This window comes from Delphinapterus leucas, chromosome 3 (assembly GCF_059928025.1).
Source record: "Delphinapterus leucas isolate spDelLeu-1000000601 "Yukka" chromosome 3, BTC_Dleu_Yukka2, whole genome shotgun sequence".
Classification (NCBI taxonomy): domain Eukaryota; kingdom Metazoa; phylum Chordata; class Mammalia; order Artiodactyla; family Monodontidae; genus Delphinapterus; species Delphinapterus leucas.
In genome coordinates, this window is record NC_143131.1 from 161,736,668 (window position 1) to 161,807,346 (window position 70,679).

The window sequence follows — 70,679 nt, forward strand, 5'->3', positions numbered from 1 at the left end:
TGAGATCATGACGGAGGAGCCCCCTTGATGGGAATAGTGCCCTTAGAAGAAGAGGAAGAAACCAGAGCCTTCTCTTGCTCCACCATGTGAGGACACTGCAAGAAGGTGGCCGTCTGCAAGTCAGGGAGAAACTGATGGTCCTGAGGACCCAAAACTCAACAGAGCCAGAACAGACCCCAGACCTCCCCTTCCAAACCCAGCCTCTGCCACATGCCTCAGGCCTTAGCAATGCAGACCTCAGAGGAGAACTATCTTCACTTCTTGATTTGGAATTCAGTTCAACGTTTCCCATATGAGCCTTCTGAGCCAGACACCAGGCTAGGGGCTGGAGCTTCAACAACAAATGTGAGCTTTGTTGACCTGAAATAAATAGACTGCCAGATGTTTCTCCAGCAAAGATAGGTTTATTTGGGATCAGCAGAGAATTACAATTCGGAGTCTGCAACCATGTGCAAGTCTCCTGCACAGCAAGGGAAGGAGAATGCTTTTATAGAGGGGGAAAAAGAAGTTGGGTGGGCTATAGTAAACAAAGAGTCCATGGCTTTTTGTTAGCTGCGTCCTTACCAGAAAATGAGTCTCTTCATCCCGTTGGGCTCTGCTATCATTGCAAGGTCTGAGAGCTCCCCCTTCTGCTCTCCCAACTCTCTTTAACTGAGGTTTCTGATTATTAATTTTTTTAATATTTCCTCCTTTGAAGCAAGATCTTGCTCTGAAAGCATAACTGGTCAAGAGTCAGGTTTTCTAGTCAGCGACTTTTTGTCTCGATGTCAAGAAAAAACTTTCCTGGGTATAGTGTCTCACGTTGGAGAGAAAGTGCACCAATTGGAGAGCTATTAAGGTCACATTCAAGTAACAAGGAGAGGTAGGAGAGAGATGTCTCAGACACTTTTTACCTAAAGTTCAAGATCATAGACATTGAAGATCATCTGAAGTGTTATGTATCATCAAAGGTTTGGTGACAAACTTGCAACAGTCCTGGTCCAGATTCTTGGGAAAGTTGTCTCATCAGATGTCATCTGCTTCAATTTAAGGAAATTTTTATTTTAAGGTCACCAGATGACGTGCAGGTCCAGTCAAGGTTTGGAACTTTCTTTAGCTGTATCATGTGAATCTAAGAGTCTATTCCTTGGAGTTTGGCAGCACAAGGTTGGTTAGCAGTACCTGATAGGAGTCTTTTCAGTGAGGTTAAAGAGAGTTCTTCTGGAGGTGAATTTTCCAATATGAAATATCTAGGTTGCAAGGTATGATGCTTAAGGCTTTCATCTCCCAAGAGCACACTGTGAAAAGACTGCTTTACCAAGGAATGGTTACTTTTAATAGAAGCAATTAGGTCTTTGCAATATTGAAGTATATCTCCTTTTATCATTTGTGGGTCAAAAGAAGCAGGAGACAAGTGCATCGGGCATCCTGTGACTATCTCAAAGGATGAGAGTTTATGGGTTACAAAAAGAGTGATCTTGAGATTTAGAAGGACCAATGGTAATGCTTTTGGCAAAGGTATTTGGAGGGCTTCTACGAATTTTTGCTGATTGAGTTTTTTATAAATATATTTATTTATTTTGGGCTGCACTGGGTTTTCGTTGCTGCGCATGTGCTTTCTCTAGTTGCAGTGAGCGGGGGCCACTCCTTGTTGTGGTGCAGGGGTCTCTCATTGCAGTAGCTTCCCTTGTCGCAGAGCACAGGCCCTAGGCACACGGGCTTCAGTAGTGATGGCATGTGGGCTCAGTAATTGTGGCTCGTGGAGCACAGGCTCAGTAGCTGTGGTGCACAGGCTTAGTTGCTCCGTGGCATGTGGGATCTTCCAGGACCAGGGGTCGAACGTGTGTCCCCTACATTGGCAGGTGGACTCTTAACCACTGCTCCACCAGGGAAGTCCCTGACTGAGTTTTAATAATGCCATTAGTGCATTCAACTAAACCAGAGGATTGAGGGTAATAAGCACAGTGGAATTGTAAAACCTGCCGAATAGCACCGTTTGTTAAAGTACTTATCCAGCAAATTGGGTTTTACCCCTCAATCACTATGAAGTTTTAAAGGAGTTTCTGAAGTAAGGATAACTTTTTCCTGATGGAATTTAGCTACAGAAGAGGCGGTAGTCTCCAAGAGAAGGCTTCAGTCCAGTGTGAAAACACACAGACCATGACTAAAACATATTTATATCCATGAAATGAAGGAAGTCGAATGAAATCCATTTACCAGACCTTGAATTGTCCATTGGGCCAATTAAGATGTCCTGGGTCAGGTACTTCCCTGCGGTCCAGTGGTTAAGACTTTGACTCCCAGTGCAGGGTGTGCAGGTTTGAACCCTGATCAGGGAGCTAAGATCCCACATGCCTCGTGGCCAAAAGACATAAAACAGAAGCAATGTTGTAACAAAATTCAATAAAGACTTTAAAAATGGTCCAGGGCTTCCCTGGTGGCGCAGTGGTTGAGAGTCCGCCTGCCGATGCAAGGGGCACGGGTTCGTGCCCCGGTCCGGGAAGATCCCACATGCCGCAGGGCGGCTGGGCCAGTGAACCATGGCCGCTGAGCCTGCACGTCCGGAGCCTGTGCTCCGCAATGAGAGAGGCCACAACAGTGAGAGGCCCATGTACCGCAAAAAAAAAAAAAAGAAAAGGTCCATATCAAAAAAAGTCTTTAAAAATAAATAAATAAAATAAAATGTCCTGGAGCAGAATGAATAGGGTTCCCTGGGTTGTACTTTATGTAAGTGGGGCAGTGTGGTAGATACTTTTTTGTGGCCTTGTTCATTTTTCCCCACCAACATTGATTAATGAATGCTACCATTTTGTCAGTAGACCAGTGGTTTAATGCATGTACAGTGGTGAGGAGTGGGAATTTTAGAGTCTCTGGTAGGAAGGGGTTATTATGTGGTCTGAACCAGAGTTTTCTCTTTTTATCAAATCAACAATTTTGTTGAATTTCCAATCTTGTTTTTTCCTCCCTGAGGCCAATTGTTAAGTTTCTCTAGCCAGTTTTTCTAAGTTATCATTTGGGGAAATATTCCTTTGGCCCATGACAGAGGTTTGCCTGCTGTTGGTTCCTTTAAGGGCAGCATTCCTTGCAGAAATGTCAGCAAGGTGATTTCCCTTAGCTTCCAGAAAGTCAAGTTTAGAATGCCCCAGAATCTTAATAATAGTTAAAGTGGCAGGTTAAAATATTGCATCTAATAATTCCTGAACGTGGGGACCATTATAAATTTTATTTTCACTGGAAGAAAGGAAGCCACACTGCTTTCACAACATTCCAAAATCATGAGCTACACAGAAAACATGTCTACTATCAGTATAACACTGGCGGTTTTGTCCTTGACTAAAGTACAAGCCTGTGTAAGAACCTCTAACTCAGCCTGTTGGACTGAAGTAGCCATGGTAAAGATGCTGCCTAAACAACATCAAAAGGAGTTGCATCTGTATATCCAGCACAATATTTACCATTGTCACCTTTTAAATAGGAACCATCGGTGAACAGTGAGAAGTCACTGTTACTCAAATTTTCTGCAAATCATCATGAGGAATCAGAAAGTGATCCATCAGCATTAAACAGTCAGGAGGGACATCAAATGGAGGGAGAAGAGTAGCATGGGTAAGGATATTAGAATATAAAAGAGTTACATAAACAGCATTAACAAAAGGACTTCATAGGAGGTGAGGCAGCTGACTGAGAAGTGTTGACTGTGATGAGGATTCTAGAGAGCTTCTACTACATGAGATACAAAAATGGTTAAAGGGGATCCCACAATGATTTTCTCAGTGGTCTTAACCAAAATGGCTGTACCCGTAATGACACTAAGGCAATGGGGGTATCCCTGTGCCATTGGGTCCAGTTGCTGGCTTATAATACCCTATAGGTCGCTGGTAGTCCCCGTATAGTTGGATGAACAGTCCAAGGGCATTCCCTTCCTTTTCAAAGACAAAAAAAGGTAAAAGGGAATCTGATCATTGGGATGCCTAAGGGGCAGGTGAGTTCATCAAACTCTCCTTTAAGGCCTTGGAAGCTATGTTGTCATGTTCTTCCCATAAAATCGGGACGCGGTTGCTATTCTTTAGTAAAATATGCAGAGGTTTGGTCATGAGAGAAATTTGGAATCCAATTTCAGCAATAAACAACTAGCCTGAGAAAACTTCCCAGTTGGTGCTTAGTTTTGGGTTTTGGGAAATGTAGGACACTATGAAATCTATCTGGATCTAGGTTTAGCTCTTGTTCTGATATCAGATACTCTAAATACCAAACCTGGGTTTGCTTCATCCCCCAACACTGAAATCTGGTGAGTAAAGGGGGCCTCTGATGACCACCAGCCTCGTAAAGTGACAAATGTGAGGCAAGGGAGGTACAGGGTGAGTTGGGAGCAGACTAAGGCCTATCATAGACAGACTAGTCACAGGAGGCCCATCCAATAGACTGCAAATTCCAAAAGTGATTAATGTAGGGCACAATATATATTCTTCATAAATATGTGTATTTAGGATATATTATACTTAAGGAATATTAGAATAGCCTCACTAGCTTTCAAATATTTTATCATCACCCAGTGAAAGAAGAGATATATCTTACATCTTTACCCAGCACCCAAGAGGTACCTATCCATTGATGTAACTGTACACCCAACTACATCCAAGATTTTAACGGAAACAAAAGTTCCACAAATAAATAAATAAAATATAAAATACTTAGTTTTAAGGGTGGTCACTCTAATATTTTCTACTCAACTGTACTCCATTTTATTTTATTTAAAAGATAGCTGAGAGTATATATAAAATCTTTAAAAATTAATTTATAAAAACCCCCTGAACTCATAGGTACAAAGAACAGATTGGTGGTAGCCAGAGGCAAGAAGTGAGGGGTGGGTTAAATGGGTGAAGGTGGTCAAAAGGTACAAACTTCCACTTATAAGATAAACAAGTCATGAGGATGTAATGTACAGCACTACATAGTGACTGTAGTTAACAATACTGCATTGTATATTTGAAAGTTGCTAAAAGAGTAGATCTTAAATGTTCTCATCACAAGAAAAAAAACGTGTAACTCTGTTTGGTGATGGATGTTGACTAGACTTATTGCAGTGCTCATTTTGCAATAATACAAATATTGAATCATTATGTTGTATGCCTGATATGAATATAATGTTATATGTCAATTATACCTCAATTTCAAAAAACATTCTGAGTGTGTCTGTGAGTGTGTTTCTGGATGAAATAAAAATAAATAAATCCATTTAGTCATTCATTCATTAAAAGATTATGACTCTTCAATTCAAATTGATTCCAAAACTGAATGGTGTTGCAATATTTTACAAGTGTCGATCTAAATTACTTTGTCCAAGAGACAATAAATAAGCTAACTGATAAACTGAATAATCACCTAGTGTGCTAATTTCCCACCTTTTTATCTTCGTACGTTAGTTGTAAATAGAATACATCTGCATGTTATATGATGAGAAAGAGAGAAAGAGAGGTTGGGATTGTTACTGAGTCCAAGCTCCCTCTGCTCACGGCATGACAGGCCAATAAATCAGAGACGAGGTGTTGAGGCAAGGAATACGACTTTATTCAGAAAGCTGGCAGACCGAGAGGATGGCAGACTAATGTCTCAAAAGAACCATCTTATTGGGGTTTGGATACCAGTTTCTTTTGTAGAACAGAGAGGGTGAGGAGATGAGGAAGTAAAGTAAAAAGGCCATTACGTTTTGCAAATGTCCCCTGGAATGGCCAGCCTCAGAGGGGTTGTGTTAATTTCTTCTTTCTTGCAGCCATCCACAGGGGGACAGGGTCAGGATGCTTCCCTGAACAAAGGCACTTTGGTTTAACATTCAGGCAGAGGGGCAAGGTTCCCCAAGGCAGGCCATTATGTGTAGACAGTATCCCTTTAGTGAACAAAAGCAGCAGAAAGCAACGGTTTTAACCTTTAGTAAAACAAACAGATCCAACATGTGGTCAGATTTGTCTCTTCCCTGTTACAGAAGGAGAGGGAGCGACTCTCCTTTGCCTGGAGTTCTCTGTGGTCCGGACAAATCTCCAAAACTCTGGGCTCGTACAGCAGAATTTAGCGGGGTGCATCCTATACTTGTGCACTCATGTGTGTGTCCCATGACCCACATACAGTCTTAGAGATTAAAGGGAGGCACAGGCCCCCGGGTGTAAACATGAGACACCCACAAACATAATCACCTCCACAGTGGCTCCACATACACTCCCACATACCATCACACAGACAGAGCCTGCCATCTCTTCATTCAACACAAAATACACAATAATTGCCTCTAACAATGTACACTTACATCCACACTCAAGCACACGATGGGGAGACAATACTACCCCTGCTCACCCGCGAGATATAATCACCTACTGCCCCCTCTCTTCACCACCCACACCTAGCCAAACAGAGCTGCTAATTAAGAGCCAGAGATACTCAAGTGCCTGGCCTCCAAGGAGGGGGCCCTGTGATGGGAAAGGGGGACACTACATGCTGAACACCTTGTGTTTTGGTAATTCCAAGGGGGCACCAGCAGCCTGGCCAGAGATGGATGGGCCAAACTGGAGCAACTGCAGTGCAGTCTCCTGCTGGAGGAGAGTTCCAGGTGGGGAAGGTCCCTGAGAAATGGGAAGGTCCCCACAACTCAGCTCCCTCTGTCCTAAAGATTCTGAAAAAAAAAAGCTACTCTGCTGTCTCAAATTTAATGAATATTTTGAGCTCCCCGTTCAATAGATATTTATTGAGCACTTACTATGGGTCAAGAACTGGGATACAGCAGTGACCAAAATGGCATTCCCTGACTTTGTGGAGTTTCCATTTTCTATAGAGGGAGACTATAAATATATAGGCTATTAGAAGATGACAAGTATTATAGAGAAAATAAAGCAGGAGGCAGGTGAAGCGTGGGGCAGGTGTGTGGTCATAGAAGGTATGACTGGGAAGGTAGCATTTAAGCAAAGACTGTAGAAGGTGAGGGCCACTGAGAAACCTAGGGAAGACCATTCCAGGCAAAGAAAACAGCTCATTCAAAGGATTAGGCTGGAGCCAGCCTGAACTGTTCAGTGACCTGCAGGAGGTCAGTGTGCTTGAAGCCAAAGGCAAAAGGGGAAAAGAGTATGGACCAGGTGGAAGAGTAATAGGGGCAGAGCTTGGTGGGCGCTTGGAGGGCTCTGTAGGCCCTCAGCTTTTCCTCTGATCAAAATGAAGAGGCATGGGGTTAGGGAGACAAGCAGAGTGGGCCCTTTTCTGACATATTTGAAAAGATCCCTCTGGCAGTCCTAAGCCTTAAAATCAATATGGACCCCATCTGGCCAGGTGTCCTGCAGGTCGACGAGCCTGGGGAGAGCCTGGGGAGAAAACTGACCACTGGAGCAGCAGGCAGGAAGGTGGGGAAAATGGCCTCGGGTTCATCTCAGGCTTGGACGGACAGCACCATAGGTCACTGATTCAGGATGGGACCGCCACCAGAGGCACCAGGAAGGATGCTTGTTGCACGGACACCCCAGTACCACAAACAACATCTCCACTACCACACCTCTCCAGTCTGCACAGCTCCATCACACATACCTCCACCACACACAGCTCTACTATACACACCTCCTCCACCATCCACCCACACACACCTCCATCACTCTGCATCTCCACTACATATACCACCACACACTCCAGATAGCCACCCAGGATTGCTACTTCACCTAAAACTGGAACCACCCCAGTCACTTCTTGTCCCCTCCTTTGCTGTTTTAACCCTTGGCACTATCATCACCTAACAATGGAAGGTACATTTTACTCTTTCATTTTGTCTGTCCTTAGATTGTAAATTCCGTAGGACCCTTGATGTTTGCCTGCCTTATTCACCACCGTATACTCGGGGCCTGTACGCCACAGGTACACAGGCGTATTTGAGAGTGACAAAAATGAAGGAATGTGAATAGTGGAGTTATTGTTCAGTACAGCTATTTACTGTATGCAGACAGGAACTACTCGAAGGCAGGGGTTATTTTCTTGATCTTTTCAGTGATTTAATAAACGCTGTTATGTGCCTGCTCCTTGACCCCATGTGTCCAAATCTGGAAAGTACTTGGTATCCATCTTGCCATTTTTTCCCTCTTTCCCTCCCTTCTTTTTCCCTTCCCTCCCTTCTCATTTCCTCGCTTCCTCCCTCCCTCTGACCCTCCCTCTCTCTCCCCCCCCTTCCCTCTCTCCTTTCCTGACTCTCTTCCTCCCTCCCTCTAACCCTCCCTCCCTGTGCCCTTCTCCTTCACTTCCCTGTCCCTCCATCTCCCTCTCCCAGCCTTCCCCACCGTGCTGCATCCCTGTGCACAGAGCATCTCATAGGACAGAGGCACAGCCTTGCTTCTGAGCACCTCGGGGTCAGAAGCGCCACTCTACATGGGACAGACGGAATTTTAGGATCAATGGAGCCAGGATAAACCTCATTGAGCAAGTAGAAAATCTGTGCCAAATATATAAGCTGGTTCATAGGCAATGATAGTTCATTGGCAGCTTTTAATAGAAGTTCAGATTGTGGAGGGACATGAATCTTCTCATGTCAGGGCAAAGTGGGGTTCAGAAACAACAGACTGGACATGTGTGATGAGCCAAACACACAGCAAACCCAGGCAGAGAGCCAAGAAAGACAACGGGCAGGTGTTCCAGCCACCTCCTCCACAGCCCCACCCATCATGGGGAGTACAACACTGACCCCAGACGTGCAGGTGGGGTGAAAGTGTGGGAGAAATGGGTTTCCAGGAGGAAGAGAGCAGCTTGGAGACACACAGGCAAGGGCAGAGTGCAGTCTGGGCGACAGGCACCACTCAACTTGTGGACCTTCCACTGTGCTGCCTCATCCCTCCAAGGGGCACCTAAAGGCTGCTGGTCAAACCAGAACTTTTCCTCCATGTGCAGTTCTTGAGAGAAGGAAGACCAGGTTTCAAGATGGAGAGATAGGGCTTCCCTGGTGGCGCAGTGGTTGAGAGTCCACCTGCTGAGGCAGGGGACACGGGTTCGTGTCCCGGTCCGGGAAGATCCCACATGCCGCAGAGCAGCTGGGCCCATGAGCCATGGCCGCTGAGCCTGCGCTCCGCAACGGAAGAGGCCACAACAGTGAGAGGCCCGCGTACCGCAAAAAAAAAAAAAAAAAAAAAAAAAAAAGATGGAGAGATAAGCCATGCATGGGGCCACCCCAGGTCACCCCAACCTACTCCCGGCAGGATTTGCTGGGAAATGAGCACAGGAGCTAGGTGGAGGGAGGTGGTGAGAGGTAGAAACCAAGGGTCAGCCCCACCCACCCAGCCTCAGGTGGCCTGTTCCTGCTGGGTCATTGATTGGTACGCTCTTGCACATGCTCCTGTTGCATCAGAAGGACTTCTTCCTAGACGTCTGCTGAGGGAAGGAAAACAAGCCTTAGCATTTGGTTTTGGCTAACAGCCCTGAAATCCCACCCTTTTCTCCTTGTACTCCAGCAGGGCCTGTCAGTGGAGATCTGAAAAGCAGGAGGAAGTGAGACCAGGAAGCCCAGCCACAAGGGGACAGGAACACAATGGGTACATCCTTGCCCTGGACTCTGAACTCTGCCCACTCTCCCAGGTGCTGATGGCTAGGCTCAAGCCCTGACCTTGTGCCCGTGCCCTACCTCTAAGCAGGCTCTTGGGCATGTTGGCCCCTCACCTTCTCTCACAGCACAGCCTTTCAGGATGAACTTGGCAGACACTGTAAGTAACCCCTCTTCTAACCAGCCTGCCACCCCCGAAGAGGGTGTGTTCATCTCCCCCTGACCTGAGGCCTGGTCTTCTTCCATCTGGACCAGCACCCTTCCCTGGGACTGGCTTCTTGGTGAGCTGGTACAAGGGCTGGGGTGGGATGGGACATCTGTGACCAAAGGAGAGATGCCTCTCCCTGCATCCTGTCATTTCATCTTCTCATAAGGGTAAGATGGTCTTGGCGTGGCCCCAAGGACAGTCTGTCTCCCTTTTTCCTGGGAGCTGATGTAGGCAGAGGAGGACGTGTCTCAGGGGCAGGCTCTGCATGACTTGTGGGTGAGTCAGCCTCCATGGGGGTGAGGCGGGTGGGTCTGGAGCTGTACAAAGTCAGGGTTTGTGTGTGCGCCAACCCCTCCTCCTGGTTCCATGATCTTTCTCCCCTCTCCCTACCCTGCATGCCCCACCCCTTCAAAGGCCTCCATGCAGTTTGTGAGGTTCTGCATTACGCTTGCAGAGGAGAGTGGGGAGGTGCAAGGCCCACATAGCCCACGCACCATGTCTGTTTCACTCTACTTGACACCTGTGCCAAGAGGAGGACACAAGGGCAGGGCTCAGTGGTAATCTACTGTGTGGGATGCAGACAGCATGAGCAGGCCGGGCTCCAGAGGGCTCTCACACCCCAAGCCATGGGTGTGGAGGAGGAGCTGAGCAGGTGCAAAAAGAGGAGGGCAAAGGGCAGGGGGTGAAGGCCAGGGACAGGCCCTGTAAGACTGCAGGCAGGGCACCTACCCAGGGTCTCAGCCTGCCTGTCTCAATGTCTTCCTCCTTCTAGTTATCGGAGCCTCCATGACCTGCTCGTATCTCCTCCCAACCTCCACCAGCCCTACCCTCAGTGAGCAGGTTAATCCCCAGGGGACTATGGAACAAATCATCTTCAACCCACCCTTCGAGGGGCCCCTTCCCTGAGTTCTGTCTCATTCCAGCAGATGGCAAGTAGGAAAGGCCCTCCCAGCACAGGCCCCTCAAGAACAGAGTCCCTCAGCACCCAGTATGGCTCCCCCAGGATAGACCTCCCAGGATAGACTCTCCCAGTACAGATTCCTCTAGCACAGACCTCCTCCCAGAACAGGCCCCTCTCCAGGACTGACTCTCCTAGGACGCATTCCCCAAGCACAGGTCTGAGGTCTTGCTAAACCCTCCCTTGACCAATGTCTTCATATTCAGGCATCCTGAAGACCCTCCTCTCTTCTGGCTCTGAGTAAATTGGAGAACAGGTCCAGGATGCTTGATGAGGCAGGGGCTGGGGGAACCCCCAAGCAGAGCTCACTCTGCAACCAAGGCACAAGTACCTGGGAAGCTGGCAGCCCTAGCCCACATAGTCAGGTCCCAGTTCTAGGAACATGGGTCCCAAGACACACCTGGGAAGCCTGTTCCCCACCATCTTGAAGGGGTGTCCACCTCTCAGGACTGGGGTTCTGTGGCAGCCCTGCCGCAGCACTGCCCACCCTTGAGAGCTAATCCGCTTGCTGGGTCTCTGGTGTGCTCCTCTGTGTGGTGTCTGTGTGCACATCTGTTCTGTCAATGAAGTACCAGGGCTTGAGTCAGATGTTGGTCACATTTTTTTCAGTCTAGACCTGCAAGAGTTCCCCCCAGGAAGCACAGCTCAGGGCATACTCAGAAGCCAGGCAGAGCTGGACTCTCAGCTCAGACACGTGCATGCAAATATGACCAGGCCTCAGTAAGTCCCTGACTCCTTCCCATGAGCCTTGGCCTCCTCATGGGGAAACAGCAGTAGTAAGAGGACCGGCCTCCAGGTGTATGGGTGGGGAGTGAGTGAAATAACATCAGAGCTGGATTAGCAGGAGTGATGTCATACCTACACCCTGGGCCCTGGCAACACGGGGCACCCCTCCAAAAAGGATGAGGGCTCCCCAACAGTTCAATAGTGGATATTTTTTAAACATAAACAAAAATCAGAATTTTGTTGTACTCTCTTCTATTGCAGTTTGGCAATGTTTTACTGAGAATTTCGCTTGTCAGTACTTGGGGTATCTAAAGCCCTAATTGGGTCTCAGAAGTGGTGCAGGTGGGCTGTGGGACAGGGAGGTCCTCAGCAGACATCAGCCTGAATCCCCACCAGCCTCACACCTGACTGCCTGCTCCCCCTTTCCCTCTGGGCTCCAGCCCTCCCCAGGTCTCCTCATGCCCTGTGCCCTCCTGTCTTTCTCCAGAATGCTTTTTGCCACCTGACATACTATTCACAGTTTTGTTTATTTTCTCTCTCCTCCACTGTTATCTCCTTCCTCCCTTTTTTTAATTTAGAAAAAAGCAATTTTAATTTTAGCATGTGGGTACTTTTTATGATTTAGAATTTGTTTTTAAATTTTTACTATAATTTATATATAGCATAGTGCAGATATCTTAATTGATGAAGTTGTGTATGTTCATACACTTGAGTGACAACTACCCAGATGACAATATAAAACATTTCCATCACCCTAGAAGTGCTCCTTTCCAGTCAATACCCTCAAGAGGTAATCCCTACCGTTACTTTTATCCCCAGTGGTTAGTTCTGCATGTTTTTAAACATCATGTATGAAATAATATAGTATGTTTCTTTTGCTCAACTTTATGCCTGTGACATTTACCCATGTTGGTTGAGAAGGGTTATCAGTAATTAGTTTTGTTTTCTTTGCCTAATTGCTTTTTTTCTGCTGGGTAGTGTTGTATGAATATATACTTTATATATATTGTTTATCTATGTGAGTCTGAGTTTGGGGCCATTATGAACATTCCTGTCTGTGTCTTTGGTGGACATATACACTCATTTGTGGATATATACTAAGGGAGCGGAATTTCCAGATCATAGGGTATACATATATGTAGCATTAGTAGATAGTGACAAACGGTTTTCCAAAGTGATGGTACCAAGTTACACACCCACCAACGCTGTATGAGAGTTCCAGTTGCTCCACATGCTGGCCAGTACTTCCTACTGTCAGTCTTTTAATTTCATCCATCTCTAATGGCTAATGGATGTTAAGAGGAATCTCGCTGGGGTTTTAATCTCCATTTCCCTGATGACTAATGATGATGCCTGTTCATTTGCATATCCTCTAGTGGAAGTCCTGTGTGGTTTTTTCCTAAGGGATCCCAGGCACTCTAGTAGGGTGTTCAGTTAAGATGTGCTGAATGAATGAGTAATAAATGAATCAACAAATGAATAAGATCCATCAGAATAAGAGGCTTACCCTCACCCCTGGCTGACACTATGCCTATCTCCAAAGATCTCCAGCACTTTGTAGATTTGTCTCCTTTGGTTACTGTGCATGAGAGGTGTGGCAGAGTTGGGGCACTTTGGGAGGTGATTAGAAAGGTCTGAAACAGGATGCCAGCATCCCTGCTGAACAGCTTGGCTAGTACATTGCTAAGCACTGCCAAGCTTGAGGCCCCCTTCCATGGCTCTTGGTTTCAGAGAGCAGAGAGCAAGGTGTGCCAGAAGTGGGTGCTGACACATTTACACATTTACTACCACTTTCTACCCAGTCAAATCCCACCCTTTCTCTGCAGCCTAGGCTGCACCTGGCCTTTGTGCTCCACCACATCCTGGGCAACCCCAAATCCCCACCACTCAGCAAAGGGCGGGACAGAAGAGGGTGGCAGTTCTCAGAATGAGAGGACTACAGAAACTATAGCAGACTTGAGTCCCAGAAGTGGGAGGTGTGCGTGGAAAACAAAAATACACTGGGAACCCAGAAGAGGAGGAAGTGCAGGGCTCGCAACCAGAGTTAAACCCCAGGTGGGGAAATCTAACCTGAAAATCCTGAAGCACAGCAGTAGGGGGTGACCAGGAAGCCCTTGTGGGAGGATCCAAGTCTAAGCAGAGGTGAAAAGAGCAAGGGCACTGCCTGAATTCAGAGAAGTGGTACGTAATCATCCTCTGGCCTCGCTGCTGGCCGAGACGGGCACACAGCCCCACACCTCATTCCTGCATTCACTGCTAAAGCACTCTTTGAGCACCACTGCATACCCATGCTTCACTAAGCATCCTAGATAAAGAACTGCAAGCGCCCTGATATCACATAGTTCACACGCCAGCCGAATAGATAAAGGCATAATCATGCAAAATTAGAGCTTTAGTAGAAATAAAGGCAAAGTATACCAGAGGCTGGGCAGGGTTAAATTAAGGGGTTGCCATAACCTGACTTGCATTTTTAGAACTGTCCTTCTGGTGGTAGCCAAGGTAGAGAAGGGGAGAGCCTGAGGCAGTGACCATTGTGAGGGATGTGGAGAGGGTGTCTTGGCCAGTTTGGGGAGGGAGCCTTAGCAAAGAAGTTGTGGGGACTAGTGAGAGGCCCTGGGGAGGCAGAGCTGAGGGGGCTGGAAACCTGGAGGCGAAGACCCTGGAGAAGGAGGACTCAAATCTACTTCAGGGTTTCTAGCCAAGGAAACTGGAGGGGCAAGTGTTCACTCAATCCAGGTAAGGAGAGGCAAGGAGAAGCAGGTCTGGCGGCAGGTGGAGAAGAGGAGAGCACTGGATTCTGCCTGCTTATCCCCCCTTCAGTCTCCCCTCTCCAGCACCTCCCCCAGGCCCTAGAGCTGATGCAATTAAAAGGGTGGGAGCTGGGAAGTTCAAGGCAGGAGAGAATACAGCTCCTAACTATGCCCACATCTCCCAGACAGACCTGAGCCCCAGCAGGACCAGCCTGGGGGCAGTGAGCTCTCTCCTGGGGACCCGAGAACCATGCTGAGAGTCTGTGAGTACCCACAGCTATCCTGCCAGGCCAGGGCTCTAAGCTGGGCCTCCCCTACTGCCCTGCCCCTGGGCCTAGGGCGACTCTACTTTCCAAACCAATAATGGAAACATATCATCTGACACGTGTATTTTGGAGGGGACAAAGGGAAAAAATTTCTTAAAGACCTAGGATGGGTGGTTTCCACATCTACACTGTCGACTAAAAAAATAGTCACAACCTAAAAGTTGAGAGTTATGTTTTATTTGGCAGGAATTTTTAGGACTTCAAGCCCATGAGGCAGCATCTCAAGTAACCCTGAGAGAACTGCTCCAAGAAGGTGAGGGAGAGAGACAGGGTATATAGAAGTCTTGCAGTGAAATGGCAGGTAGTCTGACCATCAAAAGATTATTGTTAATTAAAGAAAACCAGATATCCCAAGTTAAGGAATTAGGGCTTTTCTACATATGGGAAGATGCAAGAGTCTGGGCTCACTGAAGTCATTCCTTTGATATGTGCCTCAGCTATCTGGGGCCAGTATCCTGTGTTTTCACATCCTGAGTTTCCTCAGGGCTCACCGTAGGGAGTGCCTGCAGTCTGATGGCTGCTAGAAGGCAGGTATGCTTTCCTTCCTGAGTTTCTTCAGGGCTCACCAGCTCATGTTGGAGGACTGCATTCACTGATGACTGTGACATCCTTTGTTTACTGATATGGCTGGCAATATTCTGTTTATCAACACCTCACTTACATTTATTCATTTATACAGCAAATAGTCACAGTGGAGCTATAGCTGTGCCAGGTGTGGGGCCTCACTGGAGTGGACAAGTCAGACCTGGTCTCTGGCTCTCAGGGCAGGCATCCGGGCTGCTCAGTGGTGTCTCCACCCCAGCGATAAGATGCAGCAGATCTTTAAGGCAGTGGTTGATTAGTTCAGGAGAGTAAAGAGTGTATTGAGGGCTGTGGGTCTGGTGTCAACTTACCTTGGCAAATAATGAATACCTCTGTGGCACCAGGGCCAACACAGATTCCCTGGTCTGGTTTCTGCTGGGTGAAATCAAGAGCTCAGCTGGATAATTTGGGTAGCTCCTTTAGCTCAAAGATGTGTTGTTCTGCTCTCCTCTTTAGCTGGGGAGGAGCCCTCTGCCCAAAGGGACTGACTTTCCAGGGCCAAGCAGCGGATGGGAAAGTGTAACTCCACGCAAATTTCCTCCACTCAAAGAACTTGTGTTTCCTAGAAGGCCCAGCTGTGCATCTTCTTGTTTCTTAACGGCTGAGCAAGATGCTGTAATTGCTTACAATATTAAACACTGCTTTCCAGCAATACAGCTCTGTGGTTAAAATATAAATATCACAGGCGGTAAGGAGACAAAGAGACAAAACTTACGACTTCAGGATGGGTCAGATTCCATTTCTCACCTCAAGGAAGGGAGAAGGGATAAGCCCCACTCTTGTTCCTTGAAGAAAAGGTGGATGGCTGAGGGTGGAGGAAGGCTGAATTCTGAAATGTATGTGCGTAAAAGAAATTATAAAGTGAAAGTAATTATAAGTAAAAGAAATTATAAAGGCAGGCACATGGGTTCTCAGAGGGAGGCTGAAGAAGCACAGGAGGCCCTCAGGAGAGTGGGAGAGACAGGGCAAATAGAGTCAACCTTTAGACTGGTAGACTAAAGGACAGACAGTCTGGGCTGAGCAATGCCCCCAAGCTTGAAATCTGTAATGAAATGCAGAGGGCAGAGGGAGGCATTGTAGGAAGCCCCAAAGGGTTTGTCCATGCATCCTTTCTTTCCTCTGTCCACCCATCTGTTCATTTATTTGTCTACCCATTTTTTCATCCATTTGTCTGTCCATCTGACCATCCGTCCACTCCTGCATTCCACGAATATGTCAAGTGCCCACTATGAGCCAGGCTATATGCAAAAGGGATTGATTTCTGGTCCAAAATGGAGAAGATAGGAGACTGAGCAACTGCCTCACATCTTACTCTGTGCAGGAATAGAAGGAATCGCAGAAAACTGTTGATGGTGATAAGTGGAACCGGGTGGGAAAGTGAGGCAGTGGGGGTACAAACGATTTGTCCCTCTATGTTTTCTTTTTCTGTAATGTCACTATACCATCACAAATGAAGGGGGAAAGGTGGCCCGAATTAAACATAAATCCTGAGATTGGAATCAAGGTTACATTCACACATTGCTCGCGTGGATCCTTATATAAAAAAATGAATGCACATTTTAAAGGTATATGGTGGTGAGTCTGACCTGACAGCCAGAACCAGACCCTCACTTCTCCCCACCCTCGGGAAAGATACAGAGGGAAACTTGGTTACAAACTGTATTAGTCTGCTCAGGCTGCAACAACAAAATACTACAGACTGGGTGGCAGAAGCAACAGAAATTTCTCATAGTTCTGGAGGCTGGAAGTCCAAGATCAAGGTGTCAGCAGAGTTGGTTCCCCCTGAGGCGTCTCTCCTTGCCTTGTACATCACTGCCTTCTCCCTGTGTCTTCACATGGCCTTTGCTCTGTGCCCACATCCCTGGTGTCTCTCTGTGTGTCAAAATTTCCTCTTCTTACAAGGACACTAGTCACACTGCATAGGGCCCATCTTAACAGTCTCATTTTAGCTTAATCACCTCATTAAAGGCCCTGTCTCCAAATACAGTCACATTCTGAGGTACTAGGGGTTAAGATTTCAACACATGACTTGGTGGGGAGGTACAATTCAGCCCAGAACACAGATAATAATTTCAACAAGGACAACAATGAGAAAATGACAGTCACAAAACACACACCTTTCATAGGCTCCTAGAGGGAATGTATGAGCCAGAATTAATGGAACCCTGTCCAAGGCAGGTGTGGAAATGCAGGCTCACAATTGGGCAAAGTCTTTAACTTCAGTGAGCCTTGGCCACCTCTGGGAAACGACCTCACGATGTCTCTCTGGGGCTTGGGAAGCTGGTACACTGCCATGCACATCTCAGAAACTGTTAACATTATTAAATGATGCCTTTATACTCTCTATCCTCACCCTATCCTTCCACAGCCAGTGAGTTAGGTCTTTTCACTGCAACAAATATCCTATCAACTCCAAGGGGGAAATGGGGCACCCAATGTGGTGGAATGGTCCACCTCACCTGTCCCCCATTGGACTGAGGGCTTGGCCTCATGGATGGAAGTCCAGATGGCCAAGGGCAGGCACCTTGGGCAAGGCTCCATCCTGCATCATTCCTTGAGAGTGGGTGGCAAGGTGGCAGTGCTGACCATCCGGGGCGCTGGGGGCAGCTTGGCAGTCCTGGTGACTAAGACACCCTCTAGTAGGGAAGGAAGGGAATGGGAGTGCCGGGATGCTGCATCACAGGTCTAGCGATATAACCACTCCTCAAAGCAAGTGTTAAGACCAGCAGGACTTCTGGGTCCTCAGTCATTTGCTTGACATCTACACAGCCATGTGCACAGGCTGGCTGGCTCTCACCCTCCTGTCTGTGCTGAGCCTGGGTACCCAGGCCTTCAACAGCTGGCTTGTCAAGTGCTTTGAGGACCCCCAGTATGAAGAGATGGTGTGGCTGGCCCAAGACAGGCTGGGGCAGACGGCAGAAAGGAAAGATAGTGGTGATTGGGCGGGCATGGCAGGGCTCACCGCTGCCAAGACCCTGCAGGACGCTTGCCACCAGGTACATGATAGGGTGTGGGAGGGTCCTGCATGGGGAACCTGGGAGAGAGGGAAGTGGACAGCCTCAGAGAGCTGGGGCAGGGGACTGGGTCTAGGGCTCTAGGTGGGGGTAGAAGGGCTAGGAGAACTGGGTGGTCTGACTGTATAACAAAGGGAGACCTGGGGAAGAGGCAGGAGGGCTGTGGGAGCTAGGTCTGCTAGGAGGGGATGTGTCCAGCCTCACTGAGGTCAGGAAAGTGCTGTCTTTCTAGGTGACTGTCCTGGAGGCCTCAGGGCATGTGTGGGTGGCAGAATAGAGACCGACAGAGTGCCTGGAGCACAATGGTATGTGGAGCTGGGAGCCATGAGGATTCCCGCCAACCACAGGTACGGTCGGGGAAAGTGGGAGTGGGTAGGGAAGGCTGGGGTGTGGGCAGTTGTCTCATTTGTACTCTCGGGATTTTAGCTTATGGAGGTGATGGGTAGCCATGGAGAGGTTAATGCCACTGTAAGAATTTATTATTTACATTTCCAGAGAGAAGGAGACAAACCACACCACACAGGGCCCTGGGGATACATTGGGATGGTCAGGAGGCAGAAGACAGGAGCAAAGAGAAGGCACAGACCATGGCCTTTATTGGAGTTTCTGAGGGAAAGGCAACGTGGGACGGAGTAAAGAGCTTAGGTTTGGCTGGTTTGAATAATTACAGTGGGCCCTGGGCTGTAGGAGTGGTCTCTAGTTGCCTGGTACCTGGCCCTGGGTGAGTTAGGGCAGGGGAGATATTTACTTGGTGTGTGGGTGGGAACATGGCCTTGGATCAGCCAGCCTGCACACTGAAAGGAGAGCTCTAGGCAAGCTGACATGCAGGAGAGATGTGGTTCGGCCCTGTGATTCATGAGTATCAAATAGGCAGAATCTAAGAAGACACAAAACACACAGAACACACGATTAGAACAGCAGTCAACACCAAGGCCAAGACAAATAGCAATGAGTGGCCATCCTTTCCTGGAAGTCAGCAGGCCTGGGTCTGCCCCAACTCACAGCCTCAATGTTTTAATGTATATACTGTGCATAATGGCACCTGCCCTGCCTGCTTAGAAGCCAATGTGGAGGATCCCCAAAGATAATTAGGATGGGAGAGCACCTTGAAAAGTCAAAAGTGGCCTGCTAGGTTTGCTAACAATGGGAATAATGAGTGTCCATCGAGGACGGTGTGGTGTCTGGTGGGAGCCCTGGGACCAGAAACTAGCATCAGGTGACCTGATGGAGGGTCATCCTGAAGGGGGGCCCTGCTCCATGGAGAATGCAGGGTGGTGGAGGATGCTTCCTGGAGGCTTGGGAAGGATGTACATGGCCTCCAGGGAAGATAAGCCCAGAGGACCCTGACACTGCTCTTCATGCAACCTCCTGGACCTTGAGGCCAGAGGTCTCAGACAAAATGAGAGAGATCGTGGCCAGAACGGAGGACAAGCCTGGTGTGATGTGGCCACAAGAATGGTGGCCCTGTTCCCTCGTGGCCCTGCCGCCATTAGTGTAGTGACAAGGGGGTCTGTAGCTCTGTCTTTGGATAGAGGCCAGTAGCCCCAATAAATCTGTGGGGAGCAGAGAGCAGAGCCCCTGGAGCAGGGACGGCTGGTAGCTTCCTTATCCCTGCTGAGCTGTCTCTGATTCGCACCACAGGCTCTCTCATGAGTTCATCAGGAAGTTTGGGCTAAAGCTCAGTAAGTTCCGCCCCTCCAACAACCAGAGCTAGGTGCTGGTCAACTGGGTGCACAGCGCATGGGGGAGGTACAGGCCTACCCGCGTCCGCTGGGCTATCAGGTCAGGGCAAATGAGGAGTGGAAGACGGCAGAACAGCTCTTGCTAGAATCACTGCCGGGGAGTATGAACATACCAAACTCTCGGACCCCACCCAGCCTCACTCTGCCACGGTGGCGCCAGGTTTCCCGCTTTGTCCGTATTATTCACAGTGGCCTCGTAGGCCTACAGAAATGTGTCCAACACCAACAAGGAGGTAGACTTCCTACCTCTGTAATTCCCAGGTTGGTGGGGGAGCTCTGGCCCCTAACTTTACAGCCCCGTAATCTGTCCAATAGTTAAGTGTCCACCTTCGGGACATTCAGACTAGTTGTGGGACAAAGTCCTTGAATCCAGGAGAGAACATATATAAACCAACCTTGGACGTACACACAAGTAGAAGCATGAGTGAGGGAGTGGGAACATCGGGGGCTGGACCAGGCTGAGGTGAGTGCCCGTGTGGGGTGGGGTTTGGTTCTCACTGAATGCCCCTCCTTCCTCCATGCCCAGGTGGTGGAGGAGCTGAAAAGCAGTAGCTGCAGCCAGGTGCTGGAGAAGTACGACTCCTTCTCCACCAAGGTCAGTCCTGGGACACACTTCCTGCTGCCCACAGCCCACCCTGTCACAATCTATGGAAACCATGGCAGGACCACCCACCCTCTTTCCAGCTTGTAGCAGGAGAAACATGTTAACCCTTGACCCACCCTCCCCAGCAGGCAGCCAGAGGGAGCCTGTGCACAGACCCTGCCCCTGGGCATAGTCCCGCCTGTGGCTCAGGGCTGCCCAAGATGGAGAGGGGGTCCTTCCTCACCCACCTACTCCAACCTCTTGCTGTTTCGTACTCAGCCAAGCACACCCTCAAGGCCTTGGCATTGGCCGTTCCCTCTGCCTGGAATGCTCTTCCTGCAGATATCACATGGCTTGCCCCTCAACCTTCTTCAGGTCATGGCTCAAGTGTCCACTTTGAACTGAGGTTCCTCCCATCTGGCACCCTCCCATCTTCCCTTCTCTGCAATATTTTCCACCCTAATGCTTATCACACTGTAGTGAATATTTTACTTGTTTAATTTGTTTATGGTCTGCTTCCCCTGCTAGAATGTAAGCTCCTGGAGGACAATGGTGGTGGGAGGGAGGGGAAGGAAGGGGGGAAGGGAAACAGGGGAGGAGGGAAGGAAAAAGGGAGGAGAGGTACAGGGCTTGGAGAATAAGTCAAGCTAGAGAAGATTCTCAGTTGCCCACCCTCACCCCCCACCTTCCACACACCCCATGCACAGAGGTAGGGAACCTACCACCCTCTCTGGGTTCTGGTTGTCTACACTGCAAATCTTGAAGCGTGTCTCCGGGAACTTTGTGATGTTGCTTTTCCTGGGATGGTGGGGCCCTGCCACCTTGTCTCTGGTTTAAACATGCATGGTTTTTTGTTTGTTTGTTTTGCGGTGCACGGGCCTCTCACTGTTGTGGACTCTCCTGTTGCAGAGCACAGGCTCTGGACGCGCAGGCTCAGTGGCCATGGCTCACGGGCCCAGCCGCTCCGCGGCATGCGGGATCCTCCCGGACCGGGGCACGAACCCGTGTCCCCTGCATCGGCAGGCGGACTCTCAACCACTGCGCCACCAGGGAAGCCCTAAACATGCATGTTTGATAGAGGTTTTTGCCCAGGTTAAGGCGAGACCAGCCATGCCCTGTCATCCTGGCAGTCCCTGTCAGGACTGCCCCCCGAGTGCCCAGCCTCCAGGGCTGCTGCACTGGTGACAAGGGTACCAGATCATCCCTGGACACCCCTCAGCCCTCGGCAAGCTGAACAGTTGGTCACCCTAACAGGTGAAGCCCTCCTGGCCAGTTCTGTTGTGTGAACTCTGGCCTTGCTTGGGAGAAAGGAGCAGGGATGAAGCATAGGGCACAATCCTCAATGGGCACTTCCACAGGGAGAACTTCAGGGTCACTTGCTGGTGGGCTAGCCAGGACCACAGTGTGATGGTGGAGGATGAGGGCAGGGTGAGAAAAATTACTCAGTACCTAGATTCCTCCAGATCAGTGTAAGCAGCCCAACATACTTGCAGTTGACAGGAAGACTGGGCCTCAGTTCCCCCACCTGTAAAACAGGGATGATAAGCTACTTCTTAGGATTATATGAGGCTCATACAAGTGAAGGGCTCATCAGAGGGTGTGTATGTGGGAAGTAGCCCTGAAAGTTAGCTGTTTTCCTGTTATTAGGACAAAGGAGAGCATTTTGAGACTGTCAGAGCCTAGTACAAGTAGACCCGTGGCAGCCCCAAGGGGCCCGGCTGAATGGTCTAGCCTTTCCACTCTGTCCAATTCTGTTTCTTCCTGTCCCTGGACGCAAAGCAAGGCTTCTCATGTTGGCTTCCAGACGATCTGACTCCCCTGGCTTCTCTCCTTGCACGTGGTCGGCTGGTTGCAGGGATACCTGATTAAGTCGGGGAACCTGAGCCGGGGGGCCGTGCAGATGACTGGGGACCTGCCGAATGCAGATGTTGGCTACTACGAGGCCTTCTTGGAGACACTGCATGCCATCACCTCCCTCTTCCAGGAGCCCCAGTGGGAAATGGGGTGGAGAAATGGGAAAATGGGCATGGGTTAGCCAATTACTAACCAGGACAGTGGTCGAAAGAAAGTTCAGATAAATCTGGTGGAAAATCCCAAAAGAAATGGGGAAGAGGGGAAAGCAGGGGTTTCCAAACTCCAATGAGCCTCAGAATCAGTAGGGGTCTTGTTAAACACAGAAGGTTGAGCCCCACTCTGAGTCTCTGATTCAGTAGATCTGGGCTAGGACCTTAGAACACGCATTTCTGACATGTTTCAAGGTCAGCTGCTGCTTTCTGTCTTTCTGTCTAGGATCCCCACTTTAAGAATCTCTGGCTAAGAGGCAGTCACATCAGGAAGCTACAGATCTACTTTGCTCTGGGCCTCACCTGCTCTCTGGTTACAGAGATGAAGGTCCTTACAAGGGGTCTCACTGTCTTTCATCCCAGGAAGATGTATCAGGGGTGCTAACTCCAGACCCCAACCACCAAACCCCTGGTGGCTGTCAGGATGGTCTGGAGCTACAGAGATAAAATAGACCGGAATTCACTCTCCCTCAGGGTTCTGTGACCCAATTCCTGCAAAAAAAGGCTACAGATATTCGTGAGAGGGCAACAGACCCTGCAAGCCTTCAGTGGCCAAGGGGACTGGCTCAGTTATTTGAGCATCCAGTCTCCTTCTTTTCCCAATAGCATCTTCTCCCTTCCTCCCAGAATTTTTTTCAGGGTAAATCCATTTATATTCAGGCCAGGGACTGTCCTAAAGGGAAAATGGAAGGAAGAGGAGGGTCTTAAGGCAGGCCGAGTGGGGTGACCACTTGAGGAGGCGGGGGGCGGGGTGGGTGTGTGACTGCGAGCCAGGCATGATCCACGTTTCAAGCCTGAGGCTCTGGCAAGGGGCTGTACCTGCCCAGAGGGAATGCAGTTTTCTGACTTGTCAGCCCCCAAATGGCACCTATCTCTAGTTCCCTGGAGCTAAGAGCCACCCTACCCGGCATGCCCTTCTTTTGCCAATGGCTTACCTCCCTAACACACAGGCTAGAGCAGGTCCATTAGAGAGCTCAGCCTCTGTACAGTCCAAATGGCCCATCCTCTGCCTGGCCTTGTCCATCAACCTGCTTCCCTGTCTCTCCCTTTCCTGCTCACTCTCAGGTTTGATGAAATCGCTGGGGGCTTTGACCAGCTCCCCCAGGCCCTACATGCTGCCCTCTTGCCCGGGACAGTCCAGCTCCACTCGCCAGCAGAGGAGGTTGAGTCGTACGGAGACCACATCCACGTCACCTACCGAATGCCTGACCCTCTGCAGACCGGGGCACGTCTGACCGCCGATTACCTGATTTTAGCCACCACAGCCAAGGCTGCCTGACTCCTCTGTTTCAGGCCACCTCTCTCCCATGGCGACTGGGACGCACTGCGATCCGTCCACTACAGCAATGCCACCAAAGTGATCCTGACCTGCACGCAGCATTTCTGGGAGCACAAAGGGATCTTAGGGGGAAAGTCCAGCACCGACCAGCCTTCTCTTCATCTTCTATGCCAACCACATCTTCCCCAACGGCACAGGGGTCATCCTGGCCTCCTATACCCTGGATGATGACTCCTCTTTCTTCGCTGTCATGGACGTGCCCGGGCAATTGATATTGTCCTGGACGACCTGGCAGTAGTCCATGATCTCCCCAAGGAGGAGGTGTGGGCCCTGTGCCCCTATTCCACGGTCAAGCATTGGAGCCAGGACCCCTACTCCATGGGCGGCTTTGCCTCCTTCACTCCCCACCAATATGTGAACTATGCCCAGGAACTCTGCAAGCCAGAAGGACAGGTCCACTTTGCTGGGGAGCACACAACCCTGCCCCCCAGCTGGATTGACACAGCAATCAAATCAGGGCTCAGGGCAACACAGAACATCCAAGAGGCTGTGGGCATGGCTTTGACCAAGGACCCCAGAGACCCAAAAGAACCCCACTCCAAAATGGAGCTACAGCTACACCTGAAACACAATACTGTAAATCAACTATACTTCAATTAAAAAAAAAAAAAAGGAGCTATAGCCAACTTTACGACACCAGGAATTGGAGTAACTCTGGTCACCATGGTCCACCAGGAAAGGTCTCAAAATCCACTCTCTTACTTTATCTCCACCTTTTTCCAAAGATGCCAACCAAGAGGTGCCACATAAGGCCAAGGAACAGAGTCCATCTAATATTTGGCCACCCATGACCTTGGATTTATTGGCAATGTGTCAACAACAACAACGTGTGATATATTGATTAAAACAGCAAAGCATTCATTAAGTTTAAGGCAATCACTAAGTGTTTTACCTACATTCTGGGCGGCATCTAAATAGTTATAGAATTGAGTGCTGAGAGTTAGGGAGGGCTTTGATTTCCAAGGACCTTGTCTGGGGTCCTTGGCTCCTCTGTTATTCCTTTAATCTGAGTCTAGTCCTACCTCCCCTCCCCACGTCTACTCCTCCATCTCCCGTGACTGTGAATTTTAAGAGAAGCTGGGAACTTAGATGGAGGCAACCTTGTGGCCAGCAACATGCTCAATGCTTTTCCACATTATTAAAGCAACCCCCAGTGTACATATTCTGATATTACTCCATTTTATAGATGAGGAAAACTGATTTTCCAAGAGGTTAAATAACTTGCCTGCGGTCACAAATGCTGGTCCAGAGGGATCAAAACCTAAGTCATCTAACCCCAAATCTTCTTGCTTCTACACTCAGTGGCTCTGTCTTATTCTTCTTTGTATTCCTGAAACAACAATTCACGTTGTTGACATTCAGCAATGAATATGTTGAATGCTCGAGTGATAGAAGTTCTCAGAATGCACAGCATCAAAACTGCATGGTCTGCCCTCCATCCTTTTCCTATCCCCCTGGGTCTTCTTTGCCTGGCAGCGCTGAGGGGTGAGGAGGCAGATAGATGGAGTCAATACTGATGAGAACTTTCAGGCAGACAGATGCATGAGGTCTAAAGAGGCCCATCATTTGGCAGTGACCTGGCCTGAATTATGTCCCTAAAGGACCTCTTGGAGGTATGAGTAATCACCCAGAGGGTCACAAGAAGGGGCCAGGTGATTATGAGGTTAAAGGAGAGTTCATCACCAAAGGCAAAGAGGTACCTTCAGAACCAGCTGAGAAAGTGCCATTCTCTTTAGAGTCTGAGGCTAGGACAGAACAACAAGGTATCCAAGAAACCTCCTCCAGCTGGGAGGGTCTGGGATCTTATCCTACTTGTAAGCTAACAAGTTAGCTTGCCACAGTTTCATGGATGCTGGCAGAAGACTCATGGGTCAGAGGCAAAGGATTTTATTACTCATGCACAGCAAGTAGCATGAGCACCCCAAGCCACCAAGTCCCAATGGGGGCAACGCAGAGGTACCCAGGTAGACACCATGCATTTAGTGGCGTTGCATTGCAGCTGAGGAACACTGAACTCAGAAAATTGACCAGTTGTATAGCAAGCAGTAAGCGTTTGTGGGGGGTGAGTAGGAGATGGGGGAGGAGGCATTATCTCATCCCTCAACGTTGCTCACTAAAACACAGCTCTGAGAAACAGCCCGAGCAAAGAGCAGTCAGGGCCTTGCATTTTAAGCATATCCAACAGGAATGTGCAGAGACACTCAGGCCTCATTGGTGATTGACTTTCCCAACATTGACGGACCCATACCTCAACCACTTCCCTACATAGTGTGGCTTCTATCTCCTTCCTTGTGTTCACCTCCATAGGGGCTGGCACCCCCAGTCTCACTGAGTCCCCAGTCTATCTCACTGTACACATGAAGTTCACATGGATTAAACAACCACTCTGACAGTGGCTCTGAAATCTGGTGAATCAGACCCAAATCCTGCCTTTGGTGAACTTGGAGACAAGCTTAGGGACTGTCTTATTCCATAAGGGCTGCTATAACAAAAATATAATAAACTGAGTGGCTTATAAACAATAGACATTTATTTCTTATAATCTTGGAGTCTAGAAAATCCAAGATTAAGGTGCCAGCAGATTCAGCAGATTTGGGCCTGCCTACTGGGACCCCAGTTTCTTGCTGTGTCCTCACACAGTGGCAGGAGCAAGGGAGTTCTCTGGGGTCTTTTTTATAAGGGCACTAATGACATTCATGAGGGCTCATCCCTCATGAACTAATCACCTCCCAAATTGCCACCTCTGACTACCATCATATTGGGGATTAGGTTTCAACATAAGAATTTGGGGGGGCAACAAAAATGTTCAGTCCATAGCGGGACTATGACACATGTTCAAATAAGTGTGACAAGTGACAGATGATGGTGTTTGTCAGAAATAAAATAGGAAAAACCTTGGGATGCCAGAGGTGGGCTTCTTCCTGGATTATATCTGCTGAAGGCTGATGTCATCCATTATGTAGGGAGCATGTAACAATCAAGATACAGAGCTATTTCATCAACACAAAGATCTCCCTCTTGCTATGCCTCTGTAGTCACCTCCACCCCACTCCCTACCCCCCAATAAACACAATCCCTAGCAACAACTAATCTGTTTTCAGTCACTATAATCTTATCATTTATAGAATCTTATATAAATAGAATCATGCAGTATGTGACCTTTTGAGATTGACTTTTTCACTCTACATAATTCCCTGAGGTATATCCAAGTTGTATCCTGCATTGATAGTTTATTTGTTGTTAGTGCTGAGTAGCATTCTGTGGTATGGTGGTACCACCATTTGTTTAACCATTCACCTATTGAAGGGCATTTCAGTTGTTCCCTGTTTCCCTGTCTTTTGGCTGTTACAAATAAGGGTGCCAAGAACATTTGTGTACAGGTTTTCCTGTGAATATCAGCTTTCACTGCTCTGGGATAAAGGCCTAAGTATATAATTGTTGGGTCATATGGTAAGTTCATGTTTAGTTTTGTAAAATATTGTCAGACTCTTTCCTAAATGGCTATACCATTTACATTCCCACTAACAATGAATAAGTGATCTACTTTCCCTTCATCCTCGCTAGCACTTGGTGTTATCACTGCTTTTTATTTTAGCTATTCTGAAAAGTTTGTGGTGATATCTCATTGTGATTTTAATTTGCACTTCAATAACGTTGAACATAAATGTCTTGTCATGTCATTGGCTCATTTTCTAATTGGATTGTTTGCTCTTTTACCATTGAGTTTTGAGAGTTCTCTATTATATCCTAGATATAAGCCCTTTGTCAGATATGTCGTTCGCAAATTTTTTTTCCTGTTTGTTGCTTGTCTTTACATCCTCTTAACAAGGTCTTTTGCAGAATAAGTTTTTCATTTTGATGAGGTCCAATTTAATATTTTCTTTTGTGGATCATGTTTTTATTGTCATTTCTAAGACCTCTTCACTAAGCCCTAGGTCCTAAACGTTTTCTCCTGTTTTCTTATAAAGTTTTTATAGTTTTATGTGTTACATTTAAATCTATGACTCATTTTGAGTTGATTTTTGTGTAAGGTGTGAGCAATTTTTCAAATAAGTTGTATTATTCTTCTACTAATAAGTTTTATATACTCATGGTAGAAAAATCAGCAAATGCATGACATTACAGCAAAGAAAATTTAAATTTTTCATAATCCTACCACGTACAGAAAATCAGTTACATTTAGATGTATGTCTTCCCAGCTCTTAAAAAATCCTTTGTTTTTTATTTTTAGATTCCTTCCAATTCCTTTTGAAGATGAGGGAAGATTTCAAAATGAAACTTAAAGGTTAGATGGATTTTCATTCTCTTTCTTCTTCATCCTTTGATTGGCCAGTTTTATAGATGAGAAAACTAAAGCTTAGAGAGGATAGACATCTTGCCTTCTGAAAAGTCCAGTCAGAACTTGAACTCAGCTCAACCTGACCACCAGCCATCATTCACCATGCTATACTCCACACAAGGCTAGATTACAAAAAAAGCCAACTGCTAGCACACAGAAAAGCAGAGGCAAAATTATTTGTCCAAGGCCTGGGGTCGTTTGGCAAGCCCGCTTGTAACTAATATGGAGGTAGAATATATCCTAACAGCTCTGGCCTGGAGGGCTAAAAAAGGTACCCAGGGAGAAATGAATACTTTGAAAAACAACAAATTAAGCATAGAGGGTCAAAATATTATACAACTATTAAGATAGAGCTTAAGTGTGACCAGTGTTTTTATTATTAAAGTAGATTATTTTCCACAGGTGTCACAATAGAAAAATGGGCAGGGAAAATTTCTAGAATAAAAACGTTTAAAAAGCAGCTATAAAAGATATTTTGGGAACAATTAGGGGAAATTTGCACGTGCACTGGTATCTGATGATGACAAGTTAACGTTAATTTTCTCAGGTGTGACATGGAGTAGTGTAATACTGTCTGCAACTTTCAAATGGATGGGAGGCTGGGGAAGCTCTATCTGTCTAGAGAGAAAGAGAAAATGTGGCAAAATATTAACTTCTGTCGTATGTAGGTAGAAAGAACACCGGTGTTCGTTGGGTCATTGTTTAAATTATATTTAATTTACTTTCAAAATAAAAAGGTAGATGTTGGGGTGGGAGAGAATCTCCTGACTTCTTTTCATAGCAAAACTTGTCTGAGCCATTGTGAGGAGCTAAGACCTTCCTGAGTCCCCCCTCTAGATGACATCTGCCATTCTAATGGTAGTTTGGGCATTCGGGGAGATTTTTTTTGACCCTGGGCATTGGAAGACTGGCACTTGTGGCAGCACCAGGGTTTTCTTTTGGGATCATTTAGTGCTGTCCACAATGTTCTTCCCTTCCTAATTAAGGTATTGTAGGTATAGGACAATGATTCACACACAGCTAGCACCCGTTAACCAGAGTAACTCTCACCTCTGGTAATTCCTTTCTCCCAAAAAGAAAGCAAATACTGTATTTTTGAGGTTAAGTTGAAACAAAAACAGAGCTTTCCCTGACCGGGAATCGAACCCGGGCCGCGGCGGTGAGAGCGCCGAATCCTAACCACTAGACCACCAGGGAGCACATGAGAGCAGCTTCTACATCGGGCTAGACTAAGTGTAAAAGGTGTGACGTAAACTGGGTTCGTGAATATGATTACATGAACCTCGGGTACTTACGCCGCCTCCCTCTTCCACCTAGACAGTCTCTTGGCCACTGTAAATCCGAGAAAACAGGCAGTGGAGAACAGCAGGAACGGTAAAGTCTGAATATGGCCGCCTTCTCAGAAAACGGGGAAAAAAACGAAAAAAAAAAAACGCCAGTGGCGCGGGGGAAATGCGTTTACGTATGTTAGCCAGCCTAGCCGAAAGTGGTAAAAAACGCCTGTCAGAAGTGGGATTCGAACCCACGCCTCCATTCGGAGACCAGAATGCCCACAGGGAAGGTACACACCTTGAGTCTGGCGCCTTAGACCACTCGGCCATCCTGACACGCTGTGAGCTGTTTACTCGTAGACAGCCTGCTTCCTGCGGCAGTCTGCTGCGCGGCCCCGCCTCACGGTCCGGGCGGGCTGTTGCGGGATCCGCCCGACCAGGGCGAAGGAGAACCGCCTGCTGGGCGCCGGCCGCCAGCCGCGGAGCTCTTGGAGGACACCGGGCACTCCGCAGTGCCCAGCCTCGCTCTCCCGGGCGAAGCCAGAAATCGAGCCGGATCTCCAGAAGCAAGGACAATCCCTCTAGAAAACCAGAGGGGTTAGTGCCCACCCGGCCCAGCAAAGGAGGGAAACTATAGCAGCAAAGGCAAAGAGAAAGCGCCAGGATGCAGCCCACCCGGGCTACCCGCCACTGCCAGATCCCGGGTCCCCGCCACACATTCCTGGCCCTAGCTTCGAAAACTGGCTAGACGAGTGAATACAAGGAAAGCACTGGAATGTACGCTTGCCACAGAGTAAGCGACAGTGATTACTGTTGTTATTTCAAAATTATTAGGGCTTTCTGCCTTATTGTCCCTGGCATACCCATCCTCTTAAGGTGCACCCCTCTTCCTCTGCCAAGTCCCCCAGCCGTGGTTAGAGATAATGGGGAGATCAGTGTTCAAGAAAAAAAATTCATTCATGACACTTGTCAAAGCACTGTAAGGAAGACTTTATTCAAGGGAGGAGTTATCAAGATATGTGTAGGTACCACTGCACCAGGGTCTTGCAGTGGGGGAGGAGAGATTAGACTCAGCTCTGAGTACAACGAGAGAGTGGAAATTTATAGCCAAAGAGAGAGGTTGGGGGGGGGGCGTCATTGGATGGAAAATTACTAAGGGGGGGATTCTGTACAAACCGATCTAACAGGGTTCTTGCTGAAGGTAGGCCAGAATATCAGATATCACCTGGCAGATGGTAGAGGACAAGGAGCCCCATTATATATTCAGGGTGACCATATATCAAGGATGGGGCATTCTGGTTAAACATATTTAGCAGGATTCTTGCTAAAAATGGACATTGTTGAGAGAAACATGGAAGTCCGAAAGACAGGCCTAGTTTAAAAAGAGTTCAGGGGAGCAGTTAACAAAAGAGTGCAAAGATAGCAAGAGTGCTTTAGCATCAAATGGAAAGACCCCACTCCTGTGCTCCAGACCACATACCATTCACTCACTCATTCATTCATTTGTTCATTGAGTCGTTATTGATATAGCAGTGAACAAAGTCCCTGCCCTGGCAAGCTGACTGCCGGTGAAGGGAACAGTCAGCACAAACAAACATACAGGCTGTAAGGACAAAACAAAAGCAGGGCAATGAGATGGTGGAGGTCTATTTTTAGACCGGCTTGATCAAGTAAGACCTCACTGCAGTGACTTTTTCTAAAAATAATTTTCGAAAAGTAAAACACATGACTCCCATGCAAATATATGAATGATGCACATGTATCAAGATTTTACTCAACTCATTAATGACGGGCTCTGTAAGATGTTATAACCAATTCAAAGGAGATTTTGAAGACATCATTTTTTTAAATTTTTTTTATGGCTGCGTTGGGTCTGCATTGCTGCATGCAGGCTTTCTCTAGTTGCAGCGAGCAGGGGCTACTCTTCGTTGCGTTGCGCGGGCCTCTAATTGCAGTGACCTCTCCCGTTGGGGAGCACGGGCTCTAGACATGTGGGCTTCAGCAGTTGTGGCTCGTGGGCTCAGTAGCTGTGGCTCATGGGTTCCAGAGCGCAGGCTCAGCAGTTGTGGCACACGGCCTAGTTGCTCTGCGGCATGTGGGATCCTCCCAGACCAGTGCTCGAACCCGTGTCCCCTCACATTGGCAGGCAGACTCCCAACCACTGTGCCATCAGGGAAGTCCCCCATTATTCTTTTAATAGTCAGCCAAAGGAATGTTGAAAAGAGATTGCTAACAGATGCAAGATAGGTTAATATATTAAGGGTATAATAAACTGTGATGTTTAAGGTATGGTCACTACTTTGGGGTTGTTTTTTTCCACCAGAGATAAATCAGGTGCATCTCTTGACAAATTTTACTTGTATTGCTATAAATAGGAATCTTTGGCCTTGCACTCAGACAGAAACCATTTGCATTACTATCGGTTTTCTATAGGTTAATTTCTACCCATATGGAATTGTGAAATAAAGTCAGTAGAAGCCAATCAAAGGTGCACATGGAATCAGATAATCCCCAAAAGATCTGCTAGACAATGCTAAGCTGTAAGGACACCTAGTGTCCAAGAGAATCAGAGCTGAATAACAGTTAAAGCATTAAAAACATATTTTATCCAGGAACTATTGCAATAGGGGAAAAGAGACCTTATATAATAGAACTGGGCTCAATTCCAAATACAGCAAGGAAAAGTGGGGATTTCTGGCTAAGGAGCACGGTGGGGTCTCTGGATGGAAAATGGCTAAGAGACATCAAGAGTAGAGAGATTCTTGCTAAACTGATTTAATAGGATTCCTGCAGGCCTGGGTCATCAGATATCACCTGGAGAATGGTGGGGATGAGGAACTTGATTAGCTGTGGAGGGTGATCAGGTATTAGAGGTGGGGGGATCCTCACTAGACTAACTAGCAGGATTCTTATTAAAATTAGATTCTACAAGGCAGGACATGGAAGCGCAAGGTCAAGGCCTAGTTGAAAAGAGGGCTCAGAGGAGCCTGACTAAATTTTGCTCAAAGAGGGAACTTTTGTCACACTAATAATCTCTTTTCTATTTTCAAGTTTTGGATAATCATTTCTTTCACATTGGAGCCTTAACTGAAGGGAGGACATAAGCATTGAGAGAAGGGGAGGGATATTTTCCCTCCCCTGACAATAATATCCTAATTTCTCTGGTGGCCTACTTGGCCTTCAGGAACGTCTGACCAGCCTGACCTTACCTCACAGTCTCCCATGTACCCCAGTGAGCTAGCTGCTTTTTCCTCAACATGCTTGATCTGCCTTCATTCCTTCTAGCTCACCCAGAAAATCCTCTGAGACCCTGGAGGGTAAGGACCAGGGATACACCAAAGAAGAAAACAAAATGTCTGCGCTCAAGAAGCTCACATTCCAGCAAAGAAAGATGGAAAATAAACAAAATAATTATATGTGGGGAGTGATAAGTACTGTGAAGAAAAATAGAGAAAGAAGGGTAGAGAGAGATGTAAGTGGTTCAGAAGGCCTCTCAGGATGTGGCTTTTGAGCAGACATTTGAAGAGAGTCAGGGAGCAACCAGATAGAATATCTGTGGAGAGAGAGAACAGATGCAAAGGCCAGAAAGGAGTGCAAAACAGACAATGTGGCTGGAACTGAATGAGAGGGCCTGGTGCCAGCCTGAGTGAAGAGGAGAGCTGAGGTTTGGTAAGATATGGCCTGCTTTCCAAGGATCCTCTGCCTGCTATATGGAGAGTGGACTGCAGAGTGCATGAATGAAGCAGGGAGAAGAGTTGAGAGGCTAGTGCAAGCTCCCTTGGATGGACCAGGGGAACAGCAGGCCAGGTGGTGAGAGATAGTTGAATTCTGGATATATTTCTAAGATGGAGCCAATAAGATTTGTTGATGCACAAGAAGTAAAGAAGTGGCGTGTACCTAGAGGAATTTGGGTCTGAGCAATTGGCTAATAGGGAAGGCAGGGAGGAGGCAGACTGTGGAGGAGGGAGAGTATTGTTTTTGATCTTCAAGTTTAAGTTGCCTGTTGGTCATCACTAATCATTAGAGAAATGCAAATCAAAACTACAGTGAGGTATCACCTCACACCAGTTAGAATGGGCATCATCAGAAAATCTACAAACAACAAAGGCTGGAGAGGGTGTGGAGAAAAGGGAACCTTCTTGCCCTGTTGGTCAGAATGTAAATTGATACAGCCACTATGGAGAACAGTATGGAGGTTCCTTAAAAAACTAAAAATAGATCTACCATATGACCCAGCAGTCCCACTACTGGGCATATGCCCTGAGAAAACCATAATTCAAAAAGACCCATGCACCCCAATGTTCATTGCAGCACTATTTACAATAGCCAGGACATGGAAGCAACCTAAGTGTTAATCGACAGACAGATGGATAAAGAATATGTGGTACATATATACAATGGAATATTACTCAGCCATAAAAAGGAACGAAATTGGGTCATTTGTAGAGATGTGGATGGATCTAGAGAGTGTCATACAGAGTGAAGTAAGTCAGAAAGAGAAAAACAAATATCATATATTAACGCATATACATGGAACCTAAAAAAATGGTGCAGATGAACTGGTTTGCAGGGCAGAAATAGAGACACAGATGTAGAGAACAAACGTATGGACACCAAGGGGGGAAAGTGGCGGGAGGTGGGAGGGTGGTGTGATGAATTGGGAGATTGGGATTGACATATATACACTAATATGCATAAAATGGATAACTAATAAAAACCTGCTGTATAAAAAACTAAATTAAATTAAAAAAATTTTTAAATGCCTGTTAGAGGAGTCAAGTAGCAGATAGATACAAGCATCTGGAGTACAGTGGGAGATATGAAGTGGAAGGTCATTGGCCAATAAATTGTATTTATTTGTATCCCTGCCATAAAACAGGGAATTCGCTGGCAGTCCAGTGGTTAGGACCCTGCGCTCCCACTTCAGGGGACACGGGTTCGATCCCTGGTTGGGGAAATAAGGTCCCGCGTGCTGCCTGGGGCAAAAAAAAAAAAAGGCATAAAACAGGATGAGCTCACCTAGAAAGTAGGTATAGAGGCCAAAGACTGAGCCCTGGGACATTCCAATAAGTTGAGAAAGAGGAGGAAGCAGCATAGTAGGCTGAGAAAGAATGGCCAGTGGGAAAGAAAGAAAAAGAGGACACTGTGGTGTTGTAGAAGCCATGTGGAGAAAGAGGGTAGAGGAAAAGAAAAGTGATCAACCGTCCAATGCTGCTGAGAGTGCCTTGAGAACCCAGTGGAGCAGGGTTCTGGTGAGTTTGGAGGACAGACTGGAGGTGACGACAGTACATATTGATGCCCTTTGGGAGGTGTTCTGCCCTAAATGGCATCAGCAATACGGAATGCTAGCTGCAGGAGACCACAGAATCAAGGTTTGGGTTTGTCTGAAAACAGACATTACATAATGTGTTGTACTGATGGCAATGATCCTGTGTTGTTATACTTCTTAGCATTCTCTGGACCCCTCTGGCCGTGTGGTGAAGACTACTTCTCATGGTTTTTGTTTGTTTAAAAAAAAAAACAACTGAGGAGGGACTTCCCTGGTGGCACAGTGGTTAAGAATCCACCTACCAATGCAGGGGACATGGGTTCAAGCCCTGGTCTGGGAAGATCCCACATGCGGCAGAGCAAGTAAGCCCCTGAGCCACAACTACTGAGCCTGTGCTCTAGAGCCCGCGAGCCACAACTACTGAGCCCGCATTCCACAACTACTGAAGCCAGTGCACCATAACTACTGAAGCCCGTGCGCCTAGAGCCCGAGCACCGCAAGAAGAGAAGCCACTGCAATGAAAAGCCTGCACACCGCAACGAAGAGTAGTCCCCACTCGCCGCAACTAGAGAGAGCCCGCGCACAGCAATGAAGACCCAACACAGCCATAAATAAATAAATACATTTATTTTTTAAAAAAAACTGAGGAGAATTGATATAACATAAAATTAACTATTCAAAGTAGCATTTAGTACATTCACTATGTTGTACAACCACTATCTCCAAAATATTTTCATCATCACAAAAGCATACCTTGTACCTGTTAAGCAGTTACTCCCTGTCTTAGTCAGCTTGGGCTCCTGTAATAAGATACCATAGACTGGATGGCTTAATAAAAATTTATGTTCTCATGGTTCTGAGGGCCCCACCCTCATGAACTTGTCTTAACCTAATTAGCTCCCAAAGTCCCCATCTTAAAATACCATCACATTGGGGAGTAGGGCTTCAACATGTAAATTTGGGGTGGCACAATTCAGTCCCCAGCACTCCCCGTTCCTCCCTTCCTCTAGCCCCTGGAAACCACCAATCTGCTTAATATCTCTGTGAATATACCTATTCTGGACATTTCATATAAATGGAATCATATTATATACAATCTTTTGTGCAGGGCTTCTTTCACTTAGCTCACACACCAAGTAAGTGTGCATCCATATTGTAGCATGTATCATTACTTCATTCCTTTTCGTGGCTGAATAATATTTCATTGTATGAATATATCACAATTTGTCCATTGATAGACATTTGGGCAATTTTAGCTATTATGAATAGTGCTCCTATAAACTGATGTGTACATGTGTTTAAGTACCTGTTTTCAATTCTTTGGGTAAATACCTAGGAATAGAATTGCTGGGTTATTGGTAATTCTATTTTGGGTCATTAGAATATATTTTCCACAGTTGTTGAACAATTTACATTCCCACTGGCCATGTATGAGGATTCCAATTTCTCCTATTCCCTCCCCAGCTGCTTTTTTTTTTTTTTGATTATAGCCACCCTCCTGGGTATGAAGTGGTGCCTCACTGTGCATTTCCCTAAAGACTAATATATTTTCATGTGTTTGTTGGCCATTTGTATGTATTCTTTGGAGAAATGGCTATTTCTTTGTCCATTTAAAAACTTGGGTTGTTTGTCTTTTTGTTATTCAGTTGTAAGAGTTCTTTGTATATTCTGGATGCTAGACCTTTATTAGCTATACGACTTGCAAATATTTTTTTCCATTCTGTAGGGTGTCTTTTCATTCTTCATGATGTCCTTGATGCACAAAATTTTTTAATTTTGATTACATGTAATTTATCTATTTTTCTTTTGTTGCTCATGCTTTTGGTACCCTAAGAATCCATTGCCAAATTGGAGGTCATAAAGATTTATCCCTATTTTTCCTAATAGTTTTATTATTTTATCTCATATTTATGTTGTTGATCTATTTTGAGTTAATTTTTGTGTGTGGTATGAGGTAGGGGTCCAACTTCATTCTCTGCATGTGGATATCCAGCTGTCTTAACACCATTTGTTTAAGAGACTATTCTTTCCTCATCATTCAAAATCCATTGACCCTAGATATATGGGCTTATTTCTGGGCTCTCAATTCCATTCCAGTGGTCTCTATGTCTATCTTTATTCTAGTACCACACTGTCTTGATAATTTTTTTATAGTTTTGTAATAAGTTTTGAAATCAGGAAGTGTGAGTCCTCCAATTTTGTTCTTTTCTTCAGGATTGTTGAGGCTATTTGAGGGCCCTTGTAATTATAGATGCATTTGAGTATTGGCTTTTCCATTTCTGAAAAAAAAAAAAAGCCATTGGAATTTTGTTACAGATTACATCACTTTGGGTAGTTTTGACTCTTAACAATATTGTGTTCCAGGCAATGAATATGGGGTATATTTCCATTTATTTATGTCTTTAACTTATTTCAGTAATGTTTTTTTAGTTTTCAATGTAGAAGTCTTTCACCTTTCTGGTTAAATTTATGCATAGGTATTTTATTCTTTGGGGGCTATTGTAAATGGAATTTTCTATTGTAAATGAAATTGCTGGTGTATAGAAACACAACTGAATTTTGTGTTTTGATCTTGTACTCTACAATTTTGCCAAACTAAACTTGTTAGTTCTAATAGTGTGTGTGTGTGTGTGTGTGTGTGTATTCATTGGGATTTTTAATATATAGGATCATGTCATCTGTGATGACAGAAAGTTTTACTTCTTCCTTTACAATTTTGATGCCTTCTCTTTCTTTGTCTTGCCTAATTGCTTTGGCAAGAATTTCTTAGCACAATATTGAATAACTGTGGTGAAAGTGGACATTTTGTCTTGTTTCTGATCTTAGAGGGAAAGCTTTCAGTTTTTCCCCATTGGCTATGCCGTTAGCTGTGGGGTTTTCATACATGCCCTTTATCATGTCAAGGAAGTTCCCTCACAATGTTTTTATATTTTATTTTTCTGGCTGCGTTGGGTCTTCATCGCTGCACGTGGGCTTTCTCTAGTTGCGGCGAGTAAGGGGCTACTCTCCATTGTAGTGCGTGGGCTTCTCATTGCGGTGGCTTCTCTTGTTGCAGAGCACGGGCTCTAGGCACACAAGCTTCAGTAGTTGCAGCACACAGGCTCAGTAGTTGTGGCTCATGGGCTCTAGAGTGCAGGCTCAGTAGTTGTGGTACACGGGCTTAGTTGTTCCGCCACATGTGGTATCTTCCCGGACCAGGGATCCAACCAGTGTCCCCTGCATTGGCAGGCGGATTCTTAATCACTGCACCACCAGGGAAGTCCCCCTCACAATGTTTTTAAATACATAAGACAAAATACATAGAGTTACAAAGGAAACTAATTATGTTGAAATTGTTATCAAAATACTAAAATTAATTTGTGCTATAGTAATATGTGTGCTTATTTATTAACACATTAAATAACGAGATATAGTAGCATTTTGAGTTAGTGATAAATATAAATGACATTCTGAAATATCTGCAACAACTGTAACATGGTATGAAAATATCTATGATTTTTATTTGCGACAGTAGGTCCTGCTAATACTACTGTAGTTTGTTTTCTCCATTGTTAATGGAAAGAGATGCTCAATTTTAGCTAGAGTTTGGTGAAGATAAAGATGTAAATTGTTAGCCATCCAAATTCATGGGCCCCTGAATTCTACCCACTGGAATCCCAAGTTAAGAACCTCTCAAGTTGGGAGAAAATTGGTGATAGAAAAAACGGACATGACTGGGATGGAGGTGTGGGGAAGCAGCAAGCTGTTGTGCCCAGGGAAGTGTTGGCCTCAGATTTCCACATAAATGTTACAGGGACAGTAGCAAAGATTTCCTGCCAAGGGATTAAGACACAAGGAGAGGGGGCAAGGACATAAGGGTGAGCACCAGGGGAGTGACTACAATGGTAGAACCCGGACTGGAAGCTGGGCTAAGAGGGGAGGGAGGACAGAGGTGGAGTGGGTCAGTAACAAGGTGGAAGGCTGGAGTTCCAGTGGGGTCAAGAGTGGACCAGAGCAGCCCAGCGCAGCCCACCTGCCCACGCATGTGCCCGCCAGACCTGCAAACTTGTGCCACTGGCTGTGCCCGTCCCCAGGGAGCCCGAGTGCCCGCAGCCCGTGCCTCCCACCCATCTCCAGCCATGGCCATGTGGCTGACAGGGTCTTGGTGCTCTGGCCAGGTGTCAGGCCTGAGCCTCTGAGGTGGGAGAGCCAAGTTCAGGACATTGGTCCACCAGAGACCTCCTGGCCCCATGTAATATCAAACAGCAAAAGCTCTCCCAGAGATCCCCATCTCAACACTAAGACCCAGCTCCACTCAACGACCAACAAGCTACAGTGCTGGACACCCTATGCCAAACAACTAGCAAGACAGGAACACAACCCCACACATTAGCAGAGAGGCTGCCTAAAATCAAAATAAGTTCACAGACACCCCAAAACACACCACTGGACATGGTCCTGCCCACCAGAAAGACAAGATCCAGCCTCATCCACCAGAACTCAGGCACCAGTCCCCTCCACCAGGAAGCCTACACAACCCAGTGAACCAACCTTAGCCACTGGGGGCAGACACCAAAAACAACGGGGACTACAAACCTGCAGCCTGCGAAACAGAGATCCCAAACACAGTAAGTTAAGCAAAATGAGAAGACAGAAAGAAAGCAGCAGATGAAGAAGCAAGGTAAAAACCCACCAGACCAGACAAATGAAGAGGAAATAGGCAGTCTACCTGAAAAAGAATTCAGAGTAATGATAGTAAAGATGATCCAAAATCTTGGAAATAGAATGGAGAAAATACAAGAAATGTTTAACAAGGACCTAGAAGAACTAAAGAGCAAACAAACAATGATGAACAACACAATAAATGAAATTAAAAATTCTCTATAAGGAATCAATAGCAGAATAACTGAGGGAGAAGAATGAATGAGTGACCTGGAAGATAAAACAATGGAAATAACTACCGCAGAGCAAAATAAAGAAAAAAGAATGAAAAGAATTGAGGACAGTCTCACAGACCTCTGGGACAACATTAAACACATCAGCATTCGAATTATAGGGGTCCAAGAAGAAGAAGAGAAAAAAAAAGGGACTGAGAAAATACTTGAAGAGATTATAGTTGAAAATTTCCCTAATATGGGTAAGGAAACAGTCAATCAAGTCCAGGAAGCGCAGAGAGTCCCATACAGGATAAATCCACGGAGAAACACGCCAAGACACATATTAATCAAACTATCAAAAATTAAATAACAAGAAAAAATACTAAAAGCAGCAAGGGAAAAGCAACAATTTACACAAAAGGGAATCTCCATAAGGTTAACAGCTGATCGTTCAGCAGAAACTCTGCAAGCCAGAAGGGAATGGCAGGACATATTTAAAGTGATGAAAAGGAAAAACCTACAACCAAGATTACTCTACCCAGCAAGGATATCATTCAGATTCAAAACTAAAACCTTTACAGAGAAGCAAAAGCTAAGAAAATTCAGCAGCACCAAACCAGCTCTACAACAAAGGTTAAAGGAACTTCTCTAGACAGGAAACACAAGAGAAGGAAAAGACTTACAATAACAAATGCAAAACAATTAAGAAAATGGTAATAGGAATATACATATCAATAACTATTTTAAATGTAAATATATTAAAGGCTCCAAGCAAAAGACATAGACTGGCTGAATGGACACACAAACAAGACCTGTACATATGCTGTCTACAAGAGACCCACTTCAGACCTAGGGACACATACAGACTGAAAGTGAGGGGATGGAAAAAGACATTCCATGCAAATGGAAATCAAAAGAAAGCTGGAGTAGCAATTCTCATATGATACTAAATAGACTTTAAAATAAAGACTATTAAAAGAGACAAAGAAGGACACTACATAACGATCAAGGGATCAAACCAAGAAGAAGATATAACAATTGTAAACATTTATGCACCCAACATAGGAGCACTGCATAAGGCAAATGCTAAGAGCCATAAAAGGGGAAATTGACAGTAACACAATTATAGTAGGGGACTTTAACACCCCACTTTCACCAATGGACAGATAATCCAAAGTGAAAATAAATACAGAAACACAAGCTTTGAATGATACATTAAACAAGATGGACTTAATTGATATTTATAAGACATTCCATCCAAAAACATCAGATTACACTTACTTGTCAAGTGCTCATGGGACATTCTCCAGGATAGGTCATATCTTGGGTCACTAATCAAGCATTGGTAAATTTAAGAAAATTGAAATCATATCAAGTATCTTTTCCTACCACAACACTATGAGACTAGATATCAATTTCAGGAAATAATCTGTAAAAAATACAAACACATAGAGGCTAAAAAATACACTACTAAATAATCAAGAGATCACTAAAGAAATCAAAGAGGAATCAAAAAATACCTAGAAACAAATGACAATGAAAACACGATAACCGAAAAGTTATGGGACACAGCAAAAGCAGTTCTGAGAGGGAAGTTTATAGCAATACAATCCTACCTCAAGAAACAAGAAACATCTCAAATAAACAATCTAAACTTACACCTAAAGTAATTAGAGAAAGAAGAACAAAAAACCCCAAAGTTAGCAGAAGGAAAGAAATCAAAAAGTTCAGATCAGAAATAAATGAAAAAGAAATGAAGGAAACGATAGCAAAGTTCAATAAAACTAAAAGCTGGTTCTTTGAGAAGATAAACAACATTGATAAACCATTAGCCAGACTCATCAAGAAAAAAAGGGAGAAGACTCAAATCAACAGAATTAGAAATGAAAAAAGAGAAGTAACAACGGACACTGCAGAAATACAAAGGATCATGAGAGATTACTACAAGCAACTATATGCCAATAAAATGGAAAACCTGGAAGAAATGGACAAATTCTTATAAAAGCACAACCTTCTGAGACAGAACCAGGCAGAAAGAGAAAATATGAACAGACCAACCACAAGCACTGAAATTGAAACTGTGATTAAAAATCTTCCAACAAGCAAAAGCCCAGGACCAGATGGCTTCACAGGCAAACACTATCAAACATTTAGAGAAGAGCTAACACCTATCCTTCTCAAACTCTATCAAAACATAGCAAAGGGAAGAACACTCCCAAAATCATTCTACGAGGCCACCATCATCCTGATACCAAAACCAGATGTCACAAAAAAAGAAAACTACAGGCCAATATCACTGATGAATATAGATGCAAAAATCCTCAACAAAATACTAGCAAACAGAATCCAACAGCACATTAAAAGGATCATACATCATGATCAAGTGGGGTTTATCCCAGGAACGCAAGGATTCTTCAATATACGCAAATCAATCAATGTGATACACCATATTAACAAACTGAAGAGAAAACCATATGATCATCTCAATAGATGCAGAAAAAGCTTTCAACAAAATTCAACACCCATTTATGATAAAAACCCTCCAGAAAGTAGGCGTACAGGGAACTTACCTCAACATAATAAAGGCCACATATGACAAACCCACAGCCAACATCGTTCTCAATGGTGAAAAACTGAAACCATTTCCACTAAGATCAGGAACAAGACAAGGTTGCCCACTCTCACCACTATTATTCAACATAGTTTTGGAAGTTTTAGCCACAGCAATCAGAGAAGAAAAAGAAATAAAAGGAATCCAAATCGGAAAAGAAGAAGTAAAGCTGTCACTGTTTGCAGATGACATGATACTATACATAGAGAATCCTAAAGATGCTACTATAAAACTACTAGAGCTAATCAATGAATTCGGTAGAGTAGCAGGATACAAAATTAATGCACAGAAATGTCTTGCATTCCTACACACTGATGGTAAAAAATCTGAAAGAGAAATTAAGGAAACACTCCCATTTACCACTGCAACAAAAAGAATAAAATACTTAGGAATAAACCTACCTAAGGAGACAAAAGACCTGTATGCAGAAAACTATAAGACACTGATGAAAGAAATTAAGGATGATACAAACAGATGGAGAGATATACCATGTTCTTGGATGGGAAGAATCAACATTGTGAAAATGACTATACTACCCAAAGCAATCTACAGATTCAATGCAATCCCTGTCAAACTACCAGTGGAATTTTTCACAGAAATAGATCAAAAAATTTCACAATTTGTATGGAAACTCAAAAGACCCCGAAGATCCATAGCAATCTTGAAAAAGAAAAATGGAGCTGGAGGAATCAGGCTCCTGGACTTCAGACTATACTAAACCTACAGTAAGCAAGACAGTATGGTACTGGCATAAAAACAGAAATATAGATAAATGGAACAGGATAGAAAGCCCAGAGATAAACCCACGCATATATTGTCTCCTTATCTTTGATAAAGGAGGCCAGAATATATAATGGAGAAAAGACAGCTTCTTCAATAAGTGGTGCTGGGAAAACTGGACAGCTCTATGTAAAAGAGTGAAATTAGAACACTCCCTAACACCATATACAAAAATAAACTCAAAATGGATTAAAGACCTAAATGTAAGGCCAGACACTATAAAACTCTTAGGGGAAAACATAGGTAGAACACTCCATGACATAAATCACTGCAAGATCTTTTTTGACCCACCTCCTAGAGAAATGGAAATAAAAACAAAAATAAACGAATGGGACCTAATGAAACTTAGAAGCTTTTGCACAGCAAAGGAAACCATAAACAAGGCGAAAAGACAACCCTCAGAATGGGAGAAAATATTTGCAAACGAAGCAACTGACAAAGGATTAATCTCCAAAATTTACAAGCAGCTCATGCAGCTCAATATCAGAAAAACAAATAAGTCAATCCAAAAATGGGTAGAAGACCTAAATAGACATTTCTCCAAAGAAGATATACAGATTGCCAACAAACACATGAAAGGATGCTACAACATCACTAATCATTAGAGAAATGCAAATCAAAACTACAATGAGGTATCACCTCACACCTGTCAGAATGGCCATCATCAAAAAATCTACAAACAATAAATGCTGGAGAGGGTGTGGAGAAAAGGGAACCCTCTTGCACTGTTGGTGGGAATGTAAATTGATACAGTCGCTATGGAGAACAGTATGGAGGTTCTTCAAAAAACAAAAAAATGGAACTACCATATGACCCAGCAATCCCACTACTGGGCATATACCATGAGAAAACCATAATTCAAAAAGAGTCACGTACCAAAATGTTCATTGCAGCACTATTTACAATAGCCAGGACATGGAAGCAACCTAAGTGTCCATCGACAGATGAATGGATAAAGAAGATGTGGCACATATATACAATGGAATATTACTCAGCCATAAAAAGAAACGAAATTGAGTTATTTGTAGTGAGGTGGATGGACCTAGAGACTATCATGCAGAGTGAAGTAAGTCAGAAAGAGAAAAACAAATGCCATGTGCTAACACATATATATGGAATCTAAAAAAAAAAAAAATGGTTCTGAAGAACCTAGGGGCAGGACAGGAATAAAGACTGAGACATAGAGAATGGACTTGAGGACACCGGGAGGGGGAAGGGTAAGCTGGGACAAAGTGAGAGAGTGGCATGGACATATATACACTACCAAATGTAAAGTAGCTAGTGGGAAGCAGCCACATAGCACAGGGAGATGAGCTCGGTACTTTGTGTCCACATACAGGGTTGCGATAGGGTGGGTGGGAGGGAGCCGCAAGACAGAAGAGATATGGGGATGTATGTATATGTATAGCTGATTCACTTTGTTATACAGCAGAAACTAACACACCAGTGTAAAGCAATTATACTCCAATAAAGATGTAAAAAGAAAAAAAAAAAAAGGAGTGGACCAGAAGGAGTAGACTAGAAAGAGAGGTGGTGTTAGAGCAAGATACTTGAAATACCTAGAATACCTTTTGAGAGGAACTGAAATGTTGCCATGTAGCAAGAAGATGCAGCTTTTAGGACTGCTGGGCAGGACTGAGGAAAGCTTTAAAGCTATTTGGCTAAATTCTACTACTGATGTGATATTTTCTTTTCCAGATTCATTTATTCTGGCTTTATCAATTTTAAAAAATGTTCAAATTCCATAAAATATTTCATGCATAAACTAAAATCTGTGCTCACCAAACATATTACACTTTGTAGTTTACACTGTTTCGCCACTTTAGCTTCCAGGCAAGTGGCTATGTAGAATGACAGAATTGTTTTAACTCAAGCTGAATCTCCATCTTTACAACCACTGTGCTATGGTTTATTTTGAATCCACTATTTAAATACAGGTATATGTGGTACCTTAAACCATGGAGATGCTATATGTGCCCAAAGTGAGCTCAAATGCTTCCAAACCAAACTGTTAGGAAGTTACTTTGGAAGTGAGCATGTGTAGCCGAGTGGGCCAACCCAGTAATGGGAGTTCTCCAAATTAACTTCCATGTAGAATATAATGTTTATTAAAGGACAAATAAGAATGTGCTACTTGAAGCATAAGGATCTTGAGATAGACTAACTGAACTGTAATTCTACAGTTGTTTAGAATTTAGACCACTAGGAGATTTTACCTGGGCGAAGTGTTTTATCACTAACATTGTTTATGATTGATAGGGTATGATGGTAATTAAAAAGCACTGACTTATTTGTTTTTGTATTTAAACTCTTTACAGGCAATGCCCCTGACTCTGGTTCTAACTCCACTCGGCTGCCTTTTTGCTGTTTCACCTCCTGGAAGTAGATGCACATGTACAAGATAACAATGCCCTGGGACTTAAGGTGTCTTCTTACCTTGCTGTAGGGAGCTGGGTGAAGTGGAGATGATTGGCAGAGCAAGAATTGGGGGCAGGCTGAGGAGGAGGTAGTGCCAGGCTAGGGCAGGGTAGGAGTTATGGGGTGGAGGATGGAACAATAATGAAGAGTCAGGGTCATCTGATTTAGAGGAGTCTTTTCTTCCTGCTCTTGGAACTTTGTCTCCTTAGTGCCTCAGGGTCCTTCCCCCAAGCTTCCCAGTTGTTCCTCTGATCTCCTTTGACATTCCCTTTCCCCTGTCCTGCCCACCCCCAAGACAAGATTCCTTCAAGATAAACTGAGCTTTAGTAGATGAGCAAGGCCCAGACCCTCGGCTAGTAATGGCTTTGGAGATCCTGGAGGACTTACCAGCATCACATCTGCTGTCTCCTAGGCTCCAATATATGGTGCTGGCAGGGAGTAGGTGACTCAGTAGGTCTAGATGCTCCAGTTACAAAGCTTCTAAAAAGCCTCCCACAGTGCTCTGCCAACTCTCCTCCTCTCTCCGTGTTGGACTACAGTGGTGCACATGGTAAGGGAGAAAATGTTTCCTGCAAGCCATTCCCCATGACCACCCCCATATCATTGTTCATTCTGTTGTCATGACCTTAAAGTGCTCCAAGAAAATACAGACTTATTTTCAAGTCTCAGTGGAGATGTGAACCACCTCACTTGTCTCCAACAATTTTCTTGTATTCCCCTTGAACACCATCCACTTCTTGCTACCAAGCAACTTTCAGATCCCATCTCCTTTTCCCAATGTCCACCAAGAGCTCAGTTTTGCTTTCTAGTCTGAAATTACTGCCTTCAGAATATCAAGACTTCATTTAATAAACTCGAAATAGTCATCTCAACAGATGCAATAGCCAGACTTGGGTTTTCTTGGTGGAGAGGGCTGAGGGGTAAGCATTTTGTTTTAGGCATCATATTGGGTGTCTTTACAACCCAGGGAGAGGGTTGGCATAATCAGAAGCAGGCCTTACAACAAAAGTTTTTCCCAACACATGTCCTCACCTACTAAACATGCTTCTCACCTTATTTTACTGCTGGGGCTGTTAGCAGGTTACCTCCTTTCCTCCTTTTCCAGGCCTTCTAGATAAACAGGGCTATGGGAAGGACACTGATGGGGAGCATTTTTACACACAGCTATAGCAGGCTTCTAGGATTCTTAAGAGTTGCTTTCTGATCAAGTCCTGTCTATTTAGCTCTCAAGGTAGAGCATTTTCATTAGGGTTTTGGGCTAGGAGAAGAGGGATGGTGTGGTTAGCCTCTGCATGAATTTCAGAGAAAACCTAAAGGGTGTCAAGGCTAATGAGGCATGAAGACCAACAGTCTAATCCAGCAGACTGCAGTCTCTGCTCAGGGCTCCCAACGGGAAGTTTAGCCACAGCTGTTTTAGATACTCCTGGAGAAAGTAAACTGAAGATTGACAATGAGGGAATTCCAACCATGTTTCCCAGTTCTCACTGGTGGAAATGGCTTCATTTCTCACCAGTTGAATGGACAGTCTGTGGAGGGCAAGACTCACCAGGTCCTGGTGTGGGGAGGGTGGAAGCAAGGAGAGATGGTTCATTTGGGAACCATCCACATATGGCCTGGTGAGTGGACTGAACAGACCAGGAGGGGAATGCAACAAGAACAGAACTAGAAGAAAGGACTTCAGAATGCTGGTAACTCACAAATTCTTCTGTATTAGAAGCCTGATGCTGGGAGATGGCAGTAGAGGATTGGTTGGATCCATTTTTGGCCCAAATGTAAAACTTTCTAGGTACAGAGAAAAATAGATGAAAGACAGGCAAGGAAAAGGGGAGAAGACAGAAAGAAAAGGGAGGCAAGAATATGCATTGAGGGCCAGAAAGGAGGAAAAAGGGGTAGTCAGAAGTAAAACAGAAGAAATGACAGTAAATGGAGAGAATAAAACAGGAATAAGAGAGAACAGAAATGAAAGGGAAGGAATAAACCCAGGAAGTGGAGCAGGATGAGAGGAAAGCAGCAGGGAGTTCTAGGTGGGGAGTCCTAGCTTGCCAGGAAATAGGAGAAAAATGTAGGGGGCCTGTGTGGGAATGGGAAGGACTCTTCCTTACCCTCCAGTCCTCATTTCAGGCTCCTCTTCCCCTAGTAAGCTTGGTTTGGGTGGCTAGTGTTTTGTCAGCACTCTCTACTTGCCCTTCTGGCTTCTTCACCTCTCATCTACATTTGAATACACAAGCACAACAGTGCAAAGACCTGGTACAGGGGATGAAGATGACTAAGAGGAGAAATACTGAACTAGGGATGGAGGGGAGGAGACAGGACACTTCCTCTACTGGAGGAACCCTATCTTTGTCTGAGCTTTCCTCACCCATCACATACACCCCACAAAGCAGCACATAAGAAGCCAGGTTCTACTGAGAGCAAATCAGATTTCCCTTTATTTCCATCTTCACCAGGGGGTGAGGCATAAGGAGTGGTCCAGGTGCCTGGATTCTAACCTCCCACGTTTGCTTGGACCTTTACCTGAGCCCATTGACATCCCTGCCTGATTTTAAATGTTTCTTCCTTTTCTGGGTATTTACTCTGCAAACACCTTCGTTTCTTCCCCAACACACCAAAGGCCCAGGTGCACGTATCTCTGCTACAGCCTGGATGATAACCTAGTTGTATCTGTAAATCTGCGATTTTCCGCAAGCATTCGGCAGCAGGGCCTGTCCCAGGGAGACCCCAGGCGGAGCCCGCTCCTCCGGACTAGAGCGGGCAGCGCGCGGAACACCCTCCGGCCACACGCCAGGAAGGAGGACGTGCGGGCACGAAACGCAGCTCTCGCGGACAAGAGCGACCGGAGGGCGGCACGGATCTCAGCAGTCCCGGTGGCCCGACGCTCGTCTCGTAGGTCCGCGCCCTCCCGCCTGAGCCGGGTCACCTCGCGCGCTATCTGGTTGAAGAGGCCCCGTTCCACCACGTGCAGCACGACCACGGCGTCGCTGGACAGCTGCTGCTTCAGCACCTGGAACACAATGTCTCCCTGCGACCGGCGTCCTGTGCTCCGCCGCGCCCCCTGCCGCAGCGGCCGAAAGCACCCCTGCTGCTGCAGCATTCCCGACGGCGACTCTCCCGGGAGCCGGCCTCCTTCTCCTTCATGTCCTCCGCCCTCCCGGGCTGGGACTTGGGTCTCCAGACTCAGGGCGGGCGAGCTATCCTGCCAAGAGCAGAAGCGGCCCGCGACTCTTATCTACAGTCCCGCCCCGCCCACATGGCGTCAAGGAGGGCAGTGGCGGGCCATGCTCGGGTGTGATTGTCCTCAGAACGCAGGCACCGCCCACTGATGGTCAGGGGGCGAAGACAAACGGGACAGGGCTCCTCGAGATGCTAATTGGCTGGAGAAAACAGATGCCGGACGTTGATTGGATGAGGGGGAGACAAAGGGTGGGAGGAAGGACTCGTGCATAGACTTGGGGCCTGAAAAGGTCTAATCCTGTCTGTGGGTCTCATGAAATTTGGGGCATAAACTGCCTGTGGAGTGCTCCTTCTCCACTTCAAATGAGCCTTCTCAGGATTTCGGATCACCGGTTTGTTACAACGCTGTAGCAGTTTGGCTCTTCTTGGACCAGGGGAGTGGAAGGTGGTTTTTCTATTTAGAGAGAAGATACTGAGAACTAAGAGGATACAGCAGTATTATTAGATATGGCTTTTCCCAAGGCAGGGGATAAGGAGGAAGCTAGGGTGCCATCTGGAGTCCAGGAAAAATAAATGTCATGAGGATAAATGTAATGCCCCCACATGGATCCTGTCGCCTAGCTCACAAGTCCTTCATAGGGAGACTTAAGAACTTCCCGTGAAAAAAAAAATTGGCAGTTTCAAGAGACTGTAAACTCTGTGTAACTCAACAGGGCTAAAGCTACAAAAAGCTCAAATTTAATCTTAACCTTTGCCATGGGGTGATAAAATGGAACTCTTAAAGTCTCAGATTGGGCTAAGGTATCACTAAAGGCAGAGAACAAATATAGAGAATCCCCCCTTCCCCTCCATGCCAAAGAAGTTAGTGCTTCTCTTCAGGATTTATTACAAAGGATGAGGCTTGGCTCATCCCTTACTTCAATGATGTAAGAAATTGAAGAGAGGCTGAGAGAAAAAAAGAGGATTCCTTTGGAGAGGGTTACTGGAGGATTAAGGAGTTTAGAGCTTTATTATTTTGAACAGTATCAGACTGACAGAACCAAGAGTGCTCTTGGGTCTCAAATCAATAAAGGACTTTTTATTATCTAAGAGTAACCAAGAATTATGGAACCCGCTTGTGATTTCATCCATGGGACAGAGAAATTAGGATTTTGCAGATGTCTAGTAAGGGACCATGAAGGGAAAGAATAAAGTCTTTTTTTCTGTTTGTTCCCTGTGGAGTCCTGTTCTTTTGATTAATGAAGGATCTTCATTAATTAGTAAAGTATCTGGAATAAGGTGGGTGATCTTTCTTCCAAACTTATACTGGGCAGACAAATATCATGTTGAGTCATTGGTACCACAATTCAAGAGTATGATATCGGCAGGACATAGTGGCTTCATCCTAAAGGGTAGCTTAAGATTGGACAGCATGTCATTTGGGCTGTTTAGACCACAGAGGAGAAGCTTGGGATAGCCGACAATCATCATATACGAACAACAAACACACTAGCAAATAAGTTCCTAAACTGATTTCAGAGAACTATGAGTGCTATGACGGAGAAGGAAGAGGACACAGTGGGGCAGAGAATGACAAAAAGGATCTGAGTAGGTGATCTTGGAGCTGAGATTTACGTAAGAAGGAAACAACCCCATGAAGAGCTGGGGAGTGGATGCTCCGGAGAGAAGGAACTACCTCCAGCATGCTTGGTACATTTGAGAAATAGCAAAAAAGTGGGAATAGTAGGACAGAGTGGACAAAGTGAGGAATGGTGGGGTGGCCGAGAAGCAGCCAAGGGCCAGACCACACAGGCCTTGAGGCCATAATAAGGGTTTTGGATTGTACTGGTAAACATGAAAGGTTTTAAGCAGGAGATTTGCTCCTTCCTGCTTTGTGAGGGTGAGCGTGGAAAGAAGCAGATCAATCTGGCAAACACTTTGCAGGTGTGATTATTTTAGGTTATTGAGTTGGAGAGATTATTTGGATTATCTAGGTCGGTCCAAATACCTTCACAAATGTCCCTATAAAAGAGAAGCAGAGGGTGATTTGATACAGACAAAAGAGGAGGTAGCAATGTGACCAGGGAGACAGAGATTGGAGTGATGTGGCCACAGGCCTGATAATGCCAGGTCATCATTAGAAGCTACAAGAGGCAAGGAAAGGATTTTCCCCTAGAACCTTTACCGGAAATATGACCCAGATGACAGCTTGATACGAACTTCTGGCCTCCATAACTATGAGTGAAAAAATGTCTGCTGTTTTTAGCCACCAAATTTGTGGTGATGTTACAGCAACCACAGAAAACTAATACAGGTGACTTGGAGTAAGGTTTTAGCAGTGGAGAGGGCCAGAATTGATTGGATTCAAGATATATTTTTACAGATAGTATCAGCAGGACTAGCCGATGTATCAATATATGGTGTTGGTATTACAGAAGAAGAGTCAAGGATCATTCCCAGGTTTTTGTTCTGAACAAGTGGGTGGATGATGGCAACATTTACTGAGATAGGAGAGGGGCAAGGATTGTTAAGGGTTATGTGTTAGCCACACTCATGTTTGAGAAAATATCAACTAGCTTTTGTCACTGCTCTCTATGTGCCAGGCACTGTTCTAGTTCTTAACTCAATTATCAGTGTAAAGTGGGCAGTTAGATATGAGTCTGGAGCTGAAAGAAGGCTAGGCTGGAAATATAAACTGGGAGTCATCAGTGTACTGTATTTAAAGCCATGGGGCCAAATACATCAAACAAGAAGGAAGAAAAGAGAAGACTTGGTCCAGAAGAGAGAGGACTTGGTCCGGGGACAAAGCCCAAACCAGAGGACACTCAATCTGTTTTGCCTAGACAGTGGATAAAGATCCAGCAAAGGAAAAGAGGAGCCGATGAGGAGGGAGGAAACCCAGGAGTGTGTGAAGTGACAGAAGCCAACCTGTAGTGGAGGTTGGGGCGTTGCATGGAGGGAAATATCTACATTGTCAGATGTTGCTCTAGGGGTAGAGAGGCAGAGAACTGACAGCTGCCTTTAGCAAGGTGGCTACCCCAAGTGGCCTTGACAAGCGCCATTCCAGTGGCTCGGTGGAGAGAAAAGCTCCACGCGAAGTCAACTGAAGAGGGAATGAAGTGCGGAATAGCCCGCTGCAAGTCTAGGCAACTTTTCGGATGACTTTTGACGGGGAACAGAGGGAATGGGCCATAGGTGGTGGTTGCCTTGGGGGTCTGGAGAGGGCTCTAATTGGTTTTAAAGGTGTCTGATTCTGGGGCTTCCCTGGTGGCGCAGTGGTTGAGCGTCCGCCTGCCGATGCAGAGGACGCGGGTTCGTGCCCCGGTCCGGGAGGGTCCCACGTGCTGCTCCGCGGCTGGGCCTGAGCGTCCGGAGCCTGTGCTCCGCAACAGGACGGGCCGCAGCGGTGGGAGGCCCGCGTACCACAAAAAAAAAGAAAAAAAAAAAAGGTGTCTGATTCTGCAGCACGTGTTTGCTTCATTGGTGGCAATTGAGGGGGGGGAAACGAAGGTGAAGTACAAAGTAGGAACAACTGCTGAAGCCACGTCCCTGGGCAGGTTGAAGGGGCTGGGGTCGGCGCACGGGAGGAGGGCTTCGCCCTACTTATTCCATTTCCCCATGCCTTTGGTCACCAAGCACAGGCGGTTGCCGCGGAAGCGACCCGTCCACAGCCCTCGCAGGCCTCAGCAACGAACCTGAACTCTTCGTGTGGGAACCAAGGCTCCCAGCAGGCGTTGCGCTGGGCGGTTAGTGCGCAGGCGCGCGCAGCCAGCCTCCGACTCTCCCCTCCCCGGCAAGCCCCGGCCCCAGTTCCAAGCTGGAGCCACCGACGCGAAGGGGGACGGGTTCCTCTTAAAAGAGAAACGGAGGCGGCGCGCGCTAGGTGGGCCCCTGTCCTCTCGCCGCTATCCGGGCCTGCGCGCGACGCTGGGGAGGCGCAGGCGCAGTCGGGATGAGGGCGGGTGGGGGCGCTCAGGTAAGGCCGGGGTGGGAGTGGGCCGCGGCGGGAGCTCTGGGCGGCCTGGGAGCTGCCTTAGGAATTGGCCCATCCGACGCAGTGTGAGTGATCAGTGGGGCGGCCCGAGACGGAGTGGGGGGCGCCTTCCAGACCCCCCCCTTTCCCGCCCTCCTGTCCCGGCTCCACCCACAACGACCCAACTATGAGGAGCTCTCCCAATGCACACGACCTCTCCTTCCCTCATCAACCAGTAAAGACCCATGCCCTTTTGAAGATGAAACTGTTACCTTACCCTCTGCCCCTTCCTAGTCGAAATTTCCTTACCCATAGCTCCAGTTCTTCACGTCAGTGGGCCCAGGATCAGGCCATTCTGACTTTGATGCAGTACCCCTGCCTCCCACCCCCAAGATACCCAGCCCGTAGCGCTCATTTACACGCCCTGTAATGGAAGCAGAGGTGGTTTGGACCCAGTGGCAGCGAATGCTATTGCAGTGGTTTAGTTCTGCCCCAATTCACCGTTGAGGAAACTGAGGCCCCAGCGGTGGGTGGAGCCGGGGCCTCTGGCCTCGGATCAGGTCGGCCCACACGCGTGTCTCCCCGACCCCGCAGGCCCTGGTACTCATGGCTGCCTCCCCTGCGGACGCGTCCCGCAGGCGGCGAGAGAAGCGGCGGCAGCTGGACGCGCGCCGCAGCAAGTGCCGCATCCGCCTGGGCGGCCACATGGAACAGTGGTGCCTCCTCAAGGAGCAGCTGGGCTTCTCCCTGCACTCGCAGCTGGCCAAGTTCCTGTTGGACCGGTTAGGGGCCGGGTCAAGGGTTCTGGCGGAGGGCACCCAGGCTGCAACACCCAGCACCCTACCCGCCCCCTTTCCCCCACATCAAGTGCTGGCCTGCTGCTCCTTCCCACTGGCAGATTTCTCACTTCAGCAGTAAGGCCAGTGTGATTTGTGGCCTCCCAGGGTCTCCCCCCACCTCTTGGTCCCGGAGAATAGGGGACCCCGTAAGTGTGTGAATGCCCAGAGCTGAGGGCAGTTGGCCACATGGGCCCCCACCTGACCTGCCTCTTGTCCCCCTGGCAGGTACACTTCTTCAGGCTGCGTGCTTTGTGCAGGTGGGTAGGGAATGGCTAGGGGTAGAGGATTAGGAGCCAGAGAGAGAATAGGGGCAACAAGGAGTTGTGTGACCCAGAAACACCCTCCCTAAGGGGATTGGATAAGAGGGAGCCTTGAGTGTGTTTGGGAAGAGATGGGGGAGTTGGGGAGCCCAAGGAGGCAGCCTGTGGAGAAGGGAGCAATATCTCAGAACCCTGGGGTTTGGGCTCTGAAGAATGGTAAACTGGATTAGGGACCAGGGTTGCCCAGGTGGTGGGGGTACAGGGCTGTCTGAGTGTGGATCTCCGGGATGAGAGGAGAGGACCTCCCAGCTCACCCTGACTGTTGCCTTCACTGCTCTAGGTCCTGAGCCTGTGGCCCCCAAGGGTCTGCAGTATCTGGTGCTCCTGTCTCATACTCACAGTCGAGAGTGCAGCCTGGTGCCTGGGCTGCGGGGACCTGGGGGCCGAGATGGGGGGCTTGTGTGGGAGTGCTCAGCCGGCCACACCTTCTCCTGGGGCCCCTCTTCAGGCCCCACATCTCCAGAGGAGCCCAATCCGGTCCCCCTTGCAAGTACTGGCCAGAGAAGCTGGTGCCCAGAAGCCAGGAGTGGGCCGGAGCCCGCAGGTAGGCTGGGGGAAAGAAGAGTTATGGAGAAAAAGGAGGGAAAAGTGTTCTTGTCCCTGTAGCTCAGAACCCCATTCTTTAAAAATGATCCTTTCTCCGTGGAAAAACTCTATGGTGACAAGGAAATACATCCTCAAATATACTTTTAGGTATGAAAAGCAAAATACAGAATTCGATGTATGGTATATTACCGTTGGTGGAAAAATAAGAGGAGAAAGGAAAATGTTTGTATGTACTTATGAATGTATAGAATATTTCTAGAAGGGCATGTAGGAAACCAGGTTACCTGTAGGAGGAATGAGGTGGCTGGGGTATAGTATTGGAAAGGAGACTTTTCACGTGGTTCAAAAAAAACCCCCCTTTTTTTGAACCATGTGAATGTACCATCTCTAAAATAAAACAGCCCCTCCCACTCCAGTAGCCTCTGCCCCCTCTTCCTCCTTCCTAAGAGTCTTCCTACCACTTCAGACCTTAGAACTCCACTGTCCTCATCCCTCCAGTACAGAGTTCCTTCCCCTTTGACCCTACCTATGCCAACAGGTTTGGAATCTAAGCATGATGAGAGGACTGAGGAGGCCAGGTTGCCCAGGTGAGTTTGGGGTTGGGGGGGGGGGACAAGACAGACCTGGGTGGACAATGGGAGTGAGGGAGCATGACCTCATGCTTGCCTTCCTTGGACCTGCAGAGAGGTGGGACCCCCGCCAGAGGCCTTCCCATCCCTAGGAGAAGAAGACGGGGAAGAGGAAGATGAGGCTGAAGAGGAGATGCTCAGTGATGCCAGCCCATGGACCTACAGCTCCTCCCCAGATGAGCAAGTTGGGGCTGAGGGAGGATGCTGAGCAGAGCAGGAGGAGGGAGGGGGTGACTGGCTGGGGAACCCAGAGATTTGCAGACTTGAGGGAGGGGCTTGTTGGTGGAGAGGGCAGGGTAGGCTTTGGAAAAGGCAGAAAGAACTAGAGGCTTTGGATTGGGTGGAAAGGAAGTTAGGCTCTGGGGGAAAATGAAAGCTGAAAGTAGGTATGAACAGGGAGCCTGTGGTAGGGGTAGGGTTGTTCTGAGTTTGGGATCTTTGCAATTTAGGGGTTGGGGTTGGGCTGGGGCTGGCTGAGAATCCAGGGAGATAATGCCTTCCTCTTCTTCATTCTCCTTTCAGCAGTGAGCCAGATGCTCCCAGACCACCCCCTTCCCCTGTCACCCATGCACTTAAGGATGGGGAGGTACCCCCGGCCCCTGCAGCTGTCCCAACTCCTCTTGCTTCGCCATCCTCATCAGCATCCTCATGGGGTTCTGGAGCTCCTCTGCCTGTGGAAGTCAGGGTACAGCCAGAGCTCAGTGGGACCCCTCAAGCAGACCAGCAGACTGAGCCCCTGGCCAGGTAACCTCATGGCTGAGACAGAGGGCAGGGGCATCCTGGGACATGGCCCTCCCTCGAGGCCCTCTGCTCCCTCTTTGCTGCCCGTAGCCCTGGGAGTCAGGCTCAGTCTGCTCTGGCCTCGGCATGGGATGAGGACACTGCTCAGATCGGCCCCAAGAGAATTAGGTAGGACTGGGGGAAGTGGCTCTGGGTAGGGAAGGGAGCGGAGCGAGGTGGAGGAGAGCCTGCACGAGTCCTCATGCTTCCTATTCTCCTCCCCCAGAAAAGCTGCCAAAAGAGAGCTGCTGCCCTGTGACTTCCCTGGCTGCGGAAGGATCTTCTCAAACCGGCAGTATTTGAATGTGAGGATGTGAGGGGTACAGGTTGGGTTCTGTGTAGCCTCATGGATGGAGGAGAAGGGCTGAAGGAGAAGCTGAGGCAAAGAAGCCTAGGGTGTGGGGGGAATTCAGAGCCAGGGAGAGAAGAGTTGGGATGGATGTGCAGAGCTTGCCTATAGTTAATAATCACTAATCCAGATGACTCATAGATAAGGCAGAAAACCAAGCCTCAGGTGCGCAGCTGCTGCCCACTACTGCTTGTTACACAGGCCCTGTGATGACCACGTGGAGATGATGGTGGCATCCCTCAGGCTTTTGGGGTGCCAGCGACTGTTCTAAGCACTTGATATGCGTCAAGTCTTTTGATCTTCTCGGCATTCCTGTGAAGTGGGTGCTGGTACTACTCCTGCTTTGCAGACGAGGGAACCAAGGAAAACAGAAATGTTAAGCATTGCCCAAGGCTTCTCAGCTAGTGTGTCATGGTGCTGGGTTCCTCACTCCGTCGGGCTGCCTCGCCCTGCTGTCTCATGTGGGTGGTCCTCACTCCAGGAGGATTAGGGGACAGACCTGTCCCCAGCCTCACTGAAGGAGAGGTTTGAGGCACAGAGAGAGGAGTCCCACCCCACACTCAGCCAGAGCTCTCACAGGGTTCTGAGGCTGGGAGAGGACCCAGACCCGAGGGATGGTGAAGCCTGGGTGGATGGGATTTGGGAGAGGGGGAAGGTCCCCAAGTGGTGGTGAAGCCCTGGGCTTCTGAGAAGAACATTCAGCAGGGCTGGTCAGACATACTTGAGTCTATTAATGGAGCAGACTGAAGTAGCCCCCAGCAGCAGTTTAATTATGGGAAAATAGGATTATGGAGAAAGGGAAAGCGCATGCAACTTAGTGAGCCAGGATGTGAAATTAGACCAGATAAAAAGAGAAATATTTCCCAGAAATACTTGGGGAGTTAAGGTTGAAGAATACACTACCCTTAAAAGTGTTCCAGGTTGAGAAGGAGTGTGTGTGTGTGTGTGTGTGTGTGTGTGTGTGTGCTTCCAAAGCAGATTTAGGAGAAAATGATATAATCCCATGGTGAGCTATTAATAAAAAGTAGGCCATCTGAGTGATATTGTTGTACATTGATATTGATATCAAGGAGAATAATCATACCCACCAAAATATGTGTTCCCATCCCTGGCAGATGGCAAATCCATAGTTAGGGAACCAAGAGTGTCACCAGAAGTGCACTTTTTTCAGGGACCTGGGCATTGCAAGGTGAGGTTGTGACAAAGAGGTGAGATAATGGAAGTCGAGGGCAGGATAGGGTGAGGGCAGAGTTTGGGGTCAGGAAGGGATGGGATTGGGGTGCTCATGTATAGGTGAGGACTGGCCAGGATGATATGAGCTGGCGGTGACAAGGAGAACTGTTGTGGGAGAGGGCAGAAGAGCCTGCCTGCTGGGTCAGCTCTGGTGGTTGCCCTGAGGAAACCATGTGCTTCCTCCCCTAGCACCACAAGAAGTACCAGCACATCCACCAGAAGTCCTTCTCCTGCCCAGAGCCGGCCTGTGGGAAGTCCTTCAACTTTAAGAAACACCTGAAGGAGCATGTGAAGCTGCACAGTGGTGAGTGGTGGAAATGCCTCCTCACCTCCCCCTGTGGGTCCCTTCCCCTCCCTCTGTGGGTCCCTTCCCCTCCCACTGTGAGTCCCTTCACCTCCCCCATGAGGCCAATCACCTCCTATCTGCAGGTCTTGTCACACTGCTCTGGGATAACTCTCGCTCACACACTCATCCTGCACTCTCTGTGTGTTTAGATCCTCCCTGCTTGAAACTGTTCTAGGTGCTGGGATACAGCAGTGAATAAAGCAGGCAGTACTCACCTAAGATGTCCACTCTAGTGAAGGGCTACGAAGAGCTGTGAAAGGTGCTTTGAGCAAAGACCTAAGTGAAGGGAGGAATGGAGGCTTTGCCACATCCACATGAGAGGCAGCACATGAGAGGACCCTAGACTGGCATCTGCGGGCATGTTCCAGGAATGGAGAGGAGGCCAGGAGATTAGAAAGGAAGGAAAAGAGGTCAGATAGGTGGTAGGGGCCTGCAAGACCACCATCGGTTGGCTTGGCTCTTGGCCAAATGTGATGGGCACCAGTGCGGTGGAGGGAGGGACAGAACTGATTTTAAAAGGAGCATTGTGGCTGCCATGTGGAGAATAGGGGATAGCAGGAATGTGCAGTGCACAGTGATAGTGACCTAGACAGTCGAGTTGATGAGAAGTGGCTGGAGACTGACAAGAGAGTGAAGATGGAGCCAGGGCTACTGTGGGAAGAACAGATTGTCCATGGGTAGGACTGTGGAGTCAGGGGTGACTTGGAGGGTTCCAGCCTGAGCCAACTGGGCAGAAGGTGATGTGACTTCCTGAAAATGAGGGAGAAGCAGGCCTCAGGAAAGGGACATGACATTTTTTGGGGGACATGCTACTTAGGTATCCCAGAAAATGTGAATCTGGTGTTCAGGGGAGATGTTGGGCAAGAAAAAAGTGTTCATCATGAGCATATGGGTGGTGTTTAGAGCCATGGGTGGAGTGTTCCTACAGGGGGAGAGTGAGCATAGGTAGAGAAGAGGTCTGAGCAGGGCAGGTAGGAAGGGCAGCTACAGAGGTGCTGTTGAGGCAGGTGAAGAGAGCGGTATCTGAGGAGCCAAGTGGAGAAAGTGCTCCAGGGAGGAGGGAGGGGTGAGATGTGCCGGTGCTGCAGAGCTGAGTGAGATGAGGATGCGCACAGGCCACCAGGCAGGGCGATGGGAAGCCATCCTTGACCAGATGACAAAATGGCATGTGACAAGGGAGATGACAGCCAGAATGGACTGGGTTCAGAGCAGAGACGAGCTAAGGAGGTGTATACAGCAAGTATGGACAACTCTTTGGAGTTCTACTGTGAAGACAAGCAGAGAAATAGGTGTAAGTTGGAGGGCTGTGAGCCTGAGCACAGAGATGGGAATGATCCCACAGAGAGGAAAGGCTTGCTGATGCCAGGGTGGGTTGAGCAACCCTGAGTCGTTGAGGAGGGGTGTATCTGAGCACAGTTGGAGGGCAGCCACAGGGAAGCAGGGACTGTTCACATATATGGGCACAGAAGCAAGTTGGCTGGTGGATTAGGTGGGGGGAGGATGTGGGCTTTCTCTCCTGGCTCCTCTCTTCTTGGTGACTTATAAAACGAGGTCACTGCTGAGTGAGGTTGGTAGAAAGAGGAGGTCGTGTGGAAAATGCCCTTCTGAACTCTAGAAAGTGGGAGAGTGAACTGACCAAGGAGATGCAGAGGCATTGTGTGTGTGCGGCGGGGGTGAGGCTTGACACTTGTAGTTGTGTATGAAAGTAGAGCTCAGAGTGGGGTGAGGGTGGGGTGTTGTAGGTTGTGTTTCCGCCCCCCTTGGGGTACGTGTGCCGGCCTGGATCAGGCCAAGGGTTGTATTTATCCTGAGTTGGGCTTTAACCAAGCAGGCACAGCTGAGGAAGAGAGGGACAGGTGAGTTGGTAGTGTGAGTGGAGGAAGGCTACAAAGATGCCCTGGAAATGAACTGGGCATAGAGAGGGGAGGGGGACAGTGGGAAGGCAGTGGGCTGCTGGACTGGCAGCCTGGAACTGTGGGATAACTGTAACAGGACAAGGTAGGGGGCCCTGGCTGGAACTGGGATGTCTGAAATTGTGATTTCAAGGTGGTGCAGTGATGGGGCATGACCTGGGAATGGTGGCTGAGAAGGGTTGTGGGGGGCGGCCAGGTCAGTGAAGGTCAGGGAACAGTGCTGGACATGTAGAAAACACACTGACAGCAGTGGTGATGGCTGAGTAGAGGGCCTGGAGCCAGAGCTGTGTGGAGTGCAGGAGCATGATGGGGATGAAGGCTGTAGGGGTGTGTGTGTGGTCTGATGGCAGGGTCTACAGAGCAGCAGTGGTACAGAGGTCTACAGGATGCCATGAAAAGCAAGGCTACCTCCTCTGCTGCAGGAGGTGTAGAAGAAAAACCACAGCAGGCCTGTGAGAACTGCTGGAGATGGGCGATGGGCAGGTGCTGTTAGAGCTGGCAGGGGGTCAGGTTCAGGGAGAAAGGAGAGGGGATTGGCTCTTGACACCCACAGGGCGTCTGACAGGTCACACGGCACTGTTGGGGGGTGGTGGGAGGAGTGAGATATGCAGGGTGAAAAGGGACAGTACTCCTTTGGGGGACAGTGGGGGTGGACCAAGGAAGGGCCTCAGCTTGGGGATGGATGCTGGGCTGTCCCCCATGTGCCCACAGATACCCGAGACTACATTTGTGAGTTCTGCGCCCGGTCTTTCCGCACCAGCAGCAACTTGGTCATCCACCGGCGCATCCACACTGGAGAGAAACCCCTGCAGTGAGTGTGGGGAAGAGAGCCCGGGGTGGGGGGAAATGGGGAGGTGCTGGCAGAACATCTGGGCAGTTGGGACGAGGAGGAACCCCTGGGGAAGTCAAGATGGGCTGAGGCCCGTTTCTTCCCCCTGCTGTCCCTGGCTCAGGTGTGAGATCTGCGGGTTCACCTGCCGCCAGAAGGCGTCCCTGAATTGGCATCGGCGCAAGCATGCAGAGACGGTGGCTGCCTTGCGATTCCCCTGTGAGTTCTGCGGCAAGCGCTTCGAGAAGCCAGACAGTGTCACAGCTCACCGCAGCAAAAGCCACCCCGCCTTGCTCCTGGCCCCACAAGAGTTAGCTGGTCCATTGGAGTCCTGTTCCAGCATCTCTGCCCCTGCATCCCTGGGGACCGACGAGGGATCCGGGCCCTCTCTGGCTCCTCAGGCTCCCACACTGCTCCCTTAGCAGTGAGCACTCTCCAGAATTTGGGGAGCCAGGGACTGGAAAGGAGCAAGAAGGGCCAGATGACTGGTCCCTGGGGACTAGGGTGATGGGGAGTGCAGGGCAGGGGCAAGACTGTGCTCTAGGGGAGCCAGGCTACTTTAGTCTTCCTAAAGGACAGAATAAACCCAGTATTTTACATGGACGTGTGTGAGCAGAGCAGCAGAGCGAGTGTTTTGGCACCTGAGGTACAGGAATCTTGATTCCTTTGGAAGCAGGCTCTCCTGGAATGTGCCTGAGTGCACCCTAAGTGCAGGCCTTATTCTTCTCTCTGCAGACCCCCACCTGCACCCACCCTGAAGACCCAGCTTTCTTTCCCAATTTGCTTTGGCACTCCTTCCACTCTTGCATTCAAGCAAGGCGCTAGGTAATTCCAGAGGGTTGGGCTGGAGTAGGATTAGAGGTATGTGTTCCTGGGCCACATTTGTACTCTCCACTAACCAAGAGAACCAAATGTATAGGGGCCTCTAAAGAGTCTTGCCTTCCAGTGCAAAAATGAGGGGGCTATATGTGCAAGATTGCTGAGCTAGCTTGGGAACGGACCAGAGACCTTGGAATTTTGAAAGGGCCTGTCTCTTGGGTGACTCCTGAAGTCTGCAAATACAGCAGCCTCAGGTTTGACAAAGGAAGCTCTTGGCATCTGGAACTCAAATAATTCTTTATTTCACCACCTGCAAGCAAAAAAATCGCTGGCCAATTACAGGGAATTTTCATCCCTGCACTGTGGCCTCTGTGGAGCTCAGTTTCCTCATGGCTGCAAGCTTAATTTGTGTATAGTGTTCTTACTGCACTTGGCAGTGCCCAGCTTTGTGGACCCATGTGGTCTTGACTCAGGTCCCAGGGTTGATGTCCCCCACCTGGAGAACACTGTCCTGAGAGGCACCTTGATCTGTACACCAACAGGTCTGTCCCATGGGACAGGTGGGCAGCCACGCTGAGAGCTCCTGCCCACCTTTACATGGTGTAAAGCACTTCTCTGGGTGCTTCTGGCGTGGAGATATCTTTCAGTGAAGTGAGCTTTCCCACTACCTCTCTGCAAATTTCCCATCTCTCAGAAGCTGAGGGAGAAAGCAGCAGAGAGACTAACAGTCAAGTGAAAGGCAAGAAAACCACAGGGCCTGTGGGATGTGACTCCAGCCACATCTGTGGTCATTACCTGAAGAGGCAGTACACCAAAAGTATCTAGAAAGAAGAGGTAGAGGACACTCAGGCTGGAAAAAGGAGATGGGAAAAGGAGATGGGACAAGAGAAGACAGGATGCTGATGGGAAAACAGGAAACACCTGAGAGCACAGCAGCAGGGATGGGACACACCAATACTTGGGCGCTCTCCCACGTGTGGGGTCTGGGAGGTTCCCCCTGCACCTACACCTCAGAGGGGGAGAAGGACGGACAGAGAACAGGCAAAGAGCTGATAGGGGAAGCAGGTGTAGGGGTGCAGCGAGAGGCCAGGTGAAGTGTTACCAACAGAGATGGAGAAAGGTAATATGTCACGCTGTCTTTCCACAGAACTCCATCTGCGAGTTGTCCCACCCATCCCTATGGCACTATAAAAGTGCTTATCTAGCCCACTCTGGAGAAGACTCTCAGCAAGTCTTTCTCAACTGAGACACAAAAAGCCCTGGCTTTTCCTGTCCTGCTTGCCCAGCAAAGATGAGGGCAGTGCCCGCCTTGGCCTCAGTGGCAGCGGCAGCTGTAGCTGCGGCGGCGCGAGCACGTGTGTGGGCCCGCTGGTGCTGCGACAGAGAGCGGCTGTGGCTGAAACACTTGCCACACTCTGCACATTCCGCCGGCCGCTCGCCCAGGTGCGTTTTGCGATGCAGTGCCAGCTTGGAGCCCACACTGAAGGCTTTGCCACACTCAGGGCACTTGTGGGGCTTGTGGCCAGCATGGTTGCGCCGGTGCACGTTGAGGTTGGACACGCACGTGAAGTGCTTGCCGCACAACTCACAGCGGTAGGGCTTCTCGCCTGTGTGTGTGCGCCTGTGCTTTGTGAGGTCCGAGCGGTCGCTGAAGCAGCGGCCACACTCGGTACAGGGGAAGGGCCTCTCGCCTGTGTGGATGCGCTGGTGCACCACAAGGTCGGAGCGCTGCCCGAAGCCCTTGCCACACGTGGCGCATGCGTGTGGCCGCTCTCCCTGGTGGCTGCGCCGATGGCGCAGCAGCGTGGAGCTCTCACTGAAGCGGCGCCCGCAGTCGCTGCAGGTGTAGGGCTTCTCGCCCGTGTGCGTGCGCTGATGGCGCACCAGGGTGGCGCTCTCCAAGAAGCCCTTGCCACACTCTGGGCATTTGAAAGGTTTCTCACCCGAGTGCGTCTGCAGGTGTCGCGTTAGTGTGGAGCTCTTGCCAAAGCTCTTGCCACACATACTACATTGGTGTGCGTCCGAAGTGCCTGGCTGCCGAAGTGTGGAGTCACCAGGGCTCCTGGCCGCGTGGACACGCAAATGGCTCCGAAGTCCCGCACCGCTGCGGAAGACCCGCGGGCACTGAGTGCAGCGATGGAGCGTGTCAGCAGGCACGGCCGGTGTCCCCCACGGGTGTGCCCGTGCCTGGTGGAAGCGCAGTGCGCTCTGGCGGAAGGCACGAGGGCACAGCGGACAGCGGCGGGGCCGCTCAGGAGGGTGCCAGTGGCGCCTGTGCAGCAGCAGAGCCGGGAGGTGTGGGAAGCAGCGGCCGCAAGCTCGGCAGCGGCAGGAGCGGCTGCGCCGCCTGTGCGCGCTCTGGTGTAGGTCAAGGCGGCCGCTGTGATGGAAGCTCTGGCCACACTCATTGCAGATATAGAGCGTCTGGCCCGCATGAGCGCGTCGGTGCGCACGGAGGTCTGCGGCCTGTGCGCAGCGCTCGCCGCACTCTAGACAGCGGAAGCGGCTGTCACCACCATGGGCGCGCTCATGCCGCAGCAGCACCGAACTGTAGCGGAAGCTCTTTCCACACTCACTGCACCCATAAGGCCTGCCGGCTGCTGCCTCTGAGGCAGCAGCGAGCATGATGAGGGCCAGGCCGGGCGCCCTCAGGGTGCAGCGTGCCACTCACACTCTGGAGTCCACCTCCTCCAGCTGAGAGTTATTTTCAGTTTTCTTAAGGCCTAGAAAGGGAACGGTAGCAGAGGGAAGAGAGGGAGGCCCGGAAAACTGGTCCGCGGATTCTGGGGTTCCTTCTCTCACAGCAGGTGCTGTGGCTGTTTCAGAGGTGGGCTGCAGCTAGCTTTACCATGTACCGTGAGCCCTGCAGGGAGAAGGTCACTGTGAGCCCCAGCAACATCTATGACAGCTACACCTTGGGGAATGGAGGGGCAAGCACAGGCTCCCTGTTTTCTGTACCTTCCCCAGCTAGACCATCTCTGGAGTTCCATTCTCCAAGAGGAGGCAAAGCCATGGGAGTCCTAGAAATATGGGGGGGGGGAGGGGTCCTTGTGCCACCAGGAAGGGCAGTAGGGACTCAAGAGGGGAGCTTTCCTCCAGTACATTGTTCGGGAGGGAAGGAAGAGTGTCCAGCTTGTTTTATGACCTTAGCCCAGGGACCTTGGCCTGGAGATGCACTAGGAAACGACCAAGGAGGGATGGGTAATGAGAAGTCCCCTGGGCCTAAACCACATCAACACCTTCCTCTGAAGACCCAGGGTTTCCTGAGTAACCAGTGTGAACCCAGCCAGGCCTGGGTTGGAAGCGGTGAAGCATAAACCTATCCAGCAGCAGCCCGGGCAAAAGGCTCAGGGACGGCTGGGACCTGGGCAAGGGAAGGTATCTGAGAAAACCCAAAGTATTGCTCCTTGGCTTTGGACAGCACCTGATATACAATCATACCACATCAGTACACAGTCTCAAAGTTCTGTGGCCTGGCCTTGAGAAAGCAACTCAGGACCCAGGAAAGGGGTAAAAGGAAGCATGGATAATTCACAAAGAATATTATCAAAAGTTGATGGCATTATCAAAGAAGTGATTTTCCCATTTCTAGGGAAGGCTGGGGAGAAGGAAGGGACATCCTTTCTAATTCTCAGGGCATTCATGTTGTTTGCAAACATTCTGCAGACTTTCCTCATTGCCCCAGCTCCAGGGATCTGAGAACCTGGAGTAGCAAAGAAGCCCCTTTATGGGGATGGAATCTGCACTGCTATTTTCTTTATCTCAAGTGGTATCCCTGAATCCTTCTGACAAGTTGGTCCAGGTGGCTCTCTGTGAGCAGGGTCAGCATTGGTGCACAGAACCTCCTGTGCCCTCTATTTAGAGCACAAATTGGGCTGCTCTCCTCACCTGACTGGCCTCATCACTGACTGTTCCCCTCAAGACCCATGGATCTGTCCCCAGTTCAGTTCAGTGGGACACGGGAGACAGGTATAGTCACTATAAGTTACAGGCCATGTCACCCAACAGATCAGTGAGAGTAAGCAAACAAAATAGTCATCAGTCATTTTCTTATTAGCAGATGGAAACTCAAATACCCAGAGCTGTGGTTAAAACACCCCATAGATGGGGTCCTCATCTTTTGGACGCAAATAGGGTCAATTGAAAAAAGCCTTTAAAACTACAGACCTGCAGGGGTGGGCTCTGAAGCTTCTGTTCCCCTCCTTCTTGGGAAGGAGTGGTGAATATAGCATGTTCTCTCCCTGTGCCTCTGGAGCAGGATGTGCTGTGCCCTGCAGGAAGGATAAAATAAGAGGGACAATGTGAATTTAAACTGAGCAAAGGGGACAGATGCAGGTAGAAGAGAAAGAAGGAAACACTTCTTGGAAGAGAGTATTTTTAAAATGGATATTTTCAAATATAAAAAACTAAGAAGAATAGTACCACAAATCACTCACTCACCTTCAGCATCTATTTACATTTTGCTATTTTGTTTCATCTATGACACTCCCCCCACCCTACCCCAGCCCATACACTATTTTTTTTGTGGGGGGGGGGTCTGGAGTATTTTAAATCCTAGACATCTTATTCAAAGAGGATGAGTTTTAAACAAAATCTGTAAGCAGGGGCAAGAGCCCCTCTGCAGACCTGAGAGCGGACTTTAGAGGGAGTTTCTTGGTTCTTCCAGAGACAGTTTTCAGCCCAGGCACTTGCTTGGGCTGCTAATTATAGCTGGTCAAATTCAAAAGAATGTTTGCCCTTGTGTGAATACAACCTTCTCTCAAGGGTCAGTGGTTGATCCCAAATGGCAAAGAGAGCAACGCTTATGTCCTAGTGAGTATTCCCCCTCACCTGAGTGTCTCTGGAGACCCTGGCACCTCTCAGGCCAAGTTTCTGGGATTACACCCTCTGCCAGGCTACTGCCTTCAAGGGCACATGCCCAAGGAAGGAAAGACAAATGCACAAATGAAAACACACACACATAAATGACATATAAACAAAGATACCATTTTGCCCCATCACAGACATGGAATAAGAGACCCTGGTCAAGGGTGCGGGTTTTGTGCTTGAGTGCCAGGGTGTATCCTTCAAGTATCTCTTCTGTACCTCATCCCATGCTGGAGCTTGCCCTGGAAGGAAAGGGTCTATGCTTGGGAAGAAATCTGAAAGAAAAAAAAAATATTACTGTGCCAAAAGAAGAACAATTTCTAGACTGTCCTAACCATCATTTCCCTGATTGAGTTCTGAAGTTGCTATACCACCAAATTTCTTTGATTTTTGGAAAAAAATAAGTACAAGGGAGGCTTCGAAAGAGGGAAGGGGGTAATTACGTGTGAATTGATGAAAAGTCCTAATTGTTCAATACTTTAAAGTATTTTAGTACCTTTCAAGTATTTAATACTTACAAACTTATTATACGTAATTAATAAAAGGCAATTACTAAGAAGATAAGCTAATGGCAAAAATTAATATTCACAATAAATTTGTTTCGTATACCACGAAACTTGTTTCTTAATAGATATTGCAGGCATTTCATGCCATATCTAACTGTTCACAGGAGTGTTGGACTTAATCAGGGTTTAGTACATTTACTAACAATCTACGGTGAGAGAAGTGTAGTTCTTTTTCTTCTGAGTTGTGTTGTTCAGTCAGTATAAAGATTTTCCTCCCTGGTTATCTTTTCTGCCAGGCCAACATTTCTGGGGCAAGTGATCATCTCACAATTCCTCCATCTTGAAGCCAGAGTTGGATAAAACTGGTCTGGGCTGCAGGAGTGGGTCTGAGGGCTGTCTCAGCTGTGCTGTCTGCTACAGTAGCCACAAGCCACATGTGGCAACTGAAACTTGAAATGTGGCTGGTCCAAAGTGAGACGTGCTATAGGTCAAATACACTCCTAACTTCAAAGACTTAGTATGAAAAAAGAATACAAAATATCTCATTAAAAATGTTTAATGTTGACTATATATTGAAATAATATTTTATATATATTGGGTTAAATGAAATATATTTTTTAAATTTATTTCACCTGTTTTTAAGAAAAGTGATGATTACAAATGTGGCTCACATTTCCGTTCTATTAGATAGTGTTTGCCAAATGGCCTTTCCAAACCCTGGAACAATGTACAAAGGGAGGCTGACCCACCTCACAGTCCCTGAAGGGGACTGCATGGGAAGAGGTCACCAACTGCCCTGACCCTTAGAGCTTCAGTAACCAGAAGATAGCCACTCTTCTCATCTCCTAAGATGTGGGGCTCTGGCCATACCCTCCAGAGGGCCCATCTGCTCTTCAGGAAAGTGAATATCCGCACTGCCATCTAGGAGACCTGGTTGGGACTTGGCGTTATAACTCATGCAAAGCCTATCACTGCTGCTCTCCAGTTATTACTAGCATCAATATGGAATGGCTCTCATATGTTTCTGTGTATGTACCCCTTTCATCCTCCCAGTAGTCCTTTGAGGTGGGTACTACTGGTTACCCCTATGTGACTTGAGGTTCCCCTGTGGTGCAAGCTCATCCAGAGCCACAAGGACGGCAGGTGGGTCCAGGGACAGGAAGGGGATGGCAGGCCGGGAGGCCCGTCTCGGGCTCTCCCCGATAGTCCCCAACCCCTCCTGGCCCTGGCCAGCTGGCAGCAGTGCGGCAGGAAGCCCCTGGCGGCCCCAGGGACCACCATGGGACCGGGGCTCACTCTGTGTACTCTGCGGTGGATTCCTTTGCGGTCCTGGTAGAGGAAAGGAAACGGTCAGCCTAAGAAGTGGTTTGGGGAGCAGTAGCTGCATTCGGGAGAGAAGATTCTTCTGCTGGCCTCTCTATATATACTTAACCCCCACCCTGGTCCCAGTCCTAAAGTCTGTTGCCCAGCCCTAATGACAATGTAGTCTCCAGGACTCTGAGACACCCCTAGAGGCTGCTGAAATTTACATCCATCTAGAAGCAAATAACCCACTTCTCACTGTTGGGAGGAGGAGGGGGGAGGAACTGGATGGATGAAATAGTTTCCCTGACCCTCTGGAGCCTGCTTTGGGGCCTTTCCACTTGTAGTTCTTTCTACCTGAAAGCCCTTTCTCCTCCTTCATTCAGGGCTCTGCTCCAATAATCCCTCCTCAGAGAAGCCCTACTGAGCACCTTCACTCCTCCAAAACAGTGATTCCCAATCTACTCTGGAAAGGGTTCGTTCTCTTTTCTAGGTGAGCATGGGGTATGAAATCCAGAGCACCAGAATGGCCAGTCCTCACTTCCCTTTTTCCCATAACAGAAACAAGGTCCAGTACTTTAAAAGACATTGCCCCTTCCAGCTTCGGATCCAGTCTGACATGTTTAAGGAGTTGGTGGAAACAGGAATGACAGCTCCCTCCCCATTCCAAGTACCCAAGCCAGATCATGATCCAAACAGATTCTTCTGCAAGGTTTTTTCACAAAGATTTTCCTGTGAAATCTGGGAAGTGTGGAGAATGTATGTATGTTAACAGGGAGAGAACATAGTAGGATAGATTATTCTCTATGTTCCTTTCACACATGGGCAAGACTACAGCCCAGAAGAGCCAGAGGAGCCCAGAACTGGGATGAGGAAGGGACTATATGGTACTTTGCACTCTTCCTATAGGCCTAGCAAGAAGTTGGGCATACATAAGGCATCTAATACTTTTTTTAAATGATGTATTAATCTGGAATACAATTCTTTCAAACGTTAGGTTCCTGGAGGAGAGGGCGTCTCTCTAGTCATCTTATCCTCCACAGCCCTATCCACTGCATATACTGCAAATACTCTGGCTTGGTTTACTAAGTCCTTAACTGCAACCTGTGTAGGAGACTGGAGAGGCAAGCGTCCAAATTCTGGGTCTTCCATTACCAGCTGTGTGACCTTGGACAGGGGACGTGGGGTGTCTAACACTCCTGCCTGAGAAAACTCAGTAAAGGAAGCTGCGATAATGTTTCCTATGAAAAGAGGGAAGGTGTTAAGTCTGAGAACTGCAGTTGCCGAGTTTTTAGGATTTACTCTCCCCAGGTAAATTTTATGGAACCCTGAAAAAGAGGTCTGACTCTTACCACCTAAGCATCCTAAACGTTCTACAAGACCTTTTTTAAGTCTTTTCCCCCCGACCCACCCCCCAAAAGAACCCTACTTAACAGGACTAGAGCAGTGTGGGGCTTTCGTAGACCCTCCCCACACACCGGCAGCTTCGAGAGTAAGTAGTGACATTGGTTACTCATTTTAAGACTTGGTGCCTAGTACTTAACGGGAGCTGAGCACAACTATTCGAGGAATGAGGAACGCCCCACAGGAGCAGGTCGCCTTCCCTGGCCCTCCCGCAGCGCAGCCAATCCCGGGTGCATCAGTCAGTTTTCGTCACGAGTTACTGGTCAGATTCTCCTTGCACGAAACTTCCCACCCTGGGCCCACCCCAGCTCTTCACACTTGGCGCCAGCCCACGCGAAGGGCAAGACAGGGCACCAAAAACGTAGTGGAGAGTAGGGGGCGTTTAACATCGACCGAGTCCAGAGGCTGCCGCTGCCCTTTTAAACTGACTCAGCCTGGCGATGTCCGCATCGTGGGGCCGCCAGCCACGAAGGTCACCAGGGGAGGACTGGCGAGGACATACGGAGGGCAAGGCCTGGGAGGAGCAGGCCGCGAGGCAGCAGCGGGCGGGCGCCGGCCAATCGCTTGCTCCGCTGCGGCGCCGCGTCACTCGTTGCCGGGGCGTCGTTCTCGACGGCTGCAAACGCTAGCCGCCCGGAGCGGAGGGAAGAAGCCGGGCGCAAGCTGGGGACCACTGCCCCGCGCTAACCCTCCCTCCCGGCCCTTCGGTCCCCTCACCGGTCGCCGACTGGATCCTCGGACACCGCGCGGCTCCCACTCAGCTGGCTCGCCGACCCCAGCCTGCCGCACTGCGGGACTGGGGCGGGGAAGGGAGGGAAGGAGCTGGCGGAGCGCGGGGCCGCCGAGTAGGGGGAGCTGGGAGGCGCCTCGGGATTGGGGGTCACGCTCCAGCCCTGCTCTCCCGGGTTGGCCAGTGGTGGGCCTCATGAGGGCCGCGTCACCGGTTGCTGGGAGGATTAGGAGACGTAAGAGGGCTCCACTGAAGGTTCAGCCTCGCCTGCCCAAGCCAGAAATCCCAGTAAGGGGGCGGAGCTAAAAGGCGGAGCCTAGGGAGACTCCGGTTCCGCCTCCCTCCCTTGTCAAGGCCCCGCCTTCTTCCCAGGCTTAACCAGTCCCTGCCTCCTCCTTTGTCCACGTCCCCTCCCCGGGTCTCTTCCAGCCCAATCAGAGGAAAAGGCGCTGACCCACGTGCACCGCCTCAGCAGCCAGTGGCTGGGTCCAGGTGCCCTGTATGGCGTTCCTGCGGCTCACAGGCGCCCGCTGGGTCGCCAAAGGGGGTCCCCGCAGGTGCTACAGCCGGGGATACGGGTGCCCGGCGCTGTGTGGCCTTGGGGGCCACCCGCCCGAACAGTCCCGTCAGTAAGTTAGTGACTTCTTACAATGAGACCAGACTTCATACCTATTATCTTAATCCTCGCCACAGCTGTGCCAAGGAGGCACCCACAAATTAATGACCTATCCAGGGTCGCACTGCCGGGGTTGGGGGTACTCCTGGCCTGCTTGCCAATTGTCTC

The 70,679-nt window shown here is 48.1% G+C and overlaps 2 protein-coding genes, 2 non-coding genes and 1 pseudogene across 5 annotated transcripts; 2 read left to right on the plus strand and 3 right to left on the minus strand.

The window, feature by feature from the left end:
• Positions 1–16,282: 16,282 nt before the first annotated feature.
• LOC149749898 (L-amino-acid oxidase-like) lies at positions 16,283–30,012 on the plus strand (annotated as a pseudogene).
• On the minus strand, positions 29,282–29,353 carry TRNAE-CUC (transfer RNA glutamic acid (anticodon CUC)). The gene has a single exon. It is a non-coding gene; the product is annotated as a tRNA-Glu (tRNA).
• Positions 29,658–29,763, minus strand: TRNAL-CAA (transfer RNA leucine (anticodon CAA)). Its single transcript has 2 exons — positions 29,726–29,763; positions 29,658–29,703 (listed from the first exon to the last, which is right to left on the minus strand). It is a non-coding gene; the product is annotated as a tRNA-Leu (tRNA).
• A 21,617-nt stretch (positions 30,013–51,629) lies between the features above and the next one.
• Positions 51,630–61,599, plus strand: ZNF692 (zinc finger protein 692). The gene is made up of 12 exons (XM_022563341.2): positions 51,630–52,394; positions 53,079–53,266; positions 53,549–53,580; positions 53,924–54,187; positions 54,728–54,776; positions 54,873–54,998; positions 55,341–55,562; positions 55,650–55,727; positions 55,825–55,903; positions 57,370–57,484; positions 60,151–60,250; positions 60,393–61,599. Exons 2-12 carry the CDS (start codon positions 53,091–53,093, stop codon positions 60,688–60,690), a joined length of 1,539 nt encoding a protein of 512 aa, XP_022419049.1. The 5' UTR covers positions 51,630–52,394; positions 53,079–53,090; the 3' UTR covers positions 60,691–61,599.
• Positions 61,370–70,302, minus strand: ZNF672 (zinc finger protein 672). Of its 2 annotated transcripts, XM_022563346.2 has the most exons (4): positions 69,883–70,302; positions 66,073–66,228; positions 65,255–65,358; positions 61,370–63,950 (listed from the first exon to the last, which is right to left on the minus strand). In XM_022563346.2, the coding sequence occupies exon 4, from the start codon at positions 63,710–63,712 to the stop codon at positions 62,312–62,314; it is 1,401 nt and encodes a 466-aa protein (XP_022419054.1). In that variant the 5' UTR covers positions 63,713–63,950; positions 65,255–65,358; positions 66,073–66,228; positions 69,883–70,302; the 3' UTR covers positions 61,370–62,311. The 2 variants fall into 2 exon arrangements, with proteins under 2 accessions (XP_022419054.1, XP_089765994.1); XM_089909868.1 differs by lacking the exon at positions 69,883–70,302 and having other exon boundaries at positions 66,073–69,873.
• Between the last annotated feature and the right edge of the window lie 377 nt (positions 70,303–70,679).

Coding starts and splice junctions, on each gene's coding strand:
- ZNF672 (XM_022563346.2), bottom strand. CDS start 63,712: ATGCTCGCTGCTGCCTCAGAGGCAGCAGCCGGCAGGCCTTATGGGTGC.
- ZNF692 (XM_022563341.2), top strand. CDS start 53,091: ATGGCTGCCTCCCCTGCGGACGCGTCCCGCAGGCGGCGAGAGAAGCGG. Junction 55,904..57,369: donor CAAACCGGCAGTATTTGAAT/GTGAGGATGTGA, acceptor TTCCTCCCCTAG/CACCACAAGAAGTACCAGCA. Junction 60,251..60,392: donor ACTGGAGAGAAACCCCTGCA/GTGAGTGTGGGG, acceptor TCCCTGGCTCAG/GTGTGAGATCTGCGGGTTCA.